This window comes from Mustelus asterias, chromosome 21, assembly GCF_964213995.1.
Source record: "Mustelus asterias chromosome 21, sMusAst1.hap1.1, whole genome shotgun sequence".
In the NCBI taxonomy this organism is placed as follows: Eukaryota; Metazoa; Chordata; class Chondrichthyes; order Carcharhiniformes; family Triakidae; genus Mustelus; species Mustelus asterias.
In genome coordinates this window covers 5557174-5628940 of record NC_135821.1, presented here as the reverse complement: position 1 = coordinate 5628940, position 71767 = coordinate 5557174, and the positions used below count along the sequence as shown (strand labels likewise).

General features: G+C 47.7%; 2 protein-coding genes and 1 non-coding gene across 3 annotated transcripts in view; 1 reads left to right on the top strand and 2 right to left on the bottom strand.

The window, feature by feature from the left end:
* The window catches only part of fuz (fuzzy planar cell polarity protein), a 20994-nt gene extending 16123 nt beyond the window's left edge, over nt 1-4871 (bottom strand). The window contains exon 1 of the mRNA XM_078237283.1: nt 4744-4871. Within this exon, the coding sequence (XP_078093409.1) occupies nt 4744-4827 (84 nt within the window). The 5' untranslated portion in view covers nt 4828-4871. The remainder of the gene's footprint in view (nt 1-4743) is intronic.
* A 20477-nt stretch (nt 4872-25348) lies between these two features.
* Nucleotides 25349-57118, top strand: LOC144509060 (cathepsin D-like). Its single transcript, XM_078237370.1, has 9 exons — nt 25349-25502; nt 37327-37486; nt 38520-38643; nt 39351-39469; nt 43800-43999; nt 45808-45930; nt 48476-48620; nt 51453-51551; nt 52301-57118. The coding sequence occupies exons 1-9, from the start codon at nt 25441-25443 to the stop codon at nt 52460-52462; spliced, it is 1194 nt and encodes a 397-aa protein (XP_078093496.1). The 5' UTR covers nt 25349-25440; the 3' UTR covers nt 52463-57118.
* trnaf-gaa (transfer RNA phenylalanine (anticodon GAA)) lies at nt 44741-44813 on the bottom strand. The gene has a single exon. It is a non-coding gene; the product is annotated as a tRNA-Phe (tRNA).
* Nucleotides 57119-71767: the final 14649 nt, after the last annotated feature.

Genomic DNA, 71767 nt, shown 5'->3' with positions numbered 1-71767 from the left:
GACTCCATACAGTGACCCAAACCAGGAATTGAACCCGGTCCCTGGCGCTGTGAAGCAGCAGTGCTAACCCACTGTGCCACACTGAAGGAATTGATGGGGTTAGTAGAGGGACAAACAATCCCCCTCTTGTGGGAACGTCCAGAACCAGAAGGAAACACCCTTAAAATTAGAAATTCGCATTTTAGTGGCAGCATGAGGAATGACTACTGCATAGAATCATAGAATCCCTCCAGTGTAGAAGGAGGCCATTTGGCCCATCAAGTCTGCACTGATCACAATCCCAACAGGCCCTATCCACGTAATCCCACGTATTCACCCTGCTAATCCCCCTGATTTAGGGGCAATTGATCAAGGCCAATCAATAGTCATGGCCGCATATCTTTGGAGCGTGGGAGGAAACCGGAGCACCCGGAGGAAACCCACGCAGACATGGGGAGAATGTGCAACTCCACACAGTAGAAAGGGTCGAGAGCGTCAAGCTTTTGTGTGTCCAGATCATCAACAACCTGTCCTGATCCCCCCATGCCGACACTATAGTTAAGAAAGCCCACCAACGCCTCTACTTTCTCAGAAAACTAAGGAAATTTGGCACGTCAGCTACGATTCTCACCAACTTTTACAGAGAAAGCATTCTTTCTGGTTGTGTCACAGCTTGGTCTGGCTCCTGCTCTGACCAAGACCGCAAGAAACTACAAAAGATTGTGAATGTAGCCCAATCCATCACGCAAACCAGCCTCCCATCCATTGACTCTGTCTACACTTCCCGCTGCCTCAGAAAAACAGCCAGCATAATCATGGACCCCACGCACCCCGGACATTCTCTCTTCCACCTTCTTCCGTCGGGAAAAAGATACAAAAGTCTGAGGTCACGTACCAACCGACTCAAGAACAGATTCTTCCCTGCTGCTATCAGACTTTTGAATGGACCTACCTTGCATTAAGTTGATCTTTCTCTACACCCTAGCTATGACTGTAACACTACATTTTGCACTCTCTCATTTCCTTCTCTATGAACAGTATGCTTTGTCTGTATAGCGCGCAAGAAACAATACTTTGCACTGTATACTAATACACGTGACAATAATAAATCAAATCAAATCAAATGGCAGTGATCCAAGGCTGAAATTGAACCCGGGCTCCTGGGGCTGTGAGGCAGCAGTGCTAATCACTGTGCCACCATGCCGTCCCCCTTCACACAAGAGCAAGTCAGAGGCTGACTATTCTGTGGCGAGTAACTCAGCTCCTGACTCCCCAAAGCGTGTCCACATCTACAAGGCATAAGTCAGGAATGTGATGGAATACCCCACTTGCCTGGATGAGCGCAACTCCAACAACACTCAAGGACCTGGACACCATCCAGGACAAGCAGCCTGCTTGATCAGCACTGCACCAATCACCTTAAACATTCAATCCCCCTGCTACTGATGCAATATGTACCATCTACAAAATGCACTGCAGCAACTCACCAAGGCTCCTTCGACAGCATCTTCCAAACCCACAATCTCTACTACCTAGAAGGACAAGGGCAGCAGATAAATGGGAACACCCCCTTCAAGTTCCCCTCCAAGCCACACATCATCCTGACGTGGAACTATATCACCGTTCCTTCACTGTTGCAGGGTAAAAATCCCTAACAGCTCTGTGGGTGTATCTACACCATATGGATGGCAGCGGTTCAAGAAGGCAGCTCACGTGCCCCTTCTCAAGGACATTTAGAGATGGGCAATGAAAGCTGATCTACCTAGCGACACTCACACCATGAAAATAAATTGTATAATAATTGCAAAGGCAAGTTACTATAGATGCTGGAATCTGAAACAAATCTCAGCAGATCTGACAGCATCTGTGGAGAGAGAAGAGCTAACATTTCAAATCTGGATAACTCTTCATCAGAACTTAATTCATTCGGGGGCATGGCTGGCCAACATTTGTTGCTCACTCTTAGTTGCCCGAAGACTGTTTTGAGTCAACCACATTGCTGTGGCTCTGGAGTTAACATATAATCCAAACCAGGAGAGCTTCAAGTTTTGGGTGTCCAGATCACTAACAACCTGTCATGGTACCCCCCCATGCCGACACTATAGTTAAGAAAGCCCACCAACACCTCTACTTTCTCTGAAGAATAAGGAAATTTGGCATGTCAGCTGCGACTCTCTCCAACTTATACAGATGCACCATAGAAAGCATCCTTTCCGGATGTATCACAGCTTGGTATGGCTTCTGCTCTGCCCAAAGACCGCAAGAAACTACAAAAGGTCGTGAATGTAGCGCAATCCATCACGCAAACCAGCCTCCCATCCATTGACACTGTCTACACTTCCCGCTGCCTTGGAAAAGTAGCCAGCATAATTAAGGACGCCACGCACCCCGGATATTTTCTCTTCCACCTTCTTCCGTTGGGAAAAAGATACAAAAGTCTGAGGTCACGCACCAACTGAATCAAGAACAGATTCTTCCCTGCAGCCATCAGACATTTGAATGGACCTACCTAGCATTAAGGTGATCTTTCTCTACATCCTAGCTATGACTGTAACACTGCATTCTGCACTCTCTCATTTTCCTTCTCTGTGAACGGTATGCTTTGTCTGTATAGCACACAAGAAACAATACTTTTCATTGTATCCCAATACATGTGACAATAATAAATCAAATCAGATTTCCTTCCCAAAAGGACATTAGTGAACCAGATGGGTTTTTCTGACAATCTACAGTGGTTTCATGGTCATCAGTAGATTCTTAATTCCAGATTTTTATTGAGTTCAAATTCCACCATTTGCCATGGCAGGATTCGAACCCAGGTCTCCAGAACATTAGCTGAGTTTTTGGATTAATACCCCAGCAATAATACCACTCGGCCATCACCCCCTCCCCTCAGAGCTGAAGAGAACTGGAAATAGGATAAGATTTATACTGTTGTTGGGGGCTGTGGAGCAGTAGGGGCTGGATAGAGGGGCCAGAGATAAGTGAAGGCTGGGGAAGAGATTAACAATTACTGCTCCACACATAAACCTCATCCTCTTTCGAGTTCTCAATGAAGAGTCACCCAGACTTGAAATGTTAGCTCTGTTCTCTCTCCCCAGATGCTGTCAGACCTGCTGAGATTTTCCAGCATGTTCTGAAAAGAAAAGGAAATGGAAATCTCCCAAAAAAATGCTATTGAGAGGGTTCAATTGAAAACTTCAAAACTGAGATTGTTAATGATTTTTGTTTGGCAAATGTACTCAGGGTCTGAAACCAAGGCAGATGGATGGAATTAAGATGCAAATCAGCTGCGATTCAATTGAATGGTCTTCTGTTTCTACCTTATGTTATATTCTGGAGTAGCATTGAGTAGTGCTTCACCTGCAATCCAACCTCCTTAAACATTCACTCACTCCACCCCTGGTGCAGCATGGTTGAGGAGTCTGCCATCTGCAAAAGACACTACAGCAACTCACAAAGGTGCCTTCAACAACACGTTACAAACCTGCGACCTCTAAAAGCCAGAGGTGCAGCAGGTGTATGGGAATGCCACCACGCGCAATCCCTCACTATTCCGGCTAGGAATTATAATTCACCGTTCCTTCATCGTGGCTGGGTCAAAATGCTGGCAGCTCCCTCACTAACTGCCCTGTGGGCCTCAACAGTTCAAGATGGCAGCTCACCGCCACCTTCTCAAGGATGGCAGCAAAAAAATGCCATGCCTTGCTATCTGTAAGGGCGTCACGGTGGCACAGTGATTAGCACTACTAGGGACCCGGGTTCGAATCCAGCCTCGGGCAACTGTCTGTGTGGAGTTTGTATGTTCTCCCCGTGTCTGCGTGGGTTTCCTCCCACACGCCAAAGGGTTAGGTGGATTGGCCACGGTAAATTGCCCTTTAGTGTCCCAAGATGTGTAGGTCAGGTGGATTGGCCATGGTAAATTGTCCCTTAGTGTCCAAAGACACGGAGACTAGGTGGATTGGCCATGGTAAGTGTTTGGGGTAATGGGGATAGAGCGGAGAAGAAGGCTTGGGTAAGATGCTCTGCTGCAGAGTCGTGCAGACTCATTGGGCTGAATGGCCTCCTTCTGCACTGTAGGAATTCTACAATGGCCCACATCTTGAGAATGAAAAAAACAATAGGCTTTTGCTTTTTAGCGCATTTTAATCATTAAAATGACCACCAATACCAGATGGGCAGTCAGGTTTGGCAGAAAGTGGCATATGCAGAGGCACAAGAGGACACCACCTTACTGGCTGTTGTACTCCATGTGTCTAATTATAAAAGATCAGAGAATCCTCACAGTGCAGAAGGAAGCCATTCAGCCCATCCAGTCTGTACCGACTCTCCAACAGAGCATCTTACCCAGGCCCCCCATAAGCCCACATATTTCCCATGGCCAACGCATCTAACCAGCACATCTTTCGGAGTGTGGGAGGAAACCAGAGCACCTGGAGGAAACCCACGCAGACACGGGGGAGGACGTGCAAACTCCACACAGTCAGTCACCCGAGATCGGAATTGAACCCGGGTCCCTGGCGCTGTGAGGGTGCAGTGATAACCACTGTGCCACCATGAGAAATGTCTTGCCGCACCTCCATCATCCTTCATGGCAGTAACCTCTGCACAGCTGAAGAAACTGCGCTGGTTCTTAATTTTCCTGAATGCAAAAAACACAATATTTCATGATTTTATTCAAATTGCAAACAAAAGAGATTTTCTTTTTTATTAAACAAAAGAGAAGACAATGCATTATAAAGATTGAAGCCTGAGTGAGGTTACCTGCCTGCTTTCCCCCTTGCTTCTGCAGTACAGAGGGACCCCACTGCTGGTTGCTAAGCAGAGTAGCTGCACACTGGCCGCCATCTTCTTCAGCCAATGTTTCCCCCTTCCGCCACCCTTCTCTTTCCCGAGGCACGCCGGGATGCCACGGCGTCGCCTAGCAACCGCGCCCCTAACAACCGCCCGCGCATGCGTGTCCGCAACACAACAACCGCCTGCGCATGCGTTAGCGCGCCCCGACGGCCAATCTGAGCATGCGGTCACCGCGCCCTAACGACCAACCCGCACATACGTCACCGCAGCCTAACAACCAGCCCACGCATGCGCCGCCGCTCCACAACACCTAACCCGCGCGTGCGCAGTTCTGCGAATGTTGCTACATTCTCCTCCTGCCATCCCAATGGGGGATTCCCCATCAGTCCAGCATCAAATGAATGGAAAGGCACCCACATTGATCAAAGTGCAGCAATAAACTTCAAATCACAGATAAAACAAAATAAATCTTGATTAAATCACAGCTTAATGTTCCTGAGAGTTCTGATGTTAAAGGTTTATCCTAAATTAGCTAAATTTGATGGGTGGCACAGTGGGTTAGCACTGCTGCCTCATCTGACGAAGGAGCAGCGCTCCGAAAGCTAATGGTATTTGCTACCAAATAAACCTGTTGGACTTTAACCTGGTGTTATTAAAATTCTTACTGGCCTCACAAACGCCAGGGGACCCGGGTTCGATTCCCGGCTTGGGTCACTGTCCGTGTGGAGCCTGCACCTTCTCCCCGTGTCTGCGTGGGGGTCCTCCGGTTTCCTCCCACAGTCCGAAAGATATGCTGGTTAGGCGAATTGGCCATGGTAAATTCTCCCTCAGTGTACACAGAGTGTGATGACTCAGGGATTTTCACAGTAACTCATTGCATCCCAGTACATGTGTTCAAAATAAATCAAAACAGCTCGAAACAGGAATATTGGGATCAATGTTTGTTCAGTGCTTTGCAATTGATTAAAATAACCTACTGATATTTAAATCAATAAAGCCACTTACATCTAATTGATCCGTAATAATATGTTAAAATATTATCTCTGTATGGAATTCCTGTTCATTTTTATGTGACACACTTTTTATGATCTTTATGATTTTAACAAAATAAAAGATGCCATTTGTTGTGGGAAAAATGCCACTTGTGAGTCAGGCTTGAAGGTTTCAACAATACAGTTTTATTTAACGAAGCTTCGTGGAGATAAGGCACTAACAAGCAGCAAAACCTTCTCTCAATGAGACAATAGGAGCGGTCCATCTTTATACCCTTTACACAATAGATGGACCGGACATCTAGCCATTATCACATCATTGTAATCAAGTAGATGATTGATCGTTAAACACATCGTTGTAATCAAGTAGGTGATCGATCGTTAAACACATCGTTATAGACAAATACAGACAGATACAGACATAAGCATGTTAACATCGCATTGTTCTATGAATGGATACATTTCCTACGTCAGTGACTATCAACGACTTTAGTTTCGGTCTATTCATACAGTAGTTTACAGTAATTGGTTTTCCTGCAGTTATGTATTCCCGATCCCACCTGTAGTTAATCTCATTATCTATCCCTATTATCCTTATCTTTAAGCCCTGGCTGGCTTCCTGTAAGATTTGATTCCTGCATGTTTAACTTTGGATAGCTGTCTGTCCTTTATGTTTTAATCTCAGGTGGCTGTTTGTACTGAAAGTCAGTGTCTGTTTAATGTCTCTTTCCCAGGTGACTGTTTGTGTGCCAGGCCACCATCTTATGTGTACCCATCTGTATATGTTTCCTCCTTCAGTCCCCGCTTTTGGTCGGATTATGAGTTTCACTAATCCTTAGACCAACAGTACAATTTTTATATGTATAATTCTTTGTTCTTCTTCTTTCCTTCTTCGTTTCTTCAGATGTCTTCGGGGATCTTCATCGGGGTTTCTTCTTTGATGTTCACACTGGCTCCTGGCACAATTCCTGTCACCATCACCTTGCAACAGACTTTTAGGCATCCAACAATGAGACAACAGACAATTACAATTGAAATGAGTATGACCAATCCATGTAGTAAGTAAGATTCCCAGGACCCCCCCACTAGCCATTCCAGCCAGTTGCTTCCTTTCTTGGGTCCCTGTCTGAAGCTATCAAGTTGTTCTCTGATGTTATTGATGACCTGTGTAATGTTATAGGACTCGTCTGTGACATGGGTTATGCATTTATTGCCTATAATTGTACACACTCCCCCTTGTTGTGCTAACTGATAGTCCACTGCGTATCGTGTCTGTTGTGTATATAATCTCAGTTCAGCCATTTCTTGGTTAACAGCCTCCAGTGCTTTTGAAGTGCTGTTTCCCGGGACTGTTAGTCCACAAACAATATGATTCCTATTCTTTGCACTAATCACTCCTGCTGTCCCCCCCCCCCCCCCGCCCCCCAACCCCCCAGAGATAAGGCTCCAAGGAACCCATATCCCAGTGAGGATCCCATTGTGCCCGGGGCTTCCCAGTCAGCGCAGAATTCTTTGCTGATAGCCCGAGTTACTATTCTCCTCCGAATATGCCCCTTCTGAGGGCATGGAACAGTCAGTGGTCCAATTGTTCCTACTGCAAAACGGTTTGGGAGGTTTGGTGTTTCTGTCATGTAAGTACCATTGAAGAGGAACACATATCCCTTCTTAGCCCGGTAACATTTAGTGTCTTGATTATGAGTTTGTTCATATTGCCAATTGTTCGGTTTCCTTGACTCCCCGTTTGATCCCACCACCTAGTAAGTATCAAATGGGTTTGTCCATTTGGCTGAGCTTACGTGAGTTCCATTGCATTGTCCACAAATGAGCTGTCTTCCCACGGTTATGTTCAGACATTTCTGTTCATCACAAGTGCAAGTAAACTGTCCCTTATTAACCCGACAATGTTGACGGACGCACTGCATCTGTACGCAGGAATCATTCCTAGGGACCAAGGCATAGGCACATCCCCATCCCTGCCCCGTAAAACAAAGCGGATAGCTTGCAGTATCTGAACAAGCTTTTCCTCCCCCCCTGTTGGAACCCCCTGCAAACAGGATCTGTGGGGTTTACAAGTCCCACACATCTCCCCTGTATACCTCTTTTATATTTGCCAATTTGTCCCTTACAGGGTGTATCTGATGTATCTACAGTATATAAGTCATGAGGGGTCCACCCAGGGGTGGCTACAAATAGGGCTTCAATCGATTGTGTTAACGGGTAACATACAGTTCGATTCCCGTGTAAATGTATGTGAGCTTTGTAAAACAAGTTATCCTCCAATCCAGTTAAATTTACAGTCGCGACAACGCAAAGTAGTACAGTTACATACGTGATTACATACATATTCGCAACGATCAAATATCAAACCTAACACTATAATTCATATAATCTTTACAAGTTATATTATCTATTCAACCAGCGTGCGCCAGTCGTTCTTGCTTGCAGTCTTTGCCTGAGTTGAGGAAAGCATTTTCGTTAGTTCATCAATTTAATTACTTATTTGTCCCCTTGTGTAGTTTTAGCTGTGTCCAATGCTTCCAGACCCCTTTCCCTCTTATGTCTATACAGGCACAGGTGTCTCCACTAATTATAACTTCATATGGCCCATTCCACTTTGGTGCAAACCCTGGTTTGTCAGGTAGTGTTTTCACTAGGACGCGACTTCCCGCTGTTGGGATGTTAGGGAGCATTTCAAGCTCTCCCTCTGCGTCTTTTATTTCCTGATTGTCTTTTACCAATTTGCGCATCCCTTTTAGTTGGGTGCTCAGTTCCAAAACATACCTCCTGACTTTATCTTTTAGTGGACCTACATCGGTCCCACCAGTTATGATGCTTTCGGGTAATTGCATCGCCCGTCCTGTCATTAGCTCATAAGGGGTTAATCCGGTTGTCCGGTTTGTGGTAGCCCTTAATCTCATTAATATAGTGAGCAATACCTCTGTCCACATTTTCCCCGATGTTTGTATGGCTTTAGCTAGTGCATTTTTTAATGTTCTATTCATACGTTCCACCATTCCAGAACTCTGTGGGTGGTAAGGAATGTGAAATTTTTGTTTAATCCCCATTAATTGGCAGACTGTTTTTACCACCTTTCCGGTGAAGTGCGTCCCTTGGTCCGAATCGATTTGTAGGGGTACACCCCATCTAGGGATTACCTCTTCTGCCAATATCCTAGCCACCGTGGTAGCAGTACAATTTGTAGTAGGGAACGCTTCTACCCACCTGGTGAACTGGTCTATAATAACCAGACAATAGATTTTGCCATGGGATTGTGGTACTGGCCCTGTGAAATCTATTTGCAGATGTTCCCAGGGTCCCTTTGGTCTCGGCTGGTGTCCCATTTTAATTTTTATGGGTCCACCAGGGTTGTGTTGCGCACACACCATGCATCGGTGACAGTGTCGGGCTATATCTCTTCCCATTCCTTTCCACCACCATTCCTTTTCTATACCAGTTATCATGGCCTCTCTACCCACATGTTAGGGGCCATGGTGTAGTTCCAGTAGGGTGTTTTGTGTGCACTCTTCCCATCTTCCCATCTCCAAATGTTATCAGTCCCTTTGGCTGCTCCCTGTGCTTTCCATTTCTCCTTTTCCCTTGGGGTATCCTCATGTAAGTCCCGAATATCTATTTCGTCTCCTATCCGTTCTGTTGCTGCTATTGGCAGCTCGCCAATTGTCTCCTGTCCTAAGGCTAACTGTGCCGCCCTGTCTGCGGCTTGGTTCCCTTTGAAATTTAACCAGTCCGGGTTATCTCTTCCTGGCTCTTTCTGGTGCGCTTTAATTTTGATTATTACGGTTTCTCTAGGTTTCTCGCTAGCTCTCAATAATGCCTCAATTCTTTGCTGGTGCTTAATCGGGGTCCCTCCTGTGGTTATGAACCCTCTCCTTCCCCATGCTGACATGTAGTCATGTATGATTCCGAATGCATAGCGACTGTCTGTATAGATGTTCACCGTTTTACCTTCAGATAACTCTAGTGCCTGTGTGAGTGCCACTAGTTCTGCCACTTGCGCGGATAGACCTCCGTCAATCCTTCCTGACCTTACTGTCTCTAATTTGTCATTCACGACTGCCCACCCTGTTCGGGGTGATCCTTCCACATATTTGCGTGACCCATCCACAAAAGGGTCTCCTCAGCTGTTATTAAGGGTATATCCTTTATCTTACCCTCTTCCTCATCCCTATCTACATCTTCACAATTGTGTGGCTCTCCTTCGTCTAAAATCCCTTCTGCTGGATTATTCCCTGTATCCCTTATTATTATCACGGACTTGCTTGGAGGTAGGAGGACAGCTTCCCACTTAGCCCTTCTCATGTTTGAGACGGACCTTAGTTTTCCCGTGTTCAACATTTCCACCAAGGTGTGTTTGGTGTGAAGGGTTATATTCCCTGCCATGATTACTGGCTCGCTAACCTTTACAGCCCAGGCGGCACAATCCAAGGTGGCTATGCACCTTGGCAGTCCAGTGACTACCGGCCCTTCTGCAGTGGAATAATATCCTATGGGTCTCTTTCTGTCGCCATGGTCTTGTGTTACCACGGCGGAATACAACCCTCCCTCCGTACTACAATGGATATGGAAGTCCTTATTAGAATCGGGTAATCCTAGTCCAGGGGCTGATATCAGTTCTGTTTTTAGTTTAGTGTAAGCCTCTTCCTGCTCGGGTCCCCATTCTATGGGATCTAAAGCTGGTTTTCCCCCTTTGACTAGTCTTTGTATGGGTTCTGCTAATTTTGCGAACCCTGGGATGAAACTCCGGCTATAGTTGGATAGTCCTAGCACCTTTCTGACCCCTCTTACCGTGACGGGTCGCGGCTTTTGTTGTACCGCCTTCTTTCGGTCCATTGACATTTATTTAAGTCCTTGGGATATAAGGTGTCCTCGGTATAGGACCTGTGTTTTCCCGATTTGTGCCTTTTTGGGGCTCACCTTTAACCCTGCGGCTTTTAATTCATTCAGTACTAAATATAAAGCTTCTTGATGTCCTGACTTGGACTCTGAAGCTATCAGGATATCGTCTACATATTGTAGGACCGTACTACCCTCTGGCAGTTCTACTCTGATGTGGAGATGCCGGCCTTGGACTGGGGTAAACACAGTAAGAAGTTTAACAACACCAGGTTAAAGTCCAACAGGTTTATTTGGTAGCAAAAGCCACACAAGCTTTCGGAGCTCCAAGCCCCTTCTTCAGGTGAGTGGGAATTCTGTTCACAAACAGGGCATATAAAGACTCAGACCTACGTAGTTCTACTCTGTTCAGGATGTCACTCATTGCTCGATGGAAGATAGCGGGGCTGTTGTGGAATCCCTGTGGTAAACAAGTCCAAGTGTACTGTCTGTCTCCCACTGTAAAGACGAATTTGTCTTGGGATTTAGGATCCAATGGTAAGGACCAGAATCCGTTGGCTATGTCCAATACTGTGAATATTTTATGCTCCTGTGACAGTCCATTCAGGATTGTCGAAGGGCTTGCTACAATGGGGTGCAATTTGGACGTGACTTTATTGAGTCCGGTGTAATCTATCGTGAGCCTATAGCCTCCGTCAGGTTCGCTCACTGGCCATGTTGGGGAGTTAGTGGTGCTTGTGGTTTCTCTCAGAATCTCCCTTTCCACTAACCCTTTGACTATCTCCACTACAGCTTTTTCTGCCTCTGGTTTGATTGGGTATTGTCGGTGTGGCTTATGCTCCGGTCCTGGTACCTTTATTGGGTCCGTTTTAGTCAAACCGGTATATAGCTTTGTTTTAGCCCATACTCTGGGGACGGAGGCACAGATGGCTCCGAACCCTCCTGTTTCTAATTCCCAATTTCTGGTGATGACTGTGGCCACCCTAATAGTTTCGAGGTGACTTGTAAGTTTCCCTATTCTCGTTTTCCGACCTTCCTGTCTTGGCCAGATTAATTGTCCCTTTCTACAGTCTATCAGAATCTCATATTCTTTCATCAAATCATTTCCCATTATTGTACCCTCGTTATTTTTGCACACATAAAACCTCATTGGTATATACAGATTATTTATCTCTACTAACGTGGTCTCGCTCAGGTAGGCGGGTGTTTTGTTCCCTCCTATCCCGGTCAGGTAAATCATTTTATTTGTAGTGGGTAAGGGAAGGTCGGTGACATATGGATGCTCCTGTGTCCACTAGCATCTCACATTGCCTGCCCCCTACTAGTGCTGACACCTAAATCCTTCCCTCCTTCTTACCCTTGTGGATGGGGGCTGCAGACTGTCAATCTTGCTGACCCCGGAGGTCCTGTGGTTCCTCTGGTTCTGCTGTGGTCATGGATTGAGTCGGGGGTTTCCCATGCTTATTCCAACACACTGCTTCTGTGTGTCCATATTTATTACAGTGGCTGCAATGTTTCTCACTGTTCCCAAATCTGTTCCCTTTCCGTGGAGTCCCGCAATCCCTCGCAAAGTGTCCTTGCCGGCCACAATTGTGGCAAGTCAGTTTAGACTTTGTTCCATTCCCATTACTGTCGGCTGCTACTCTTTCTAGCCTTGTTCTTGCCTGGGATTTCTCTTCTCCCGGTACTCTGCTAGCCCACTCTACCAATTCATCGTAATCTTGGGACATAATCACTCCCATTTTTAGGATGACCTGGTGAGTGCTGGAGAGTCCATCCTTAAAAGCCTGGATGAACGCTCGATCCCCTCGACCTGGGTTCCCTTGTCCTGAGCACTCTTGACATACCTGGAACAACTATTCCCCGTATTCAGAAGCTCCTTCTCCTTTTAACTGTTCTGTTGTGGTAATTCTGCTCCAGTTAGTGGGAGCATTCCCTAATACACTCTGAATCTCTGCTTTAAACTGGGTGAAGGGTGCCTGTTGGGCATCTATCTCCGATGTTAGGGCGACTGCATGTGTCCACCGTCCCCCACTATAATCCTGTGCTGGAGGAGCGGCGGGTCCACCTGCTACCTGCCTCCACTTATCCGCTGGACAGGCTGCCCTGACCAGCTGGTGTACGTCTCTCAGGTGTAATTGGTGTCCTACCCAGATTGTGTCTAATTCTTCCCAGAATTTAGTGTTTGCGCTTCTAGGTTGTAATTTACCCAGGGAAGCCATTATCTGTTGTCTCTCACCTGGGGTGAAGGGTTGATAAGTTGCCTTTGGTCGCGCATTTGTTCCCCCTCGGGTTACTGGTGCTAAGTTGTGTTCTAGCGCTTCCCACTCCTCTGGGGGAGCGGTTGGTTCCTGCTGTGTGGCCTCGTAAGGTGTTGGAGGAACAGTTTCCCCTCTCCATTGCTTTCCTTCTAAAACCTGGTTTTGCTTTTCCAGTTCCCTCACTCGGGATTCTAATTCTCTAATCCTTTCTTTATCTTCTCTCCACTTTTTAGTAGAGGCGACTACTTGCTCAATTAGACCAGCTAACTGATGTATTAACATTACTCCTATCTTCTTTGTCTTGTTTCTCTTTTCTTTATCTATCCACTCTCTCTGCTGCTCTAAGGTGTGAGAAGTATTCCAGCCATCCTTTTGCATTCTCTTTATTAACTCTTCCCTGTCTGTCATGTAAACTTCAATGAGGGATCCTGCAGGTCCCCTTTTAACTTCATTATCTGCCATTTCGCAGACTTCACGAACCCCGGCCACGATTACTCCCCAGCAAAGTGTGCTCTCTACCGTAGGGACTTCACTACCCCCGGCCACGATTACTCCCCAGCAAAGTGTGCTCTCTACCGTAGGGACTTCACTAACCCCGGCCACGATTACTCCCCAGTAAAGTGTGCTCTCTACCGTAGGGATTTCACTACCCCCGGCCACTATTACTACTCTAGCACCGTGTTTCACTACCGTCTCAGGGTTTCAAGTTATACTCACGGCTTCCACTATTACCACCTCGGCAATGTGCTTCTCCACCGGAGTCCGGTTTAGGTCAGAGTTGATCAAGCTCCTTTTCCGCCCCGCTTTTCACAACATTGACAGTACAGTTCCCAACTTTTCAAACTTTCATGCAATCAGATAGCAACTCTGCGTTTGTTCGCCACTGCAGAGTTTGATGTTAACCGACCTCTGCCACTTGTCCTTCACAATCCTAAGTGCCCTTGGTGTCTCGTGCCACACTTCAATCTCCTGACCTTCGCGTGGGAGATTCCTCCTCTTAACAACCGGTCTAAGGCAGGGTTTTGAGACAGGCACTGCCTTGTCCTCTTTGTCGGTCAACAGTTACTTATCACTATCAGCAGTTAGTACTTATCACTATATCATTTACAACAATACTTATTACTACAAACACCCCTTAAGTTTAACCCCTTGCAAATTATATTCTTGACCTTGTCTGACTCTCACAGATTCAGTGATCTCTACCCCGGCTCCGATCGTGGCCAATCGATCTCACCAGTAATAGGATTCTAGCCGACTACGCCAATTGTTGTGGGAAAAATGCCACTTGTGAGTCAGGCTTGAAGGTTTCAACAATACAGTTTTTTTTAACGAAGCTTCGTGGAGAAAAGGCACTAACAAGCAGCAAAACCTTCTCTCAATGAGACAATAGGAGCGGTCCATCTTTATACCCTTTACACAATAGATGGACCGGACATCTAGTCATTATCACATCGTTGTAATCAAGTAGGTGATCGATCATTAGACACATCGTTATAGACAAATACAGACAGATACAGACATAAGCATGTTAACATCGCATTGTTCTGTGAATGGATACATTTCCCACGTCAGTGACTATCAACGACTTTAGTTTCGGTCTATTCATACAGTAGTTTACAGTAATTGGTTTTCCTGCAGTTATGTATTCCCGATCCCACCTGTAGTTAATCTCATTATCTATCCCTATTGTCCTTATCTTTAAGCCCTGGCTGGCTTCCTGTAAGATTTGATTCCTGCATGTTTAACTTTGGATAGCTGTCTGTCCTTTATGTTTTAATCTCAGGTGGCTGTTTGTACTGAAAGTCAGTGTCTGTTTAATGTCTCTTTCCCAGGTGACTGTTTGTGTGCCAGGCCACCATCTTATGTGTACCCATCTGTATATTTTTCCTCCTTCACCATTTAAATACCAGCTATTAATCTGGCACAGGACTCGAACACACATCTTTCAGATTGAAGTATCAGAGTTTCACAACGTGAGCAAGGCTGACACGGGAGAAATCAAGACATGAAGAACAGCCACCTACAGGAGGTACCCGGGGCCGACAGGACCACAAGAATGGTGGTTCATTGGAGTCTGCTCCAGTCATTGGAGCAAAGTATTGGCTAAAAGAGAAAATCTGTGCCACTATGTACCATCTTTCTCATTATCACAACTGGCTTTCATAGAATCATCGAATCCTACAGTGCAGAAGGAGGCCATTCAGCCCATCGAGTCTGCACCGACCACAATCCCACCCAGGCCCTATCACATAACCCCATGCATTTACCGTAGCTAGTCCCCCTGACACTAAGGGGCAATTTACCATGGCCAATCCACCTAACCCGCACATCTTTGGACTGTGGGAGGAAACCGGAGCACCCGGAGGAAACCCACGCAAACACGGGGAGAACGTGCAAACTCCACACAGACAGTGACCCAAGCCGGGAATCGAACCCAGGTCCCTGGCGCTGTGAGGCAGCAGTGCTAACCACTGTGCTACCGTGCCACCCACTTTATGGGAGTTGGGTGAAGTTCACAGTGCAGTTCTAAGGGTGGAAAGTGGTAGAATATGAGATGTTTTCAAAAATGTATTTTAAGCTCCTTTGGTACTCTGCCTAAAGCGCTGTGACATCCACCGAGAGAAGGGCAAGGAGGCAGATCCCAAATCCACCCTCCCTCCCTCCCTGACACTTTGGCACCAACCAGATCCAGACTGCCAGTTGCTCCAAGGAATCCAAGTTGTTGTGGCAACATACTCTTTTGTAATCATGTTGCAGATGGAGCTATGGGTAGTGATGGTCAAATTTCCAACATTCTTTCCATTACATGGCTGACTAGGAGTCTCTCCCACTTTTCCCGCCAGCCATTGGCGTGTTTGGAAGGATTTACAAGTTGATATCCACCTGTTTGGCAGTGTTATGAACGCACCTTCCTCGGACATCAAGTCCTGGAGTGGGACTTGAACCCGGAGCTTCTGGCTCAGAGGCAGGGACGCTAACCCCACTGCACAAGTGGGAATCACAGAATCCTACAGTGCAGAAGGAGGCTATTTGGCCCATTGAGTCTGCACCGACCACAATCCCACCCAGGCCTTATTCCCATAACCCCATGCATTTACCCTGCTAATCCCACTGACATTAAGAGACAATTTAGCATGTCTAATCCACCTGATCTGCACATCTTTGGACTGTGGGAGGAAACCGGAGCACCCGGAGGAAACCCACGTAGACACGGGGAGAATGTGCAGACTCCGCACAGACAATGACCCAAGACGGGAATCGAACCCAGGTTTCTGGCACAGTGGGGCAGCAGTGCTAACCACTGTGCCACCGTGCCGCCCTTGTATTTAATTGGCTACGTCTAATACAAATATATAATTCCCCGCCCCCGACTGAAAAATCTCCAAGAGATTTTTCACCTTCTCCCTAAGTCATGATATTATCATGAGAGAAATCCCAGTGATGAAATTGTTCGGTTCAGCTTTGCTTGTTGAATCTTATCGTGAGTTTGGAATTTAGCCTTTTTTGCTGACGATTCTGCCCGGTTTCAGCATGTTTGGCACAGGGGATGGCCACTGGACCACAGCAACACTCTGCTTGTGTCCAAGGTGGGTGCCAGTTTTAGAACCGTCAGTGAATAATATTGTGAGAAGTGATGATTTCTCAAATTACAATAAAACGTTGCGTGAAAAAACAAGTCCTTTTCTAAGAACGTGCTAGAAAATAAAGGAACTAAGTTTGCATTTACATCATCAGGTCTTCCCAGAGAGTTTCCAAGTCAGTTAAGTAGTTTTTGAAGAGTAATCACTGCTGTAATGTTTGGAATGTGGCAATTAGAATCATATAATCATGGAATCACACAGCGCAAAAGAGGCCCTTTGGCCCATCGAGTCTGCACTGACACATTAGAAACACCTGACCTCCCACCTAATCCCACTTGCCAGCACTTGGCCCATAGCCCTGAATGTTACGATGCGATTTGACTTTGATTTGATTTGATTTATTATTGTCACATGTATTAACATACAGTGAAAAGTATTGTTTCTCGCGCGCTATACAGACAAAGCATACCGTTCATAGAGAAGGAAACGAAAGAGTGCAGAATGTAGTGTTACAGTCATAGCTAGGGTGTAGAGAAAGATCAACTTAATGCGAGGTAGGTCCATTCAAAAGTCTGACAGCAGCAGGGAAGAAGTTGTTCTTGAGTCGTGACCTCAGACTTTTGTATCTTTTTCCCGAAGGAAGAAGGTGGAAGAGGGAATGTCCGGGGTGCGTGGGGTCCTTAATTATGCCGGCTGCTTTGCCGAGGCAGCGGGAAGTGTCGACGGAGCCAATGGATGGGAGGCTGGTTTGCGTGATGGATTCCAAGTGCTCATCCAGATACTTCTTCTTAGAATCTTAGAAATCTTAGAAACCCTACAGCACAGAAAGAGGCCATTCGGCCCATCGAGTCTGCACCGACCACAATCCCACCCAGGCCCTATCCCCATATCCCTACATATTTACCCACTAATCCCTCTAACCTACGCATCCCAGGACACTAAGGGCAATTTTAGCATGGCCAATCAACCTAACCCGCACATCTTTGGAACAAAGAACAAAGAACAATACAGCCCAGGAACAGGCCCTTCGGCCCTCCAAGCCCGTGCCGCTCCTTGGTCCAAACTAGACCATTCTTTTATATCCCTCCATTCCCACTCCGTTCATATGGCTATCTAGATAAGTCTTAAACGTTCCCAGTGTGTCCGCCTCCACCACCTTGCCTAGCAGCGCATTCCAGGCCCCCACCACCCTCTGTGTAAAATATGTCCTTCTGATATCCGTGTTAAACCTCCCCCCCTTCACCTTGAACCTATGACCCCTCGTGAACGTCACCACCGACCTGGGGAAAAGCTTCCCACCGTTCACCCTATCTATGCCTTTCATAATTTTATACACCTCTATTAAGTCTCCCCTCACCCTCCGTCTTTCCAGGGAGAACAACCCCAGTTTACCCAATCTCTCCTCATAACTAAGCCCCTCCATACCAGGCAACATCCTGGTAAACCTCCTCTGTACTCTCTCCAAAGCCTCCACGTCCTTCTGGTAGTGTGGCGACCAGAACTGGATGCAGTATTCCAAATGCGGCCGAACCAACGTTCTATACATCTGCAACATCAGACCCCAACTTTTATACTCTATGCCCCATCCTATAAAGGCAAGCATGCCATATGCCTTCTTCACCACCTTCTCCACCTGTGACGTCACCTTCAAGGATCTGTGGACTTGCATACCCAGGTCCCTCTGCGTATCTACACCCTTTATGGTTCTGCCATTTATCGTATAGCTCCTCCCTACATTATTTCTACCAAAATGCATCACTTCACATTTATCAGGATTGAACTCCATCTGCCATTTCTTTGCCCACATTTCCAGCCTATCTATATCCTTCTGTAGCTTCTGACAATGCTCCTCACTATCTGCAAGTCCTGCCAATTTTGTGTCGTCCGCAAACTTACTGATCACCCCAGTTACACCTTCTTCCAGATCGTTTATATAAATCACAAACAGACTGTGGGAGGAAACCGGAGCACCCGGAGGAAACCCACGCAGACACGAGGAGAATGTGCAAATTCCACACAGACAGTGACCCGAGGCTGGGAGTCGAACCCAGGTCCCTGGAGCTGTGAAGCAGCAGTGCTAACCACTGTGCTACCGTGCTGCCCTCAAGGATAAAGTAAAGTTAAAGTTTATTTATTTGTCACAAGTAAGGCTTACATTAATGCTGCAATGAAGTTACTGTGAAATTCCCCTAGTCGCCACACTCCGGCACCTGTTCAGGTCAATGCACCCTAATCAGCACATCTTTCAGACTGTGGGAGGAAACCGGAGCACCCGGAGGAAACCCACGCAGACGCGGGGAGAACGTGCAAACTCCACACAGACAGTGACCCAAGACCGGTATCGAACCCGGGTCCCTGGCGCTGTGAGGCAACAGTGCTAACCACTGTGCCGCCGTGTCGCCCTTATGATAAAACTACTACTGGTCTCAGTCTCTGGATTGGGGTTTGCACTGTTGAATTTGTAGCAGAGAGGGACAATTAGGGAACTCACTGAGTCACCACTGCAACTCAGATGATCTGTTGTCCAGTACACAGGCTGAACTGAGACAAGTTTTCCGCTATCTATTTTGAGACCTTCCCTCTTTTTGTTGGTTTTGAGGAGAAAGTGCTACAGCTAAGACTTCCGTTCCAAATACTTCCTTTTTTACTGTGGTAACTGAATAAATAATAAAATTGTGACACAGGTCAACTGTGGCCATGTGGGCAGTAACCACTCATACCGCCAATACTGGAAGCTCAGAGGCTTAAGAATGAGATCCAGGCTGACAACGCAGTACCGGGGAAGAGCTACACTGTCAACGATGCCATTGGTTGCATGAGACATGAAGCCAAAGCCTGGTCTTCCTTTTCAAATGGATCCCCAGGTCAGCTAATGTTCTGGGGACCCGGGTTCGAATCCCACCACAGCAGATGGTGAAATTTGTATTCAATAAAAAATATCTGGAATAAAGAATCTACTGATGAGTTTGAATCCATTGGTTTTTTAAAGTTTATTTATTAGTGTCACCAGTAGGCTTACATTAACACTGCAATGAAGTTAGTGTGAAAATCCCCTAGTCACTATCTACTGTTTGGGTACACTGAGGGAGAATTTAGCGTGGTCAGTGCATCTAACCAGCTCGTCTTTTGGACTGTGAGAGGAAACCAGAGCACCCAGAGGACATGGGGAGGACATGCAAACTCTGCTCAAACAGTGAACCAAGCTGGGAATCGAACCCAGGTCCCGAGCGCTGTGAGGCAGCAGTGCTAACCACTGTGCCACCGTGTTGATTGTTGGAAAAGCCCATCTAGTTCACTAATGTTCTTTAGGGAAGGAAATCTGCCGTCCTTACCCGGTCTGGCCTACATGTGACTCCAGAGCCACAGCAATGTGGTTAACTCTCAACTGCCCTCTGAACAAGGGCAACTAGGAATCATAGAATCCCTACAGTACAGAAGGAGGCCATTCGGCCCTTCAGGTCTGCACCGACTACAATCTCACCCAGGCCCTATCCCCCGTAACCCCATGTGTTTAACCTCCTAAGCCCCCTGACCCTAAGGGGCAATTGAGCATGGCCATTGCACGAAACTGGATCACCCAGAGGAAACCCATGTAAACATTGGGAGAACATGCAGACTCCGCACAGACAGTGACCCAAGCCGGGAATCGAACCCGGATCCGTGACACTGTGAGGCAGCAGTGCTAACCACTGTGCCACCATGCAGCCCCAAGGGTTGGGCAATAAATGCTATAAGGATTGGACTTTAACCTGGTGTTGTTAGACTCCTTACTGTGTTTACCCCAGTCCAACGCCGGCATCTCCACATCAATAAATGCCAGCCAGCCAGCGATGCCCATGTCCCACGAATGTATAAAAACAATATTTGGAAAGAGTTGGTATTTCTCCCCGCTTACCTGAGCTAATCCCTCAAAATAGACGGCTTAATTGGTCAATATCTCGTAGCTGTTTGTGTGATCTTCCTGTGTGTGCGAATGAGCATTTTCCTAAGTGACAGTGGGACCTACACTTAGAGAATCATTGAATGGTTACCGCATGGAAGGAGGCCATTCAGCCCATTGTATCTGTGCTGGCTCTCCGCAAGAGCATCTCACCGAGTTCCACCACCCCATTTTCCTCCCCAAAGCTTCACTCTTCAGATAGTGATCCAATTTCCTTTCGGAAACCTAGTGACTGAATCTGCTAAGGCCACACTCGCAGGTGGCCAGTGCTTTCCAGATGTTGATCACTCGCTGCATTGAACTGTTGCCTCTTTTGCCAGTCACTTCATTGCTTTGGGTCATCCAGGGGTTGATGAACTGTGTCACATGAATGCCATCTCATTTCCTTTGCTGTACTTGTCTCAAACAGAAGATAAAATATTGCGGACAAATCCTTATCTAAGGAAAGATATACGGGCATTGGAGGCACTCTACTGTAGGGCTTCTATGATTCCTAATTGACCTTGTTCAGAGGTTCACTAGGTTGATCATGGAATCATACAGTCCAGAAGGAGGCCATTGGGCCCATCAAGCCTGCACTGACCACAATCCCAACCAGGCCCTATGAAATAACCCCATGCATTTACCCTCGCTAGTCCTCCTGACACCAAGGGACAATTTAGCATGGTCAATCCACCTAACCCGCACACCTTTGGACTGTGGGAGGAAACCGGAACATCCGGAGGAAACCCACACCAACACGGGGAGAATGTGCAAACTGCACATAGACAGTGACCCAATCCGGGAATTGAACCTGGGTCCCTGGCGCTGTGAGGCAGAGTGCTAACCATTGTGCCACCGTGTTGATTGTTGAAAAAACCCATCTGGTTCACTATAGTCCTTTAGGGAAGGAAATCTGCCATCCGTACCCGGTCTGGCCCACATGTGACTCCAGAGCCACAGCAATGTGGTTGACTCTCAACTGACCTCTGAACAAGGTCAATTAGGAATCATAGAAGCCCTACAGTACAGGAGGAGGCCATTCAGCCCTTCGGGTCTGCATCGACAACAATCCCACCCAGGCCCTAGCCCCTGTAACTCCATGCATTTAACCTCCTAATCCCCCGGAGCCTAAGGGGCAATTAAGCATGGGCAATGCATGAAACTGGGGCACCCAGAGGAAACCCATGCAGACATGGGGAGAATGTGCAGGTTCTGCAGAGACAGTGACCCAAGCTGGGGATTTGAACCCGGGACTCTGGTACTGTGAGGCAGCAGTGCTAACCACTGTGCCACCCTGCCACCCCAAGGGTTGGGCAATAAATGCTGGCCAGCCAACGATGCCCATGTCCCACAAATGAATTTTTAAAAAATAGTTTGGAAAGAGTTGGTAGGTTCTCCCTGCTAACCTGAGCTAATCCCTCAAAATAGACAGCTTAATTGGTCAATATCTCGTAGTTTTTTGTGTGATCTTCCTGTGTGTGCGAATTAGCATTTTCCTTAGTGACAGTGGGACCTACACTTAGAGAATCATCGAATGGTTACAGCACGGAAGGAGGCCACTCAGCCCATTGCATCTGTGCTGGCTCTCTGCAAGAGCATCTCACCTAGTTCCACCACCCCACTTTCCCCTCCAAACCTTCCCTCTTCAGGTAGAGATCCAATTTCCTTTTGGAAACTGTGACTGTATCTGCTAGGGCCACACTCGCAGGCGGCCAGTGCTTTCCAGATCTTGATCACTCGCTGCTTTGAACTAAAAGGTTTTCCTCAAGGTTGCCTCTTTTGCCAGTCACTTCATTGCTTTGGGTTATCTAGGGGTTGCTGAGCAGAATCACATGAATGCTATTTCACTCCTTTGCTGTACGTGTCTCAAACAGAAGATAAAATACTGTCAACAGATCCTTATCTAAGGAAAGATAAAGTGGCTTTGGAGGCAGTCCAGAGAAGGTAGGTGGCACGGTGGCACAGTGGTTAGCACTACTGCTTTACAGCGCCAGGGACCCGGGTTCAATTCCTGGCTTGGGTCACTGTCTGTGCGGAGTCTGCACATTCTCCCCATGCCTGCGTGGGTTTCCTCTGGGTGCTCCGGTTTCCTCCCACATTCTGAAAGATGTGCTGGTTAGGGTGCATTGACCCAAACAGGCGCTGGACTGTGCCGATTAGGGGAATTTCACAGTAACTTCATTGCAGTGTTAATGTAAGCCTTACTTATGTCTAATAAATAAACTTTAAGGTTCACTCGGTTGATCATAGAATCAGGATCATACAGTGCAGAAGGAGGCCCATCGAGCCTGCACTAACCACAATCCCACCCAGGCCCTACCCCCATAACCCCATGCATTTACCCTAGCTAGTCCCCCTCACACTAAGGGACAATTTAGCACGGCCAATCCAGCTAACCCGCACATCTTTGGACTGTGGGAGGAGACTGGAGGAAACCCGCGCAGATACGGGGAGAACGTGCAAACTCCACACAGGCAGTGACCCAAGGCCGGGAATTGAACCCAGATCCCTGGAGCTGTGAGGCAGCAGTGCTAACCACTGTGCCGCTGTGATCCTGCTAACTGTACAAGTAAAAGTAAAGTAAAGTTTGTTTATTAGTCACAAGTAAGGCTTACATTAACACTGCAATGAAGTTACTGTGAAATTCTCCTAGTCGCCACACTCTGGCGCCTGTTCGGGTCAATCCCGCTAACCAGCACCTCTTTCCTCCCTGTGGGAGGAAACCGGAGCACCCAGAGGAATCCCACACAGACATGGGGAGAATGTGCAAACTCCGCACAGACAGTGATCCAAGCCGGGAATCGAACCCGGGTCCCTGGCGCTGTGAGGCAGCAGTGCTAACCACTGTGCCACCGGAACTGCCAGGGTGCCAGTTGGCATTGCCAGGATGGCAGTGTCAGATGAACACCACCCAGACATGTCCCCCATCACCCAAAGGCTTCAATGGCCTCCGGGCCCCTTGGCCTGGCCATCAGGCCTGGTCTCCATTTGTGGAGATCATAGCGATACAGACGGAGTTCCCAAGGGTCGGAGGATCCCGGGAGCTGGGAGAACCTGGCTTCAAACAGACTGAGCAGATTTAAATGCTAATTTAAAATGTGCCAATCTTGTTCCCAACTTCATTGGCTGGGAACCAGACAACGACTGGAATTTTACCACCCGATCCTCCCCGATTCGCAGAACAACATTCTCCGTTGGCCTCGGGCGGGATCTTACGAGACTCGGGTGAGGCGGTAGAATTCCGCCATATGTCTGGGAGCGGGGGCAAGGAGAATCCCAAAGGGAGTTCTCGCTGGCGCTAAACATGCGAGAACCCTCCCCACGATTCTCCGAACCTGTGCGATCCCAACGCGATCTGTGCTGGATGCAACACAGCTGAAAAACCGCCCCATGGAATCCTCAGGGAGTTTCACAGGGTCGATGCTGAGAGGCTGTTTCCCCTTTTGGGAGAGTCTAGGAGCAGAGGGCAGAATCTCGGAGTGAGGGGGTCACCCATTGAAGACAGAAATGCGGAGGAATTTCTTCTCTCAGAGGGGGGTGAATCTGTGGAATTCTCTCCCGCAGAGGGCTGTCGAGGTTGCGTCGTTAAGTATGTTCAAGGCTGAGACAGACAAGTTTTTAGGCAGTAAGGGAATCAAGAGTGATGGGGATAAGGCTTGGTGGTGCGGTGGCACAGTGGTTAGCACTGCTGCCTCACAGCGCCAGGGACCTGGGTTCGATTCCCGGCTTGGGTCACTGTCTGTGTGGAGTTTGCATGTTCTCCCCGTGTCTGCGTGGGTTTCCTCCGGGTGCTCCGGTTTACTCCCGCAGTCCAAAGAAGTGTGGGTTAGTGGATTAGCCGTGGTAAATGTGTGGGTTTACAGGGATAGGGTGGGGAGAGAACCTGGGCAAGATACTCTGTCGTAGAATCAGTGCAGAACCAATGGGCTGAATGGCCTCTTATGCACTGAAGGGATTCTACGGATTCTATGAAAGTGGAGTTGAGGCTTATAGTATTTAGATCAACCATAATTTCATTGAATGGCAGAGCAGGCTCGATGGGCTGAATGGCCTCATTGTCCTCCTCCGTCTTTTGAGATTGCAATAAAATTTTACATTACGGAAATAAATGGAAGCAGACTCCCTATTATTACAGCAACGCTCTAATCCTGATATGTTGCACAGTATTCAGCACTGCTGCCTCACAGTGTCAGGGACCCGCCTTCGATTCCGGCCTCGGGTCGCTGTCTGGGTGCGGAGTTTGCACATTCTCCCCGTGTCTGCGTGGGTTTCCTCCGGGTGCTCCTCCCACAAGATGTGCAGGTTAGGTGGATTGGCTGTGCTAAATTGCCCCTTAGTGTTGGGGGGGTGGGGCGGGGGGCGGTGGGGGTGATAACTCAGGTAAATATATGGGGTGACGGGGATAGGATGGGATTGTTGTCGAAGCAGGCTCGATGGGCTGAGTGGCCTCCTTGCTACCTCGGTGTTACCCGAACAGGTGCCAGAGTGTGTGGCGACTAGGGGATTTTCACAGTAACTTCATTGCAGTGTTAATGTCAGCCGCCTTGTGACACCGATAAATAAACTTTAACTTTTCCTGCAGTGTAGGGGAATCTATGATCGCAGTGTTAATGTAAGCCTACTTGCGACACTGATAAATACAAAAATGATTTGCTTTATTCCTAAAGCTTGGAAAAGCAGAATGCAAAACAGTTCAAATTCAATGTTGCATGAAGCAAAATGTTTGCCAGTGCAGTACGAGGTGGCTTGCTACACTTAATGGGACACAGATTGAGAATGTACATTTACATTTCATATCGAACAACAGAGCGGTAACCCTCTGACCCATTTAAACAGCTTCCAGTCTCCTGATTAGTCATATGATTCTCTAAGTCAGCTGATCTCGTACAGTGGGTCCTTGTGTGTGGTTAGCTCAGTTGATTGACACCAGCCACCGACCAATCGTCGTTCTAGCATTGAATCGAGAAGCTTCCCTTTCGTCTGCCCCAGCGACATTTATACAGCAGGAGCAAAGTGGCTGTTTCGCGTTCCTTGGGGTGGATTGAAGAGCATCTGTCATGGAGTGGGCACCTGTGCTTTTGTTCTGCACCTTGTTGGTAGCTTCAGACGCCTTAATCAGGTGAGCATGCAGGGAGAGAGGGAGGTCATTCTAGTGTCTGCACAAGAGTTTGTTTCAGAATTAACCTGCAGGGAAACCATGCTCAGTCGGAAGTGGCAACCCTCTGCTGTTTTGATGCTGCGACGGTCAGGCTTCAGAGGGGTGGGATCGCAGCGCCAGGGACCCGGGTTCGATTCGGGTCACTGTCTGTGTGGGAGTTTGCCTGGGTTTGCTCCGGTTCCCTCCCACACACCAAAGATGTGCGGGTTAGTGGATTAGCCGTGGTAAATGTATGGGGTTACGAGGGATAGGGCGGGGAGAGAACCTGGGCAAGATACTCTGTCGTAGAATTGGTGCAGATCCAATGCGCCTCTTATGCACTGTAGGGATTCTATGAAAGTAGGGTTGAGGCTTATCGTATTTAGATCATGTGGACCAGGGTGGTGGCACAGTGGTTAGCACTGCTGCCTCTCCTGCCTTGGGTATGTGTGGAGTCTGCACGTTCTCCCCGTGTCTGTGTGGGTTTCCTCCGGGTTCTCCGGCTTCCTCCCACAGCCCAAAAGACTTGCTGTTTAGGGTGCATTGGCCATGCTGAATTCTCCCTCACTGCCCCCGAACAGGCACTGGAGTGTGGCGACTAGGGGATTCTTGCAGTAACTTCATTGCAGTGTTGATGTAAGCCTACTTGTGACAGCAATAGATAAACTTTAGTCGCCAGTTGGACAGTCACACTCTCTCGGGCCAAGAAAACAGCTTCCTCGCTGGGCTTTAAGTGTGCCTTGTGGCGAAATCAGATAAGGCTGGCCCACAAGAGACCGACCGTTCACACTTGAGGCAACGGCAGCTAGCTGAGGGGTGAAGGTCGGTCTGGCGGACACTCCTGTAATAACGGTTGTAAAGTTGCCAATGGCAATCGACAAACCCCGGCACCTGGTGTGCGTTTAAATCCCTGCAACAAACGGGCTGGATATTGTTTCACTGACTGCCCATTGGCTAGCTGTGTTATTGTAAGCTGTAGTTCTCAACTTGAATGACAAACTATTAATTCCTTGGTCTGGGGATAAAATTGTGGTTAATGTGTAACTGGGAGTGAGTTACAGACTGGAATCTAATTGAGGGGTTCGTGGTGGTTTACATATAGAACAACAGATACCCGGGAGTGAGTTACAGACTGGAATCTAATCGAGGGGTTCAGGGTGGTTTACATATAGAATAACAGATAGCCAGGAGTGAGTTACAGACTGGAATCTAATCGAGGGGTTTGGGGTGGTTTAGTTATAGAATAACAGATACCTGGGAATGAGTTACAGACTGGAATCTAATCAAGGGGTTCGGGATGGTTTATATCTAGAATAACAGATACCCAGGGGGTGAATTATAGACTGGAATTTAATCGAGGGGTTCAGGGGGTTTATATATCGAATAACAGATACCTGGGAGTGAGTTACAGACTGGAATCTATTCGAGAAGTTCGGGGTGGTTTATATATAGAATAACAGATACCCGGGAATGAGTTACAGACTGGAATCTAATCGAGGGGTTCAGTGTGGTTTATATATAGAATAACAGATACCCGGGAATGAGTTACAGACTGGAATCTAATTGAGGGGTTCGGGGTGATTTATATATCGAATAACAGATACCTGGGAGTGAGTTACAGACTGGAATCTAATCGAGGGGTTTGGGGTGGTTTATTTATAGAATAACAGATACCTGGGAATGAGTTACAGACTGGAATCTAATCAAGGGGTTCGGGATGGTTTATATCTAGAATAACAGATACCCAGGGGGTGAATTATAGACTGGAATTTAATCGAGGGGTTCAGGGGGTTTATATATAGAATAACAGATACCCGGGAGTGAGTTACAGACTGGAATCTATTCGAGAAGTTCGGGGTGGTTTATATATAGAATAACAGATACCCGGGAATGAGTTACAGACTGGAATCTAATTGAGGGGTTCGGGGTGATTTATATATCGAATAACAGATACCTGGGAGTGAGTTACAGACTGGAATCTAATCGAGGGGTTTGGGGTGGTTTATTTATAGAATAACAGATACCTGGGAATGAGTTACAGACTGGAATCTAATCAAGGGGTTCGGGATGGTTTATATCTAGAATAACAGATACCCAGGGGGTGAATTATAGACTGGAATTTAATCGAGGGGTTCAGGGGGTTTATATATAGAATAACAGATACCCGGGAGTGAGTTACAGACTGGAATCTATTCGAGAAGTTCGGGGTGGTTTATATATAGAATAACAGATACCTGGGAATGAGTTACAGACTGGAATCTAATCGAGGGGTTCAGTGTGGTTTATATATAGAATAACAGATACCCGGGAATGAGTTACAGACTGGAATCTATTCAAGGATTTCAGGGTGGTTTATATATAGAATAACAGATACCTGGGAGTGAGTTACAGATTGGAATTTAATTGGGACTGAGTTGCATGCTGTAATGGAATATTTAAGTTCACAACTGTTTTACAAGAGAGTGGTCAATTAAAATAATAGTGTGTAAACCTTGATGAGGCTTGTATTGCAAAGACGGGGGAGCATGAGGAAATTGGTAGGATATTATCTTTAACAAACATTGTTCTGGTTCTAACTGTTCCATTAACCAGACCTACCCAAAGTCATTGAAAGATTGAGCCTGTCCTTGACGGCTCCGTATGACCTTCCTCCATATTCAATGTGTTTATTGGATTCTGAATGCTCTGTACCAATGACAGCACTGTTCTACTTTGAGTAGTTCACCATTTACATAAAGTCCTCCTCCTGACGTTCAAATTCCTCCCCATCTCTTGTCACCTTCCAGGACAGACCATCCTCCTCAACCTTCCAGGACCTGTCCCTCTGACCCAGTCTCAGTCCCCACTAGTCAAAGAGAAAAAGGAAGCATTTGTCAAAGCTAGGAGGCTGGGAACCCACGAAGCAAGTGTGGAATACAAGGAAAGTAGAAAGAAACTTAAGCAAGGAGTAAGAAGGGCTAAAAGGGGTCACGAAAAAGCATTGGCCAGCAGGATTAAGGAAAATCCCAAGGCTTTTTATACATATATAAAGAGCAAGAGGGTAGCCAGGGAGAGGGTTGGCCCACTCAAGGACAAGGGAGGGAATCTATGCGTGGAGCCAGAGGAAATGAGCGAGGTATTAAATGAGTACTTTGCATCAGTATTCACCAAAGAGAAGGACTTGGTGGATGATGAGTCTGGGAAAGGGTGTGTAGATAGCTTGAGTCATGTTGAGATCAAAAAGGAGGAGGTATTGGTGTTCTTGAGAAACATTAAGGTAGACAAGTCCCCAGGGCTTGATGGGATATACCCCAGAATACTGAGAGAGGCAAGGGAGGAAATTGCTGGTGCCTTGAGAGAAATCTTTGTATCCTCACTGGCTACAGGGGAGATCCTAGAGGATTGGAGAATAGCTAATGTTGTTCCTTTGTTTAAGAAGGATAGCAAGAATAATCCAGGTAATTACAGGCCGGTGAGCCTTACATCAGTGGTAGGGAAATTATTGGAGAGGATTCTTCGAGACAGGATTTATTCCCACTTGGAAATAAGTGGACGTATTAGTGAGAGGCAACATGGTTTCGTGAAGGGGAGGTCGTGTCTCACGAACTTGATCGAGTTTTTCGAGGAAGTGATGAAGATGATTGAGGGTAGGGCAGTAGATGTTGTGTACATGGACTTCAGTAAGGCCTTTGACAAGGTCCCTCATGGCAGACTGGTACAGAAGGTAAAGTCGCATGGGATCAGAGGTGAGCTGGCAAGGTGGATACAAAACTGGCTCCGTCAAAGAAGACAGAGGGTAGCAGTGGAAGGGTGTGTTTCTGAATGGAGGGCTGTGACAAGTGGTGTTCCTCAGGGATCAGTACTGGGACCTTTGCTGTTTGTAATATATATAAATGATTTGGAGGAAAATGTAACTGGATTGATTAGTAAGTTTGCAGACAACACAAAGGTTGGTGGATTTGCGAATAGCGATGAGGACCATCAGAGGATACAGCAGGATATAGATCAGTTGGAGACTTGGGTGGAGAGATGGCAGATGGAGTTTAATCCGGACAAATGTGAGGTAATGCATTTTGGAAGGTCTAATACAGATAGGAAATATACAGTAAATGGCAGAACCCTAAAGAGTATTGATAGGCAAAGGGATCTGGGAGTACAGATGCACAAGTCACTGAAAGTGGCAATGCAGGTGGAGAAGGTAGTCAAGTAGGCATGTGGCATGCTTGCCTTCATCGGCCGGGGTATTGAGTTTAAAAATTGGCAAGTCATGTTGCAGCTTTATCGAACCTTAGTTAGGCCGCACTTGGAATATAGTGTTCAATTCTGGTCGCCACACTACTAGAAGGATGAGGAGGCCTTGGAGAGGGTACAGAAAAGATTTACCAGGATGTTGCCTGGTATGGAGGGCATTAGCTATGAGGAGAGGTTGGAGAAACTTGGTTTGCTCTCACTGGAGCGACGGAGATTGAGGGGAGACCTGATAGAAGTCTACAAGATTGAGAGGCATAGACAGAGTGGATAGTCGGAAGGCTTTTCCCAGGGTGGAAGAGTCAATTATTAGGGGGCATAGGTTTAAGGTGCGAGGGGCAAGATTTAAAGGAGATGTACGAGGCAGATTTTTTACAGAGTAGTGAGTGCCTGGAACTTGTTGCCGGGGGAGGTAGTGGAAGCGGATACGGTAGTGACTTTTAAGGGGTGTCTTGACAAGTACATGAATAGGATGGGAATAGAGGGATATGGTCCCCGGAAGGGTAGGGGGTTTTAGTTAAGTTGGGCAGCATGGTCGGTGCAGGCTTGGAGGGCCGAAGGGCCTGTTCCTGTGCTGTAATTTTCTTTGTTCTTTGTTCTTTGTGCATTGTTGGTTGTGCCTTCAGCTGTCAAGGGTCTAAGCTCTGGCGTTCATTGTTGTCTGATTCCACACCTTTTGTGTTGAAATAAGTTGAGGGATTTTGATAACGTGCATGAAGAGATGCCACAAAGAGGGGGGAGGTGATGACCTAGTGGTATCTAGACTATAAATCCAAATGTTCTGGGGACCCGGGTTCGAATCCCGCCACATCAGATGGTAAAATACTCTGTCGGAATTAAGAATCTACTGATGACCATGAAACCCGATTGTCGGAAAAACCCATGTGGTTCACTAATGTCCTTGAGGGAAGGAAATCCGCTGTCCTTACCTGGTCTGGCCTACATGTGACTCCAGAGCCACAGTGAAGTAGTTGACTCTCAACTGTCCTCGGGCAACTAGGGATGGGCAATAAATGCTGTGATGTGGAGATGCTGGCATTGGACTGGGGTAAACACAGTAAGAAGTCTCACAACACCAGGTTAAAGTCCAACAGGTTTATTTGGTAGCACAAGCCACTAGCTTTCGGAGTGCTGCTCCTTCATAAATGCTGGCCAGCCAGCGATGCCCATATCCCACAAATGAATAAAAAAAAGATACAACTCGCACTGGCCGGTCTGTCAGAAACCAGAGGGGACACATTTAAGATCATTGGCACAGAAGCCATGGAGGGGAGGGGTGGAGGGGCGATTGATGAGAAATATTATTCGACGCAAGTTGTTGTGATCCGGCACGGTGGTGAGCACCTGCTGCCTCATAGCACCAGGGACTTGGGTTGGCTTCCGGTCTTGGGTCGCTGTGTGGAGTTTGCACGTTCACCCCGTCCTGAGTGGGTTTCCTCCCACAGTCCAAAGATGTGCAGGTTAGGTGGATTGGCCATGCTAAATTGCCCCTTAGTATCCAAAGATGTGCAGGTTAGGTGGATTGGCCATGCTAAATTGCCCCTTAGTATCCAAAGATGTGCAGGTTAGGTGGATTGGCCATGCTAAATTACCCCTTAGTATCCAAAGATGTGTAGGTTAGGTGGATTGGCCATGCTAAATTGCCCCTTAGTATCCAAAGATGTGTAGGTTAGGTGGATTGGCCATGCTAAATTGCCCCTTAGTATCCAAAGATGTGCAGGTTAGGTGGATTGACCATGTTAAATTGCCCCTTAGTGTCAGGAGGACTTGCAGGGTTAATACTTGGGTTACGGGGATAGAGCTTGGGCAGGATTGTTGTCGTTGCAGACTCGATGGGCCAAATGGCCTCCTTCTGCACTGTAGAGATTCAATGATTCTATGAAGTGTTGGATGGATATACAAGTTGACACTCAAGCCTGTTTGACTGCATTATGAATGCATCTTACCATGAAACCTTGGGGCGGAACTAAACTCAGAGTTCAGAGGAAGAGACGCTACCCACTTCACCGCAAAACCTTGCCTCGCCTTGGCTAAGGAGATCAAAACTACACACAATACTCCAGATGCTAAATTGCCCCTTAGTGTCTGAACGGGTGCAGGATTAGCAGGGAAGTACGTGCGGTTACGGGGGTAGGGCTTGGGTAAGATACTCTGTCGGAGTGTCAGTGCAGACTTGATGGGCCAAATGGCCTCCTTATGCACTGTAGGGATTCTATGGATTCCCCTTGAAAAGGTGCTGGAGATAAGACGCATTAGTAGCTTTCAAAGGGGGATTGGAAAGGATTGGTTTGCCACGCTACAGGGAAAGAGGTGGGTGGGAGAATAGTTTGGTAAAAGAATCGGTACAGGCACAATGAGCTGAATGGCCTCCTTTGGTGCGGTATCAGATGATGAGAGATGGGGAATGATTGATTTGATTTATTAGTGGTCACATGTATTAGCATACAGTGAAAAGTATTGTTTCTTACGCGCCATACAGGCAAAGCATACCGTTCATAGAGAAGGAAAGGAGAGGGTGCAGAATGTAGTGTTACAGTTATAGCTAGGGTGTAGAGAAAGATCAACTTAATGCGAGGTAGGTCCATTCAAAAGTCTGACGGCAGCGGGGAAGAAGCTGGTCTTGAGTTGGTTGGTGTGTGACCTCAGACGTTTGTATCTTTTCCTGACGGAAGAAGGTGAATCCTCTGGCTGTTCACGCCGGCGGGCTTCTCCGGATCTGCTGGAAGCGCACCCCCCCCCCCCCCCCGGCCGGCATGGGGTGTCATCGATGGGAATTTCCATCTACAGCAGCGGGACCGGAGAATCCCGCCGTGAGCAAACAACACACCGCCTCCCACTGACGGGGAATCGCGCCCGTCACCTCTCCAGATCGGAAGGGAATGTTCGAATTTCCAGTGAAATCCCTGGGGAGGTCAGCGTCCATTGGAGACCCCGGACTCATGACCTTTTTAGATTTTAATGGGGCATGGGGAAGAAAGCCGGGAATATGGCATCGAGGTAGAGGATCAGCCATGATCGCATGGAAGGGCGGAACAGGCTCAATGGGCCGAATGGCCTGCACCTGCTTCCAGTTTCCAGGCTTCACACCTTGTAAAGTTGTGACCTCCGTGTGATGGGGCCTTCTGGAGTCTGAGGCAAACCAGTTCTTAATTTCTGCTGAAACTTGGTGGTTCTGTCGACAGGAAGCGATAATTTGCAGCGAGTAATTCTGCAGTTTAACAGCCACAAACCATTGAGTATATTGCACAGAGCGGATCCTCGTCTTTGAGCGAGGAGGATTGTGAGATGTGTGACGGATGTGACACAATAGGGTTCGCAGAGAGTGAGGGATGGTCTGGTAATGTCACAGGATTCGTAATGCAGAGACCCCAGCTCACCCACTGTTGGGCGTGGGTTCAAAACCCACCCCGGTAGGATTTAAAATCCATTAATAAGTCCGGAATATAGAGCTATTTTTTTTGTAATGGGTGGCTACCACCGATTGTGGTTTAAGCAAAGAAACACCATCCGGTTCACCGATGTGAACTTTGAGGTGGAGATGCCGGTGTTGGACTGGGGTGGTCACAGTAAGAAGTCTCTCAACGCCAGGTTAAAGGCAAAGAGAAAGAACAAAGAAAATTACAGCACAGGAACAGGCCCTTTGGCCCTCCAAGCCTGCACCGACCATGCTGCCCGACTGAACTAAAACCTCCCTACCCTCCCAGAGACCATATCCCTCTATTCCCATCCTATTCATGTATTTGTCAAGACGCCCCTTAAAAGTCACTGTCGTATCCGCTTCCACTACCTCCCCCGACAGTGAATTCCAGGCACCCACCACCCTCTGTGTAAAAACCTTGCCTCGTACATCTCCTTTAAACCTTGCCCCTCGCACCTTAAACCTATGCCCCCGAGTAATTGACATTCCACCCTGGGGAAAAAGCTTCTGACTATCCACTCTGTCCGTGCCCCTCATAACCTTGTAGACTTCTATCAGGTCGCCCCCTCAACCCCCGTCACTCCAGTGAGAACAAACCAAGTTTCTCCAACCTCTCCTCATAGCTAATGCCCTCCATGCCAGGCAACATCCTGGTAAATCTTTTCTGTATCCTCTCCAAAGCCTCTACATCCTTCTGGTAGAACAGCAGATTTATTTGGTATCAAAAGCTTTCGGAGTGCTGTTCCTTCATCAGGTGAATAGAAAGGTAGGTTTCACAAACACGGCATATATAGACAAAGACACAATTGCAAGATAATGGATGGAATGCGAGTCTTTACAGGTAATCAAGTCTTTACAGGTGCAGACAGTGCGACTGGAGAGAGATAATCACAGGTTAAAGAGGTGTGAATTATCTCAAGCCAGGACAGTTAGTAGGATTTTGCAACCCCAGGCCAAATGGTGGGGATTACACATAGTGTGACATGAACCAAAGATCGCAGTTGAGGGCATCCTCATGCGTGTGGACCTATACCCTATTGCCTGTAGAGACTCTCATTCCAACTGTTATCTTGCAATTGTGTCTTTGTCTATATATGCCGTGTTTGTGAAACCTACCTCTCCACTCACCCGAGGAAGGAGCAGCGCTCCGAAAGCTCGTGATACCAAATAAACCTGTTGGACTTTAACCTGGTGTTGTGAACTATGACACAAAAGAAAAGAAAAGTAAGATTTGGAAATGAAAGGTGCCAGTGAACTGGGCTTGCAAAATAGAACACCAGTATTACTGATTTTTTTTTTTACTGGGGTTTGAAAGATTTGGCAAGTGGTATGTTGGCCTTCATAGCGAGAGGATTTGAGTATAGGGATAGGGATTGTAGTGAACCATCGTTGGTTCACCACTGGGGTTTGTTACCATGTTACTGTTGGGCTAGGGTGTTATTACTGTGGGGGTTGTACTATGTTGTTGGGTTAGGGTGTTTACCTGTTATAAGAGTTATCATGGCACATTCCAGTGGGGTCCCGCCTCCGGTGGCAGGGTATAAGACCCCCTGCTCCGGCAGGACCCCTTCAGTCTGAACTGGTGTATTCGTGTTAGTAGTTCCCTTGTTACTTTATTAAATTGATGCGCGTCAATAAGCACATGGAATCAAGGCTTCGATATTGAAGGCTTTAATAAAGTAACAAGGGAACTACTAACACGAATACACCAGTTCAGACTGAAGGGGTCCTGCTGGAGCAGGGGGTCTTATACCCTGCCACCGGAGGCGGGACCCCACTGGAATGTGCCATGATAACTCTTATAACAGGTAAACACCCTAACCCAACAACATAGTACAACCCCCACAGTAATAACACCCTAGCCCAACAGTAACATGGTAACAAACCCCAGTGGTGAACCAACGATGGTTCACTACAGGGATGTTTTGCTGCAATTGTACAGGGTGTTGGTGAGGCCACACCTGGAGTATTGTGCGCAGTTTTGGTGTCCTTATCTGAGGAAGGATGTCCTTGCTACAGAGGGAACACAGTGAAGGTTTACCAGGATGATTCCTGGGATGGCAGGTCTGTCATATGAGGAGCGACTAAGTCGGTTAGGATTAGTTGGTTAGGATTATATTCATTGGAGTTTAGAAGAGAGAGGGGATCTCATAGAAACTTATAAAATTCTAACAGGGTTAGACAGGGTAGATTCAGAAAGAATGTTCCCGATAGTGGGGGGCGTCCAGAAGTAGGGATCAAAGTTTGAGGATTGGGGGTAAACCTTTTAGGACTGAGGTGAGGAGAAATTTCTTCACCCAGAGGGTGGTGAATGTGTGGAATTCACTACCACAGAAAGTAGTTGAGGCCAAAACGGTGTCTGATTTCAAGAAGAAATTAGATATAGCTCTTGGGGCTAAAGGAATCAAGGGATATGGGGGGAAGGGGGGGATCAGGATGTTGAATTTGATCAGCCATGATCAAAATGAATGGCGGAGCAGGCTGGAAGGGCTGAATGGCCTCCTCCTGCAAATGCCCCATTACTCAATGTTTCTATGCTTGAACTGGTATCTCCTTTTAAACTAAATAGTGGGGGTGAGGAAGCATGTTCAGGAAGATGTGGTGAATTGAGGAAAGGAGCGAGACAAGATGGGCTGGCATGGAGGCACAGTGGTTAGCACTGCTGCCTCACAGCACCAGGGTTCAATTCTGGCCTTGGGTGTCTGTGAGGAGTCTGCACATTCTCCTCATGTCTGCATGGGTTTCCTCCGGGTGCTCCGGTTTCCTCCTACAGTCCAGGAAGACGTGCTGGTTAGGGTACATCAGCCGTGCTAAATTCTCCCTCAGTGTTACCCGAGCAGGAGTGTGACGACTAGGGGATTTTCACAGTAACTTCATTGCGGTGTTAATGTAAGCCTACTTGTGACACTAATAAATAAACTTAAAACTTCAGATGCAGCATAACATGGGTAAACGTGAAGTTATCCACTTTTGAGGGAGAAATAGAATGGCGGAGTATTATTGAAATGGTGATAGATTGGTAAATATTGACGTACAAAATGTGTCCTAGTGAAAGCAAGCTTGAAGGTACAGCAAGCAGTTAGAAAGGCAAATGATATACTGGCCTTCATTGCAAGAGGACTTGAGTACAGGAGCAAGGATGTCTTAACTGCAGCTATACAGGGCTTGATGAGACCACACATGGAGTATCGTGTGTAGTTTTGGTCTTGGTCTTCTGATAGAAAGTATATACTTGCCACAGAGTGCAGCGAAGGCTCAGCAGACCGATTCCCGGGATGGCAGGATAGCTGCATGTTCGGAAAACACAGGTAGTTTTAAGGGATTTATACTCATTTTGGTAAACATTAGAAAAAAATAAGGTAGGGTTAAAGTTTATTTATTAGTGTCACAAGTGGGCTTACATTAACACTGCAGTGAAGTTACTGTGAAATTCCCCTAGTTGCCACACTCCGGCACCTGCTCAGTTCAATGCACCCTAACCAGCACGTCTTTCAGACTGTGGGAGGAAACCGGACAAAACCCAGGCAGACACGGGGAGAACGTGCAAATTCCACACAGACAGTGACCCAAGCCGGGAATTGAATGTGTCCCTGGTGCTGTGAGGCAGCAGCACTAACCACTGTGCCCGCCCAAGGGTTTTAAATGTGATTAATGTTTCTGTGCCTGGAAGGGTTAGATTCATGTTGGACAAAGGTGTTTGTATGTGTGGGGGTTGGTTTCAATTCCAACTGTGATTCCATTGTGCTGAGGGGGTTACGGCATGAGGAATAAATAGTAGTAGCAGTGGTCGCTTAGCAGCAGGAGGCTCTTGTAAGGTAGGAAAGCTTTCAAGCTTTAGGTAGAGACAGGCACACTGGTGAGTAAACATCTCTCAACTCTTCCAGAAGAACGACAGGACAGGAAAACCCCAGGGGAAGGACATGCCTTCCATGGCTGACTAAGGGAGGTAAACATAATATGAAATTGAAAGAAAAGGTGTACGATCCTGCGAAGATTGGCACATCAGAAGATTGGACGGGATTTAAAAACCAGCAAAGGATGACCATAAAATATAACGAGGGAGAAATTGGAGTATGAGAGAGATAGCTAAAGTCAGTGTCGATGTGGGGAAGTTATTATGTGAAAGAAAATTGACTATTTCTTTGATTCAATGTTCAACAGAATTCCGCTAACGAAGTTCCGTTCCATCCGGAGGACTTTGGCTGAATCTGCAGGTTCCTTCGAGGAGCTCATCGCTACGGGCCAACGCAGAACTGACAAGTACACGGGGTGGGCGGCAAGTGGAGCTGAGACCCCCGAAATACTCACAAACTACTTGGACGTGAGTACGATTGACAGCCAAATGCTGGCGTGCAGACTCTACGCTCGCTATCTCTCCTCTTCGCTGGTGCTCTCCCTCGCTTGCGCACGCTCTGCTTTTGTTCCTCTGTTGTCCCGGTTTTGCGAAGGGCGGATTGGCAAAGTTGCAACTTTAAATGGGCTGCCGAGGCGAGGATGGACGTGGTGGGGTCCCAGTCGAATGGCTCCCGTCTGAGACATTGCCGCTTGACAATGCTGCGCTCCTGCCCGCACTGCGCCGAAGCACTGGCCTGCCCGATGCGCCTGGAAACAGGGGTTCCTAATTGCTGCCGATCATTGCTGGTGGCACGGTGGTTAGCACTGCTGCCGCACAGCGCCTGTAAGCCGGGTTCAATTCTGGCCTCACATGACTGTGTGTGGAGTTTGCACGTTCTCCCCATGTCTGTGTGGGTTTCCTCCAGGTGCTCCGGTTTCCTCCCACAGTCCAATGATGTGCAGGTTAGCTGGATTGGCCATGCTAAATTGCCCCTTCGTGTTCAAAGATGTGCGGGTCAGGGTGATTGGCCATGCTAAATTGCCCCCTCGTGTCCAAAGATGTATAGGTTAGGTGGATTGGCCATGCTAAATTGCCCCTTAGTGTCCAAAGATGCATAGGTTAGGGGGTTTAGTGCGTAACTATGTGGGGTTATGGGGATAGGGTAAGATTCTCTGTCAGAGTTGGTGCAGACTCGAAGGCCGAATGGCCTCCTTCTGTACTGTAGGGATTTGATTTGATGATTTCTGTGAGGCGGGAGGGGAGGGGGGGTGGGGAGAGGGGAGTGTGCAAGTGCGTGGAAGCTGAATAAAGGGCAGAATGGGTGTTGGTTACGATGCAGCTCTTGGTCGAATAGCTCATGGGGCTGGCGAATGGGGAAGGGGCACTGGTCGGGGAGCTCAAGTGTCTGGAATGTTACACGCTGTGAAGATGAGGCTGAGAAATCTGCTCGGTCTTTCTCGTCAGCTGTCTGCAGCTTGTTTCGTGCAGACTCAGCTCACGGCTGCTTCTGTTTTTTCAGGCCCAGTATTATGGCAAGATTGGCCTTGGCACGCCACCGCAGATGTTCACTGTGGTCTTTGACACTGGATCATCCAACCTCTGGGTGCCATCCTCTCACTGCTCCTTCTTCGACATTGCCTGCTGTGAGTACCAAGCACCCAGAACCAGAAATGTTCAATTCATCTCTTTCATTATTCATTGTTAGGATGTGGACATTGCAGGCCAGGCCCAGTATTCACTGCCCACTCCTCACAGCCCTTGAGATGATGGCGGTGAGCTTCCTTCTTGATCCACTATGTGTACACCCACAGTGCTGCTGGGAATGTGCTGAGAATGTCAGGGACAGTGTAGAGGGAGCTTTACTCTGTATCTAACCCCGTGCTGTCCCTGTCCTGGGAGTGTTTGATGTGGACAGTGCAGAGGGAGCTTTACTCTGTATCTAACCCTGTGCTATACCAGTCCTGGGAGTGTTTGATGGGGGACAGTGTAGAGGGAGCTTTACTCTGTATCTAACCCCGTGCTGTACCTGTCCTGGGAGTGTTTGATGGGGGACAGTGTAGAGGGAGCTTTACTCTGTATCTAACCCCGTGCTGTACCTGTCCTGGGAGTGATTGATGGGGGACAGTGTAGAGGGAGCTTTACTCTGTATCTAACCCCGTGCTGTCCCTGTCCTGGGAGTGTTTGATGTGGGGACAGTGTAGAGGGAGCTTTACTCTGTATCTAACCCCGTGCTGTACCTGTCCTGTGACTCATCTGTATCGTTGTATTCCCTGGGGTTAGGGACACAGTGTGTGGGAAATCTCACGTGTTGAGCTTTGATTATTTGGACCTTCTGTTTCTACCTATTCAGGGCTCCACAACAAGTACAGAGCAGATGATTCAAGCACATATGTAAAAAATGGGACCGCGTTCGCTATTCGCTACGGATCTGGGAGCCTGACGGGATACCTCAGTCAGGATACTTTAACGGTAAGTGAAGGTAACACTACCAAGTAGGAGCATCAATTCCCACCCCACCTGAGGTGACACCACTCTTGTGTACAAGGATCCGCTGTGAAGATGGAGTGATCTAATGGAGGTGTTGAAGGTGATTCAAGCACCTGAAAGGAGGCGATGGCCTAGTGGTATTATCGCCAGACTATTAATCCAGAAACTCAGTTAATGTTCTGGGGACCCGGGTTCGAATCCTGCCACAGCAGATGGTGGAATTTGAATTCAATTAAAAATATCTGGAATTATGAATCTACTGATGATATGAAACCATTTAAGGGCAGCACAGTGGTTAGCACTGCTGCCTCAGTGCCAGGGACCCAGGTTCAATTCCAGCCTTGGGTCACTGTCTGTGTGGAGTTTGCACATTCTCCCCGTGTCTGCGTGGGTTTCCTCTGGGTGCTCTGGTTTCCTTCCACAGTCCAAAAGATTGCGTGGGTTAGTAGATTGGCCATGCTAAATTGCCCCTTAGTGTCAGGGAGATATGTGGGGTTATGGGGACAGGACCTGGGTGGGATTGTTGTCGTTGCAGGCTCAATGGGCCAAATGGCCTCCTTCTGCACTAGGGATTCTATGATTGTTGATTGTTGGAAAACCCCATCTGGTTCACTAATGTCCTTTAGGGAAGGAAATCTGCTGTCCTAACCCGGTCTGGCCTCCATGTGACTCCAGAGCCACAGCCATGTGGTTGACTCTCAACTGCCCTCTGAAATGGCCTAGTAAGTCACTCAGTTGTATCAGCGGTTCAAGAAGGCAGCTCACTGCCACCTTCCCAAGGGTAACTAGGGATGGGCAATAAATGCTGGCCCAGCCAGCGACGCCTATGTCCCACGAATGAAAAAAAAGGTGGGATTCTGCTTGCATTGGACTCATCCCTACAGTGACAGACAAGTCCAGAACCCAACACTGAATTGGGTGTTCAGTGATGTGTAAATGGTTGCATTTTATTGTGACCGTTCCGAGTACGAACTCCCCCATCATCCCATTGCACGTTCCCTCCCTTTTGTGTGAAGAAATCCCTCCTCCATCTGCCCTCAAATCCTCCTTCACATCCCTGAGCCTCAGGCCTTGACAGAGAGAGAATCATAGTGATTGCTCTTGCATGATAAGAACATCAGAACTTGGACCAGGAGTAGGCCATTCAGCCCCTTGAGCCTGCTCCTACATTCAATATGATTATGGCTGACCTCATCTCGGCCTCAACTTCATTAGAAGAGGGGATCTCATAGAAACTTATAAAATTCTAACAGGATTAGACAGGTTGGATTCAGAAAGAATGTTCCCAGTGGTGGGGGAGTCCAGAATTAGGGGTCACAGTTTGAGGATAAGGGGTCAACATTTTACAACTGAGGTGAGGAGAAATTTCTTCACCCAGAGGGTGGTGAATGTGTGGAATTCACTCCCACAGAAAGTAGTTGGGGCCAAAACGTTGTGTGATTTCAAGAAGAAATTAGATATTGCTCTTGGGGCTAAAGGGATCAAAGGATATGGGGGAAGGGGGGAATCAGGATATTGAATTCGATGATCAGCCATGATCAAAATGAATGGCGGAGCAGGCAGGAAGGGCCGAATGGCCTCCTCCTGCTTCTAGTTTCCATGTTTCCCCTTCCTGCCCGCTCCCCATAACCCTTCTTCCCATTACTAATTAAAACCTTTCTGTCCTCTGTACATTTATTTAATGTTCCGGTGTCCACTGCATTCTGGGGTAGAGAATTCCCCAGATTCACCACCCTTTGAGTGAAGTAATTCCTCCTCATCTCTGTTTTAAATCTGCCTGCCGTTAGTCTAAAACTATGGCCTCTCGTTCTAGAATGTCCAACAAGGGGAAACATCCTCTCTACGTCCACCCTGTCAACCCCCCTCTCTCATCTTGTACACCTCAATTAGATCTCCTCATTCTTCTAAACTCCAGCGAGTCTGGGCCCAAACTCCTCAACCTCTCTTCATAAAACAAGTCCGTCATTCCTGGAATCAATCTAGTGAATCGTCTCGAATGCATTTACATCCTTCCTCAGGTAAGGGGACCAAAACTGTGCGCAATACTCCAGATATGGTCTCCCCAGTGCCCGATACAGTTGCAACAACATCTCCCTACTTTTACATTCTACCCCATTAGCAATGAATGCCACAATTCCATTTACCTTCCTTATTATCTGCTGTACCTGATACTAACTTTCTGTGATTCATAGAATCATTACAGGGCAGAAGGAGGCCATTTGGCCCATCGAGTCAGCACAGATCACAATCCCACCCAGGCCCTATCTCCGTAACCCCATTTATTTACCCTGCTAGCCCCCCTGACACGAAGGGACAATTTAGCATGGCCAATCCACCTAACCTGCACATCTTTGGAGATTAAGGGACAATTTAGCATGGCCAATCCACCTAACCTGCACATCTCTTGGTACTGAGGGGTAATTTAGCATGGCCAATCCACCTACCCTGCACATCTTTGGACATTAAGGGACAATTTAGCATGGCCAATCCACCTAACCAACACGTCTTTCAGACTGGGAGGAAACCAGGGCACCCGGAGGAAACCCACGCAGACACGGGGAGAACGTGCAGACTCCACACAGACGGTGAGCCAAGCCGGGAATTGAACTTGGGTCTCTGGTGTTGTGAGGCAGCTGTGCCAACCACTGTGTCACTGTGCCACACAAGGACACCCAGATCCCTCTGCATGAAGCATTTTGAAGTCTCTCTCCATTTTGATAATATGTTGACCTTTTATTCTTCCAACCAAGATGCAAGACCTCGCACTTATCCACGTTAAATTCCATCTGCCAATTTTGGCACACTCTCTACCTATTTATATCCATTTGTCATAGAGTCACAGCGGTTTACAGCATGGAAACAGGCCCTTCGGCCCAACTTGTCCATGCTGCCCTTTTTTTTTTAAAACCCCTAAGCTAGTCTCAATTGCCCATATCCCTCAGTTAGATGGGTACAATCTAAATGCTTTTTAATAGACAAAATTGTAGCTGCCTCTACTACTCCCTCTGGCAGCTTGTTCCAGACACTCACCACCCTCTGTGAAAAGATTGCCCCTCTGGACTCTTTTGTATCTCTCCCCTCTCACCTTAAACCTATGCCCTCTAGTTTTAGACTCCTCTATCTGTGGGAAAAGATATTGACTACCTAACTGATCTGTGCCCCTCATTATTTTATAGACCTCTATAAGATCACCCCTCAGCCTCCTACCCTCCAGAGAAAAAAGTCCCAGTCTATCCAGCCTCCTTATAACTCAAACATTTGTAAATTTCTTATTTCCTCATTGCAACTTGCTTTCCAAAATTTGGCTACAGTACCTTCTGTCCCTGTGTCCAAGTCAATAATATAGGCCGAGATTCTCCCCAAAAAATTCTAAGGCCCCAACATGCGGAAAATGGGAGTAAATCTCGCTGGAATTTCAGTGTGATTTCCAGAATGAATCTCCCACACTCTGTGCCCAAGCGGGATTCACTCTGGAAATCTCTGGGTGGGGCCTATTCCCACTGGAAAGGCCGGCAGCATAGTGCTGAGCGGGCCACTGCGCATGCGCCGATCTGTCAGCGCCGAAATCGGTATGTGCGCAGTAGCCCCGCACTGCCGGCCTTCCGATCACTGGCCAACCCCCAAGCCCTGCATCGCTGGCTTACCAACTCCCCAGCTGCCTGATCGCTGGTCTCCCGGGCCAGCCCTGATGTCATTTCTCCCCCACCCTCACCCGTAGCGGTGGGTGCCATGGTGACACGGTGGTTAGCACTGCTGCCTCACAGCGCCAGGGGCCTGGGTTCGATTCCTGGCTCGGGTCACTGTCTGTGTGGAGTTTGCACATTCTCCCCGTGTCTGCGTGGGTTTCCTCCGAGTGCCCCGGTTTCCTCCCACAGTCCAAAGACGTGCCGGTTAGGGTGCATTGGCCCGAACAGACGCCAGACTGTAGCGACTAGGGAAATTTTCACAGTAACTTCATTGCAGTGTTAATGTAAGCCTTACTTGTGACTAATAAATAAACTTTAACTTTAGCTGGGATCACCCACTCCCACTGCAGTTGAACGGAGATTTGGCTGAGCGCCAAACTCTGTCCTCGCTGGCAGCGGCCGTGGGGCGTGAACGGTCGGAGAATTCCGGCCATGGTGAGTGGAAGAATTCACCCGGGACCCGTGCTCCTGATTGCTATCTAGCACCTCCTGCTGGAGTGTGGGTGAACATCGCCTCTGAGCAGGTCCCAGTCATGGACTGCTTCCCCCTGCAACTTGTTATAATGAGACACTTTGGCCTGTCGGGGGGGCGCTGTAATCAAACTGATCTACTTTTGATTTTCTAGATTGGTGACATGGTAACTCCAAAGCAGGTTTTTGGTGAGGCTGTCCATCAGCCTGGAATTGTCTTCATCGCTGCAAAGTTTGATGGGATCCTTGGCATGGCCTATCCCTCGATCTCAGTTGACGGGGTTTTACCTGTCTTTGATAACATGATGGAACACAAAGAGCTGAAGAAAAGTATCTTCTCCTTCTACCTGAACCGGTAAGCTTTGCGAATCAGTTTAACACAGTCTCCTTGTAACCTGATCTTGACCTGATTTATCATTGTCACATGTATTGGGATACAGTGAAAAGTATTGTTTCTTACGCGCTATACAGACAAAAACATACTGTTCACAGAATCCCTGCAGTGCATAAGGAGCCCATAGAGGGGAGAAGGAAAGGACAGTTTAAGTTTATTTATTAATGTTACAAGTAAGGCTTGCATTAACATTGCAATGAGGTTACTGTGAAAATCCCCCAGTCGCCACACTCCGGTGCCTGTTTGGGTACACTGATTGATAAAGGCCAGCACACCATACGCCTTCTTAACCACCTCCTCCACCTGCGGGGCCGATTTTTAGAGTCCTATGGACCTGGACCCGGACCCCAAGGTCCTTCTGATCCTCTACAGTACTAAGGGTCTTTCCTTTTATATTGTACTCCTTCATCCCATTTGACCTGCCAAAATGGACCATATGGGTTGAAGTCCATCTGCCACTTGGGAGAATTTAGCATGGCCAATGCACCCTAACCAGCACATCTTTGGGACTCTGGGAGGAAACCGGAGCACCCAGAGGAAACCCACGCAGACACAGGGCGAATGTGCAGACTCCCCACACAGTGACCCAAGCCGGGAATCGAACCCAGGTCCCTGGCGCTGTGAAGCAGCAGTGCTAACCACCGTGCTGCCCAAATGCAGTGCCAGTTAGCAGGGAGCCAAGAAAGCCAGCAAGTGGGTTCATGCCGAAAGCCAGGATTGAACCAGGGACCTTTAGATCTTCAGTCTAACACTCTCCCAACTGAGCTATTTTGACTTGCAGAATGTAGTGTTATAGTCATAGCTAGGTTGGAGAGAAAGATCAATTTAATATAAGGTAGGCCCATTCAAATGTCTGATGACAGCAGGGAAGAAGCTGTTCTTGAGTCAGTTGGTACATGATCTCAGACTTTTGTATCTTTTTCCAGATGGAAGAAGGTGGAAGAGAATGTCCGGGGTGCGTGGGGTCCTTAATTATGTGGCTGCTTTTCCGAGGCAGCGGGAAGTGTAGGCAGAGTCAATGGACGGGAGGCTGGTTTGCGTGATGGATTGGGCTACATTCACAACCCTTTGTAGTTTCTTGTGGTCTTGGTCAGAGCAGGAGCCTTTCATCTTTCTTCCTTCTCGTTCCCTCTCCCCATCTCCTTCCTCCCTTCTGGGTGTGAGACGGTGGCACAGTGGTTAGCACTGCAGCCTCACAGCTCCCTGGGACCCGGGTTTGATTCTGACCTCGGGTGACTGTCTGTGCAGAGTTTGCACGTTCTCGCCGTGTCTGCATGGGTTTCCTCCGGGTACTCCGGTTTCCTCCCACAGTGCAAAAATATGCGGGTTAGGTTGATTGGCCATGATAAATTGCCCCTTTGTGTCAGGGGGATTTAGCTTGTGGGGTTACGGGGATAGGGAGATTGTGGTTGGTGCAGACTTGATGGGCCAAATGGCATTCTTCTGCACTGTAGGGGTTCCTCTTTGTCTCCCTCTTTTGCCTTCCACTCTCAATTTTTCTTCTCTCTCTCCTCTTCATTTCTCTCTCCCTCACCTCTTTCTCTCTCCCTCTTTCTTCCCTGTCTTTTTCCAATTCTCCCTCTTTGTTTTGTTCTCTTTTGTCTCTTCCCCCTCTTTCTCTAATCTCTCTCTCTCTCCTTCTTCCTCTCAAGAAATGTCTATGTGTAACCTCTGAGTCCTGTGAGGCCTGAGGTTCTCTATCTGTGTCCTAGTGAAGCGATTGGTGTCTAAAGTGTTTTATTTTGTTCTTTCTATTTATTTTGTTGCAGGAATGTGAGCACTCAGCCTGGGGGAGAGCTGCTGCTGGGAGGGGTCGATCCCAAATATTACACTGGGGACTTCCACTATGTGAATGTCACTCGCCAGGCCTATTGGCAAATCCAGGCTGATGAGTAAGTTCAGGCCACTTTCCTCTCTTCTCTTGCTCGTTTCTTTAGTAAGTAGTTTTTTTCTACCATGCCTCTTCCACAGGTCTTGTCAACACCTTCTGCCGCCCTAATGGACATCCATCCGTGCTGCTTGAGCTCAGTAGTGAAGGCCTGGCTGTTTGACTGTGGAAGCTTCACACTGAACCCAATGTTGATCTCACCTAGAAACATAGAAACTAAAAGCAGGAGGAGGCCATTCGGCCCTTTGAGTCTGCTCCACCATTCATTATGATCATTGCTGATCATCAAATTCAATATCCTGATTTCCCCCCCTCCCCCCATATCCCTTGATCCCTTTAGCCCCAAGAGCGAAATCTAATTTCTTCTTGAAATCACACAACGTTTTGGCCTCGGCTACTTTCTGTGGGAGTGAATTCCACACATTCACCACCCTCTGGGTGAAGATATTTCTCCTCACCTCAGTCCTAAAGGATTTACCCCTTATCCTCAAATTATGACCCCTAGTTCTGGACTCCCCCCCCCCCCCCCCCCCCCCCCCCCACCATCGGGAACATTCTTTCTGAATCTACCCTGTCTAATCCTGCTAGAATTTTATAAGTTTCTCTGAGATCCCCTCTCACTCTTCTAAACCCCGGGGGAAAATATTCCTAACCGACTTAGTCTCTCCTCATATGACAGACCTGCCATCCCAGGAATCAGCCTGGTAAACCTTTGCTGCACTCCCTCTATAGCAAGGACATCCTTCCTCAGATAAGGACACCAAAACTGCGCACAATACTCCAGGTGTGGCCTCACCAACGCCTTGTACAATTGCAGCAAAACATCCCTATCCCTATACTCAAAGGACATACACGTACATGTGGTCTCTCGCTCTACCCAGGACGGGTTCACGGAATACCCACTGGCCCCCTTTCCAATGCCCCAGTCCCTGACGAACAAGGGGATTCTCCCTCCACCTTCTCACCAGAATAAAGACCGACGTTTGGGAATGGGAATCTTACAACCATGGAATGGTAGAACACAGAAGGGGACCATGTAACCTGTTGACCCTGTGCTTACCCCACTTTTGAAAGAGCTTTCCACTTTTCCTTGCCCTGCAGTCACAGAGTCATAGAGTCCCTACAGTACGGAAGAAAGCCATTCGGCCCATCAAGCCTGCACCGACAACAATCCCATCTAGGCCCTATCCCAGTAACCTCATGCATTTACCCTGCTAATCCCCCTGACACTAAGAGGCAATTTAACATGGCCAATCCACCTAACCCACACATCTTGGGTGGCATGGTGGCACAGTGGGTTAGCACTGCTGCCTCACAATGCCAAGAACCCGGGTTCGATTCCTGGCTTGGGTCACTGTCCATGTGGAGTCTGCACGTTCTCCCCGTGTCTGCGTGGGTTTCCTCCAGGTCGTAGGGCCAATATCTTGCGGAACGGGATCACTTTGTACTGAGCTTGCAACCATCCTGAAATGGTGCTTTGTTTTGTTAACCCCCTTTACTCCCCTGTGCTGTCTGCAGGGGCAAAGCAAGGGTGTGAGGGTGGCACAGTTAGACCAGAGGCTGAATCCCTGCCCCAAGCCCAGGGCTGCACAGGAATGTCGTGCCCCCCCCCCAGGTGTCTGTGCTCTCTCCCACAACACTGGCTCTCTGACAGAAGCTCTGGGCCCTGGTGAGAGGCAGGGCTTTCAGGATTGGTGCCAGGAGCTCCCACCGCCGTGAACCCAGGACACTTCTCGGGTTTAAGAATCACAGTTTGGAAACCAATGTTTTACACCAGAGTTTGAGTGATATTGTGAAAGGGTTTGATGTCTCTGACCCTGTTATGTTTCTTTTCCTTTCCCCCTCTTTCTCTATTTTCCTCTTTCTCTTTTTCCATTTCTTTTTCTCACTCTCTTTCTCTGTCTCTTTCTGTCTCTCTTTCTTTCTCTTTCTCTCTCTTTCTTTCTCTCTCTCTCTTTCTGTCTCTTTCTGTCCTTTTCTCTTTTTCTCCCTCTTTCCTTTCCTGCTCACTCTCTTTCTTTCTCTTTCTCTCTCCCTCTCTCTGTATCTTTTTCTCTCTTTTTCTTTTTCTCACTCTCTCTATTTCTCTCTCGCTCTGTCTTTCTCTTTCGCCCTCTTTCTTTCTCTCTCTATCTCTTTCTGTCTTTCCCTCTTTTTTTCTCTTTTTCTCTTTTTCAATTCTCCTTTATTTTTCTCTCTTCCTCTCTCTCTCTCCCTCTCTCTTTCTGCCTTTCTCTTTCTCTCCATCTTTCTCTCTCTTTCTCTCTCTTTCTCTCTCTTTCTCTCTCTTTCTCTCTCTTTCTCTCTCTTCTCTCTCTTTCTCTCTCTTTCTCTCTCTTTCTCTCTCTTTCTCTCTCTTTCTCTCTCTGTCCCTTTCTCTCTCTCTGTCTTTCTCTTTCTCTTGCTTTCTCTTTTTCTTTCTTCCTCTCTCTTTCTCTGTCTCTTTCTCTCTCTCTTACTCTTTTTCTCCTTCTTTCTCTCTCTTTCACTTGCTATTTTTTTCTCTTTCTATCTCTTTCTCTCTCCCTATCTCTCTCTCTCTGCTGTAGGGTCTCTGTAGGAAGTCAGCTGACCCTGTGTAAAGGTGGTTGCCAGGCGATAGTGGACACAGGCACGTCACTGATTGTTGGGCCGGTGGAGGAGATCCGAGCTCTCCAGAAAGCTATTGGAGCGTTGCCCCTCATTCATGGCGAGGTAAGAATGTTTTAAAAATTCTCTCTTTCATGATCATCTGCAATCTGCATTTATATAGCACCTTTAATGAGGTAAAATGTCCCAAGGTGCCTCAGATGTAGAATCTTGCCTTGTTGTGCAGGATAGTGGTGGGGAGAGAGTTTGTGAAGGCTCCCAGTGCTGAATTGCTAAATGATTGGATAAATGCATATACTTAGATGGCACTTTCCAAACCCATGACCACTACCATCTAGAAGGACAAGGGCAGCAGATACATGGGAACACCACCACCTGGAAGTTCCCCTCCAAGTCACTCACCATCCTGACTTGGAAATATATTGGCTGTTCCTTCACAGTCGCTGGGTCAAAATCCTGGAATTCCCTCCCTAACAGCAGAGGGTGTACCTACACCACACAGACTTCAGTGCTTCAAGATCACCTCTCATTCTTCTAAACTCCAATGGGTATATAGGCCCAATCTGTTCAACCATTTTTTTCATAGGATAAGCCCCTTCCTTCATTCATGAAGTCCATTTGAGCTGTATCCAAAACAATTGTATCCTTTTTTTCACATAAGGAGACCAAAACTGTACACTGTACTCCAGAAGTAGAGTAAATCTGCTGTCCACCCCAGGTGTGGACCTGTGTGGCTCCAGTCCCACACTCTTAACTCTCATGGAGTCATGGGTGGGCGATCTTATCAAAAAAATTCTGAAGTGCCGAATGAGCGTGAAAACGGGAGAGTTTCCGACCTGTTTATTCAGTGAGAAAAAAAAATCAAATCTTATGATATTTAGGAAAACAAAATGAGGCAATGTGCAATTCTTGCCAGTAGGGGGAGTGGATGGAGTCTATTCACGCCAGGAAGCCGGCTGCTGACTACTAGAGGGTGCTATTGTGCATGCGCCCTTATCTCCCAGAGCACTATGTCAAGAGTACACAGTGCACTGAGAGATTGTTACACTCTTCCCCTGCCCCCCCCCCCCCCCCCCCCCCCCCCGGGACATCACCCCCACCCACCCCTCCCCAATTACTGCCCTGATCGCAGCACTCTCGATCACGCCCCCCCCTGACGATCACGCGAGCCTGGTTTTTCGCCTCTCCACCGATCTTACTGGCTTGCCACACCGATCGACGGGCGTGACCAGCTGGTAAGATCACCATCCATAGAGTTTTACACAAGGAGGTCCTTTGGCCCATTGTACCTTCTGAGTGAGTCTGGTGAGTCACTTGGTTGTATCAGATCTGTAAGGGAGGGGTGTTAAAGAGGAAGGTTCACCCACCTTCTCTGGGGGTAGGGCGATGGGGGTTGGAAAAAGATGCAATTATTGTCTGCGCTGCCCTTGACATCCACATACCATCAGAAAGAGGAAATATCTCTGGCTATTTGATATATCTCTTGCCTGAGTAATTTCAAGTCCCGCTCCAGCTATCCAAGCACGTAGTCTGGGCTGAAAATCCCAGTGAAGTACTAAGGGAGTGCTGCACTGTTGGGGGTGCAGACTTTTATTTATTTTATTTATTAGTGTCACAAGTAGGCTTACATTAACACTGCAGTGGAGTTACTGTGAAAATCTCCGAGTTGTCACACTCCAGCACCTGTTCGGGTACACTGAGGGAGAATTTAGCATGGCCAATGCACCCTAACCAGCATGTCATTGGGGCTGTGGGAAGAAACTGGAGCACACGATGAAACCCACGCAGACACAGGGAAAACATGCAGACTCCGCACAGATAGTGACCCAAGCCGGGAATCGAACCCAGGTCCCTGACGTTGAGGCAGCAGTGCCAACCACTGTGCCACCCACTGTTCTCCCCCAGTGTCAGGGCCAATATTAATCCCACAGTTAAAACCTAAACACATTATCTGGTCCTTTACCACTGTTGTTTGCTGGGATCTTGCTGTGTACAAATTGGTTGCCAACATTACAACCAGTGACTACACTTCGAAAATATTTAACAAAAGAACAAAGAACCGTACACCACAGGAACAGGCCCTTCGGCCCAAAAAGCCTGTGCCAACACATGACACCTTTCTAAACTAAAGACCCTTTGCCTCTATGCGGTCCGTATCCCTCTATTCGCTGCCAATTCATACATCTGTCAAGATGCCTCTTAAACGTTGCTATTGTATCTGCTTCTACCACCCCCTCTGGCAGCTCATTCCAGGCATTTACTGCCCTCTGTGTAAAAAAACTTGCCTCCCACATCTCCGTTAAACTTTCCCCCTTTTGCTTTAAACACACACCCCTGAGTAATTGATATATTTTTTTTATTCATTCGTGGAACATGGACGTTACCGGTTGGGGAATAGCTGCCCTTGTGTATATTGTGGGGAATAGCTGCCCATTGTGTATATTGTGGGGAATAGCTGCCCCTGTGTATATTGTGGGGAATAGCTGCCCATTGTGTATATTGTGGGGAATAGCTGCCCATTGTGTATATTGTGGGGAATAGCTGCCCATTGTGTATATTGTGGGGAATAGCTGCCCATTGTGTATATTGTGGGGAATAGCTGCCCATTGTGTATATTGTGGGGAATAGCTGCCCATTGTGTATATTGTGGGGAATAGCTGCCCATTGTGTATATTGTGGGGAATAGCTGCCCATTGTGTATATTGTGGGGAATAGCTGCCCCTTGTGTATATTGCGGGGAATAGCTGCCCCTGTGTGTAAAGGTCTCCGATTATACATTCTATCCATGCCTCTTCTAATTTGGTAAAATTCTATCAGGTCACCCCTCATTGGCTTGCGGATCTCTCTCTCTCTTCCAGCTGCTACAGATGTCAGTCTGACAGGTTTGTGTGTTTACTCGGGTTAATCTGACCGCTTTTCGTTCTCCTCTCTCCTCAGTACTGGATCGACTGTAAAAAGATTCCGACACTTCCCGTTATCAGCTTCAAGCTTGGGGGCAAGGAGTTCTCCCTGACAGGGGAGCAGTACGTGATGCAGGTAAAGCGGCCTGGCGATTTGAATATCCGAGGCTTTGCGCTTTGATTTTAGTTCCTTTTTTTGTGAATTATGCTGATTTAAGGCAAGCAGTGATCACTCTGAAAATTGGCAACTGTTCCATTCTTGGCGACAGGCGATCCCAGACCAGTTTATCAAGAAAGAATAACTGTCTAACTAACAAATTCGTTCTTGACGTATGGGCCCACTTGATATGTGGCAGCCATTTTGTTCAAACCTGACCCTACAAGGCAGCAACAGAACGCACAGTTGGTTGGTGGTGGTGTCACAGTTTGAGTGGCACAGTGGTTAGCACTGCTGCCTCACAGCGCCAGGGACCCGGGTTTCGATTCCCCTGGTCGCCACACACTCCGGCGCCTGCTCGGGTACACCGAGGCAGAATTTAGCACGGTCAATCCACCCTACCCAGCACGTCTTTCGGACTGTGGGAGGAAACCGGAGCACCCGGAGGAAACCCACGCAGACACAGGGAGAGGGTGCAGACTCCACACAGGCAGTGACCCAAGGCTGGGAATCGAACCTGGGTCCCTGGCGCTGAGGCAGCAGTGCTAAGCGTTGTGCCGCCATGTTGCCCCAAAGCACGAGATTGGACAATCGCGTCCATAGTTTTGGATTGAAGTGTTTGTCTGTCATTTGTGCACGTGAGGTGGGGTGGATCCGTGGTTATTATTTATTGACCTTAATCTTTTCCCTGCTATTTTTCTTTTCTTCACCCCCTCCCCCTCCTACAGGTCACCTCGTTCGGCAGAACCATGTGCCTCAGTGGCTTCCTGGGCATGGACATCCCTCCACCAGCTGGACCTCTCTGGATTTTGGGCGATGTTTTTATCGGCCCCTATTACACCGTTTTCGACCGTGCCAGCAACCAAGTGGGCTTCGCTAACGCTGTGTAGCGATTTCCCCGGGGAAAAGGAACACCCCCTGCCCTCCCCCCCCCCCCCCCCCCCTGCTGTATCTCACCCTCCAAAGCCTGAAACCATCTCCCTTTCTCACTCTCTTTATTTAAACATGCAGGGGTCTAATTGGGAAAGCTATAGAAGGAAGTGAATGAAGCTCGCTTGTTACTGATCCTAATTATATATCACCCTGCAACACCTTTGACCTTGCCGAAAAAACACCACCTTGGTATGTTTGCGGGGAACCCCCCCCCCTACCCTCCGAGCAAAGCAGGGATCTAGCCCCCTTTGGCCGATTTCCAAGCAGTAGCCTGGGTTTCTGTGCCGAAACCTCTCTGGGGGAAAAACCGGCTATCCCTTGAACCTAATATCCCTTCCTGATCCCCACGCCCTTTATTACGGAAAGGGCAAATGATTCCCTGTAAACTGTAGCTTTATTTTTATAGAATCATAGAACCCTACAGTGCAGGAGGAGGCCATTCGGCCCATTGAGTCTGCACCGACCACAATCCCACCCAGACCCAACTCGCAACCCCATGCATTTACCCTAGCTCGCCCCCCCCTGACACTGAAGGGCAATTTAGCCTGGCCGATCCACCTACCCCACTCATCTTTGCAGTGTGGGAGGAAACTGGAGCACCTGGAGGAAAACCCATGTAGACATGGGGAGAATGTGCAAACTCCACGTAGACAGTGACCCGAGGCCAGGAATCGAACCCGGGTCCCTGGTGCTGTGAGGCAGCAGCCCTAACCACTGTTTATCATGGAGTTCCCTCCCACTCTTTTTCCCCCCCCCCCCATTACCCCACTGCTCCCCAAAGTCTTCCGGGATCCACCCCACCCCCCCCTGTCCTCCCATTCCCCTCCCCAACCCCAGTCCGTTTGGGATAAGAAACCGGGCTCCATTTTGGATCTTTCGACTTGCACTGATGCCACCCAGAGTTGGCCTTTGCCCAGTGAAGTCTGCAGCCCTGGTCACACTACCCCATTTGCCCTTCCCCCTTTCCCACTTGTTCACGGTTGCGGGTTCATCGCCTCTGGCAAGTTGTCGCTGGAAATGTTTTATCGTTGTGGCTACTCTCAACCGTTCCCTTGCTTCTCACTGTACCCCACCCCTCCCCCTAGCTCAGGGAGTGGGGGATGCAGTGGTCATTTTATTCTGACACTATTCTGTTGTCCGGGGCCAGACGGCACTTGCCCTGAGTGCTTGGCCCTGTAGCGTAAAAGGGACACCTTGGAGATCGGGTTCCTGCCAGAGTTTGATAAAGCAAAGGGGTATTGTCCCTTTAATTCCAAGCTGCCGTTTAATGGGTTAAAGTTAAAAGTTCAATGGATTTGAGTTAAATCCTCTCCAGACACTGTCATGTACCCCAATCCACTTGACATGATGGATCCTCTTCTGCTCCATTCAACCCTCTGTCTTCCAAAGCAAGACCTCATCGGATTTAATTCTGAGATTGGTTGCTTGGTTAGACCAGAACTTGGATATTGGGGCAGGGATTTTCTGGTCACACTCACCCAAGGACTGGAAGTTTGCACCCAGGGTCAACAGACCTTTTAATGGTCTGTTAAATTGTCCTTCTCGTCTGCTACGATTCTCAGGATGGACAGAACCAGAGTTTTTGGACCATTATCAGAGAGCCATGTTACCAAAGTTTTCCATCTTACACTCATCAGGACAAACGCAACAATACCAAATTGCAAAAACAACAGTTTATACTACAAGTGAATAGGTTGCTGGTTGGTTGACCATATCGACTTGCCAACCAATCAGAATGACAACCCTTTGTCCTGCAGTATAAATTGTTCTCATCGTTTGAAATTTGGTATTCTTGGGTTTGTCCTGATGAGTGCAAGATGAAAAGCTTCGACAGCGTGGCTCTCTTTCCAGTGATACTCAATTCCTAGTTCCTCCTACAGAGTGGCTCAAATTATGAATACTTGCTCCCCCACCACCTGTTTGTCTTACCCTGCCTTGTCAGTCAGAAGTTCATAGTTCACAATATTAAATAGAAAAACGTGTGGTAATAAACTCACTATGCAAATAAAAATGACCAGGTTTCTCAAGTGAAAGTACTTCACCACAAAGTCCAAGGCAAACAAAGCAGTTCGAACAATGAGACCATCTTCTGTCTCCTAAGCCGTTGGGCTTGTGGGGCCTCCTGGTTGCCCATGCTTCCTTATCCCTTGACAGAAGGTGACGAAGGAAGAGCAGAGATGTCCTCCCCCCCCCCATCCCCAACATGGAGCAACCAAGTACTAGCCGGCAGACTGTGCCTCCCATTGCCTATGTGAGATTGGGGCAACCAAGACTCCCCACATTCAGTGAGATGTATCAGAGAGGCTTATCAAAGAACAAAGAAAATTACAGCACAGGAACAGGCCCTTTGGCCCTCCAAGCCTGCACTGACCATGCTGCCCGACTTAGCTAAAACCCCCTACGCTTCCGGGGACCATATCCCTCTATTCCCATCTCATTCATATACTTGTCAAGACACCCCTAAAAAGTCACTACCGTATCCGCTTCCACTACCTGGCAGCGAGTTCCAGGCACCCACCACCCTCTGTGTAAAATATCTGCCTCGTACATCTCTTTTAAAACTTGCCCCTCGCACCTTAAACCTGTGCCCCCTTAGTAATTGACTCTTCCACCCTGGGGAAAAAGCTAACCCTTCTTATCCTAACCCTTCTTCCCCACCAGCGAGCAGTAGTCCGAGGATGGGAACAGGAGCAATTCTGTCCGACTACATGACGTTCAAAAATTCCGGGATGCCCAGAATTTTATCCATGTTACTTCATGTAACGTCGGGACCCTTCTGCCGAGTTCTCCCTCTGCTTTCGAGCTTTCAGCTTGTCCCTGGGAGACGCAATGTCTAACGGAGCGGCTTCTGGATTGTGGAGTAACAAAGGTGTCTCATGGTGAAAGGTCAGCGGGCAGGAGGCAGAATTAACCTCACGGGTGGGGGGGGGGTCAAACTCAAATGCAGCAATACTCCATCAGTGCCACTAGAGGTCACTTTTACAGCAACTCCACTGAACCTCAGGGCCTGGTTTTAACTCTGTAACTCCCGCCAATTTAAGATGGCTGTCAGCAGTGCACACACTCGGCGCACGCGCAGAGTCCCATCGCATCATTTGCAGGAGAGACAAACCCACCCTCATCAACGGCAGTCTTCAGAACCTTTAATATTGCATCTTATTTCATTACCCATGTAACCGCAAAATTGATTTATTTCGATGTTTCATCTTATAATAAATTTCTGAAAAGACACCAACGTGATATCTCATTTTCAGAGAATTATAGAATCCCTATGGTGCTGAAGAAGGCCATTTGGCCCATCAAGCCTGCACTGACTCACTCTGACAGAGTGTCTTACCCAGGCCCTTTCCCCACCCTAACCCTGTAACCCCACACATTTCCCATGACTAATCCATCTAACCTACACATCCTGGGATGCTAAGGAGTAATTTACCATGGCTAATCCATCTAACCTACGCATCTTGGGGTGCTAAGGGGTAATTTAGCATGGACAATCCATCTAACCTACACATCTAACCTACGCAGTCTAAAGATGTGTGGGTTAGGTGCATTGGCCATGCTAAATTGCCCCTTAGTGTCCCAGGATGTGTAGGTTAGAGGGATTAGCAGGGTAAATATGTGGGGTTATGAGGATAAGGCCTAAGTGGGATTGTTTTCAGTGCAAATCTGATGGGTCGAATGGCCTCCTTCTGCACTGTAGGGATTCTATGGTTTCTGTAGGGATTCTATCTTGGGACACTAAATGGCAATTTAGCATGGCTAAGCTACCTAACCTAAACTTCCTTGGACACTAAGGGGCAATTTAACATGGCCAATCCATCTAATCTACACCTTTGGACTGTGGGAGGAAACCAGAGCTTAATTGGGAGTTGGGGCAAGGATGGGTGGGTAGAGTGGGCCCTGTTTGCCACTAGCCCTTTGCAGCCCTGTCTATGACCTTTCGGGGTGAGCAGTGGGTGGAGGGAATGGTTAACTTGCTGGGTGCCCAGCGCTGAAATATTTTTAATTCCAGGGCCTATCAACGCCCTGCTGCACATTGTCCCCGAGAGTGATGGCGAACTCAGCCTGATTTTAACCCATCGAATACCCACCCAGTCACAGTTAAAATTGGGCCCTAGAATCCAGAGCACTGAAGCGGGCCATTCAGCTCAAGTGGTCCATGATGGCCCTTATGCTCCATGTGAGTCTCCTCCTCCCTCCACAACATCATCCAACCCCATCAGCAGATCCTTCTATTCCTTTATCCCTCATGTAGTTATCTAGTTTTTGCGTAAATGCCTCTAGTCGGTTCACCTCAAATACTCCTTGCGGTAGCGAGATTCAACTTCCGAGTAAAAGCTTTTCCCCTGAGTTCCCCAATGGATCTGTCAACGACTATCTTCTATTTATGGTCCTTAATTTTGCCCTTGACTGCAAGTGGAAACAGGTTTCTCTATGTTAACTCTTATCAAGCCCTTTCATAACTTTGAAGACTTCTATTGGGTCCCTGAATAACATGAAAGTTAAAGAACAAAGAACCTCATGATCACACGGTTCTGACTGAACTAATATTTTTTCTGTTATTGGCTTGTATTTTAATGATTAATAAAATGATTGGTGTTTGGATTGGTGAATCTCTGGAATGTTTGGAGTTTTGTTGCTGAGTGTTGCACGTGGTACACAGGAAGGTATGTGATGGGCAGGTGTTTTAGGCCGGTGTCACTTCCCCAGGACAGAATGAGCCTCTGGAATGTTCCGTGGGATGGCGTGGTGGGTGCCAGCTCTCTTGACTTCCAGAGGGAGCTGGACCAGTTCCTGATTGGGCTAGGGACTGGACCATAGCAGGGCAAACAGAGGGTTCAGAGGTTGGAAACTGTAGCGTAGCAGGAATGTCGTTGGCCTAGGAATCCAGGCTAATGTTCTGGGGACATTGGTTCAAATCCCACCACAGCACTGGTGGAATTTAGATTCAAATAATAAATCTGGGGTGGGGGAATTCTCCCGTCCCGCCTGCTGCGGGAATCGGAGTGGGGGGGACCATGCAAAGGTCCAATGACTTCGGACAGGATTTTCTGATTTTGGGGCGAGCGCCAATGGAAAATCCTGCCCATAGAATATAAATCTGGTGGCACGGTGGCACAGTGGTTAGCACTGCTGCCTCATGCCATCAGGGACCAGAGTTCGATTCCGGCCTCGGGTCACTGTGTGGAGTCTGCACATTCTACCCCCCTGTCTGCGTGGGTTTCCTCCGGGTGCTCCGGTTTCCTCCTACGCTCTAAAGATGTGCAGGCTAGATGGATTGGCCATGCTAAATTGCCCCTTAGTGTCTCACTAGGTTAGTGGGGGGTTAGCGGGTAAATATGTGGGGTTACTGGGACAGGCTTGGGGTGGGCTTGGGTAAGGTGCTCTGTGGGAGAGTCGGTGCAGACTTGATGGGCTGAATGTCCTTCTGCACAGTAGGGGTTCTATGATCAAGCTAGTCTCTATAATGGAAGGAAACCCACGCAGACACGGGGAGAACGTGCAGACTCCACACAGACAGTGATCCGAAGGCGGGAATCGAACCCTGATGCTGTGAGGTTCTCCAGAGGAAACAGTTTCACTGCACTGGCCTTTTCAAATCCTTTAATCACCTCGATTCCATCACCCCCTTCATTTTCTATTCTTGAGTAAATACATGGTTCGCCGACGTGAAGGACCTGTTTGTGTTTAAAGTCCCAAAGCAACGAACCTCCAACAAGCATTGCGTTCCAGCATCCGGATTTGTTGGAAGTTTGGTTAACACTGCAGCTGATCTGGAGAGAGAGAAACTGTTATGAAACGCTGCCAGTTCTGATGAGAAGGAATCGATGCGCCTGTCAACATCAGCAGTCGAGGAGCGTAGGGGACTGGGGTGGGCTGGGAAATCTCCCATCGATGCCAAATCTTGATGCAGAGCTGTCAGTTGTTGACCTGACCTCTTGTTCCGAATGACAGGCTCCCTGTCCTCACTTAGACCATCACCAGCTTTTCCTTCATTGTGTCATAAACGCAAACAAATGTTATTCAGAAGGTTGTGGGTTCCCACTCCCACTCTGGGGATTTGAACACCACTTCTAAGCTGGCACTTACAGCACAGCCCTGAAGGAGTGCTGCAGTGTCAGAGCTGTTGCCTTGTTGATGACACTTCAATCTTCTCACATGGAAGTCAGAATCCCTATAGCTGCTCTTCTGAAGGATGTTAGGGGGACTTCTCCCCAGTACCTGGGCGGGGGGGGGGGGGGAATGGATTTAGGCCTCAAATCATTAAAGAAAATCCACAAGATCTGGTCAGTATGAAATAGTTGTGTCTGGAATCTTGCTGTGCACGAATTAGCTGCCACATTTCATAGAATCATAGGTGCCCTACAGTGCAGAAGGAGGCCATTCAGCCCATCAAGTCTGCACCGATCGCAATCCCACCCAGGCTCTATCCCCATGTATTTACCCAAGCTGGTCCCCCTGACACTAAGGGGCAATTTAGCATAGCCAATGCAACTAACCAGCATATCTTTGGACTGTGGGAGGAAACCGGAGCACCCGGAGGAAACCCACGCAGACAGGGAGAACGTGCAAACTCCACACAGACAGTGACCCGAGGCCGGGAATCGAACCCGGGTCCCTGGCGCTGTGAGGCAGCAGTGCTAGCCACCGTGCCACACCCAACTTTACTGCAGTGACTAAAGTTCAAAGGTATTTGATTGGCTGTACAGTTCTTTGAGATGCCCTGCTATTGTAAGCAGTTGCATACTGGCAATATTCAGATAGACCCAGGACTGCAGACTATCTTTTAAATCTTTCTATCAATTAAGGGGCCGTGCATTCTGCAAATAAATGTTGTCATTATTTGTATGCTGGGATGATTGCAATTCTGCAACTCTTATTATTTTATACTTTTTAAAATTGCTCACAAGTGTCATAAATTCCAATCACTTGTTCCGTCTGAATTGTCAAAACAATTCAACACTTACTCTGTGATAATTTCACAATAATACAATTATCCATCTGTCTGTCTACCTGTCTGTCCGTCCTCCATCTATCTACCTGTCTGTCTGTCTGAGTGTCTGTCTGTCTGTATATCTATCTATCTATCTGTCTGTCTGTCTGTGTCTGTTTATGTATCTATCTATCCGTATGTCTGTGTCTGTTTATGTATCTGTCTATCTATCTTTCTATCTTCCGTCTGTCTGTGTCTGTTTATGTATCTGTCTGTCTGTCTATCTATCTATATCTATCCGTCTGTCTGTGTCTGTTTATCTATCTATCTATCTATCCGTCTGTTTATGTATCTATCTATCTATCCGTATGTCTGTGTCTGTTTATGTATCTGTCTATCTATCTTTCTATCCGTCTGTCTGTGTCTGTTTATGTATCTATCTGTCTGTCTGTCTGTCTGTCTGTCTGTCTGTCTATCTGTCCTTCCATCCTCCATCCATCCATCTATCAGTCTGTCTATCTGTCCTTCCATCCTCCATCCATCCATCTATCAGTCTGTCTATCTGTCCTTCCATCCTCCATCCATCCAGCTATCAGTCTGTCTATCTGTCCTTCCATCCTCCATCCATCCATCTATCAGTCTGTCTATCTGTCCTTCCATCCTCCATCCATCCATCTATCAGTCTGTCTATCTGTCCTTCCATCCTCCATCCATCCATCTATCAATCTGTTTGTGTCCGTCCGTCCGTCCGTCCGTCCGTCCGTCCGTCTGTCTGTCTGTCTGTCTGTCTGTCTGTCTATCTATCCCATTTGGTTCTCTTGCATTCAGTTTGAGCTCTCACTGGTTATGTCCAGTTAGCCATTCCCAGTCTAGTCAGTTATCATTTACTTGTCTTTTATCTGTGATGACAGTTCCTCGGGTTGTGAAATGATGAGTGTTCCTCAGGAGCAGCTGTTCAGTAATCATTGCCTGTTGGGGAGTTGGTCTGGGGGCTTCGTCACTGGGTTGTCTGTGACTCAGTGGGTGGCACTCTCACTTTGGACTTAACTGGTCACGCCCCACTTGAGGGCTTGAGGGGCAAAATCTAAAGTGACTCCCCCAGTCCAGGACTGAGTGGGAAACTGCGCTGCTGGAGGTGTCACATTGGCACTGAGATGTTAAACTGTGGCCCCGTCTGTTCTCCCAGGTGGAATAAAAGATCCTGTGGCCACTATCTAGAAAGAAGAGTAGGGGGGTTAGCACAGTGTCTTGGCCAACACCACTGACCTGGTCTGTGTCACACTGTGGGAGCTTGTTATCTGTGAATTAGGAAGGGGTGGGGGAATTTTGAAACACGGATGAGGATTTGAAAATAGAAGTGTTTCTTAACTGGGCACCAATGTGGGTCAGTAAGCACAGGGTGATGGGTGAATGGGAATTGACACAAGTTAGAAAATGGGCAATAGTTTTTTGGATGGAGCTCAAGTGTACAGGGGATTCCTAAACGCTGACAAACTCACTGGCCCAGATTGGCACCCAATGACTGTATTTTAGAATTCTCACCCTTGTGTTCAAAGCCCCCCCCTCAAGGTTCCACTGCACCCCCTCCCTCCGCACCCTCCCCCACCGCCCCACCACTCCCCACCCCTTCCTATTCACTTAGCCTTGTCCAGCCCTGCAAATCTCCCAGATTCCCTGAGCCCCTTCAATCCTGGCCTCTTGCGGATCACTGATTTTCAAAATAGTACAACGCGGGTTATATTTAGCAGGGATTTCTGGATAGTCAGAGCCTTTTTGCTAAAATATTCCGTCGGGTTTCACAGTTTTAATTTTTTTTCTCAGGAAAACTCGCTGAGTTAATGCAATATTATTGCACTGGGAATTACAACTCTATTATCAAGTCTCTGCTTGAATATCATCACCATGGTCGCAGGGACCCAGGGCAACAGTTGTTGCACATCCTGTGATGAGTGTCCACTGGTGGGCTTCAGGCTGTCCACTTGTTCTGTTGGCGACTCCACCGTACTGTGCCTGCGTCAACAACAACTTGCATTTGCTTCGCTCCGTCAACATAACCCAAAAACACCTCACAGGTGCAAATAGCAAAGAGAATTTGGCACGGAGCCAAATATGGAGATTTTTTAGGACGGTTTGTTCAAAGATGTAGGTATTAAGCAGAGTGTGAAAGAAGGAGAGAGATGTAGAGAGATTTAGGGAGTGAATTCCAGAACTCACTCCCGGGTGCCTGTTATTCTATATATAAACCACCCCAAACCCCTCGATTAGATTCCAGTCTGTAACTCACTCCCGGGTACCTGTTATTCTATATATAAACCACCCCGAACCTCTCGATTAGATTCCAGTCTGTAACTCACTCCCGGGTGCCTGTTATTCTATATATAAACCACCCCGAACCCCTCGATTAGATTCCAGTCTGTAACTCACTCCCGGGTATCTGTTATCTGTATATAAACCACCCCAAACCCCTCGATTAGATTCCAGTCTGTAACTCACTCCCGGGTGCCTGTTATTCTATATATAAACCACCCCGAACCCCTCGATTAGATTCCAGTCTGTAACTCACTCCCGGGTATCTGTTATCTGTATATAAACCACCCCAAACCCCTCGATTAGATTCCAGTCTGTAACTCCCTCCCGGGTATCTGTTATTCTATATATAAACCACCCCAAACCCCTCGATTAGATTCCAGTCTGTAACTCACTCCCAGGTATCTTATATTCTATATATAAATCACCCCGAACCCCTCGATTAGATTCCAGTCTGTAACTCACTCCCGGGTGCCTGTTATTCTATATATAAACCAGCGCGAACCCCTCAATTAGGTTCCAGTCTGTAACTCACTCCCGGGTATCTGTTATTCTGTATATAAACCACCCCGAACCCCTCGATTAGATTCCAGTCTGTAACTCACTCCCGGGTATCTGTTATTCTGTATATAAACCACCCCAAACCCCTCGATTAGATTCCAGTCTGTAACTCACTCCCGGGTGCCTGTTATTCTATATATAAACCACCCCGAACCCCTCGATTAGATTCCAGTCTGTAACTCACTCCCGGGTGCCTGCTATTCTATATATAAACCACCCCGAACCCCTCGATTAGATTCCAGTCTGTAACTCACTCCCGGGTGCCTGTTATTCTATATATAAACCACCCCGAACCCCTCAATTAGATTCCAGTCTGTAACTCACTCCCGGATATCTGTTATTCTATATATAAACCATCCTGAACCCCTCAATTAGATTCCAGTCTGTAACTTACTCCCGCGTATCTGTTATTCTATATATAAACTACCCTGAACCCCTGGATTAGATTCCAGTCTGTAACTCACTCCTGGGTGCCTGTTATTCTATATATAAACCATCCCGTATCCCTCAATTAGATTCCAGTCTGTAACTCACTCCCGGATATCTGTTATTCTATATATAAACTACCCTGAACCCCTGGATTAGATTCCAGTCTGTAACGCACTCCCGGGTATCTGTTATTCTATATATAAATCCCTCTGAATCCCTCGATTAGATTCCAGTCTGTAACACACTCCCGGTTATCTGTTATTCTATATATAAACCACCCCAAACCACTCGATTAGATTCCAGTCTGTAGCTCACTCCCGGGTATTTGTTATTCTATATGTAAACCACCCTGAACCCCTCGATTAGATTCCAGCCTGTAGCTCACTCCCCGGTATCTGATATTCTATATATAAACCACCCTGATCCCCTTGATTAGATTCCAGTCTGTAACTCACTCCTGGGTATTTATTATTCTATGAGGTTGGTCCAATGGCTATTTCAGTCCACCTAATGCTCTGTCAGCTGAGGTAATGCATTTTGGAAGGCCTAATACAGATAGGAAATATACAGTAAATGGCAGAACCCATAAGAGTATTGATAGACAAAGGGATCTGGGTGTACAGGTCACTGAAAGTGGCAATGCAGGTGGAGAAGATAGTCAAGAAGGCATACGGCATGCTTGCCTTCATCGGCCAGGGCATTGAGTTTAAAAATTGGCAAGTCATGTTGCAGCTTTATAGAACCTTAGTTAGGCCGCACTTGGAATATAGTGTTCAATTCTGGTCGCCACACTACCAGAAGGATGTGGAGGATTTGGAGAGGGTACAGAAAAGATTTACCAGGATGTTGCCTGGTATTAGCTGTGAGGAGAGGTTGGAGAAACTTGGTTTGTTCTCACTGGAATGACGGAGGTTGAGGGGCGACCTGATAGAAGTCTACAAGATTATGAGAGGCATGGACAGAGTGGCTAGTCAGAAGCTTTTTCCCAGGGTGGAAGAGTCAATTACTCGGGGACACAGGTTTAAGGTGCGAGGTGCAAGGTTTAAAGGAGATGTACGAGGCAGACTTTTTACACAGAGAGTATTGGGTGCCTGGGACTCGTTGCCGGGGGAGGTAGTGGAAGCTGATACGATAGTGACTTTTAAGGGGCGTCTTGACAAATACATGACTAGGATGGGAATAGAGGGATACGGTCCCCGGTAGGGTAGGGGGTTTTAGTTCAGTCGGGCAGCATGGTCGGTGCAGGCTTGGAGGGCTGAAGGGCCTGTTCCTGTGCTGTAATTTTCTTTGTTCTTTGTTCAGTGTGGATTATATAAATTCAAAAATTTAAAGCTCTCATACAATATCCAACCCTCCCCCACCACTATATTTCGGTGTCCAATAATCCCATTCCAGTCTGTAACTAATTGAAATCAGTCCCATGTCAATTGGTCCCATGGTGAGCTCTGCCTTGTTTCTCTCAATTGTTTTGTTGTTTACACCCGCTGTTACTGTTTGGGTAACACTGGAGTCGGAGATATTTGCTGTTCTGGCCTTTGGGAGTAGAATTGACTTGTGAGAGAAGGAAAATTTCTCTGCCCAAAAAACTGAGATTTCAGGACCAAGTTTGGCTGATTTGTGCTGAGTCAGAATATCGGGATTATGGGATTTTCCCGCCGCGCCCGCGCTGAGACTGGAAAAACCCAACAGATGTCAACGGTCCTTTGTAAGGTCCACTCCCCCAACCCCCGCCCGTTACAATTCCCAAGGCGGGCGGGACCGGAAAATTATGCCAATGTCACAAAGGCAGGCCATTCAGCCCTGCCAATTGTGTTCTGCCATTCAATTAGGCTGTGGAAATTGAACGGCAGAACAGAATTGGAGGGCTGAATGGCCTCCTCCTGCTACTATTTTCCTTCATAAACTCACAGAGACAGGCCATTCGGGTCAACTGGTCTATGCTACGGTGCGTACGATTCATCTGAGCATCATTGACTTTGACTACCTTCCTACCCCTTTGCCAAGCGATCTCTCCACAGAATCCCTCCAGCGCAGAAGGAGGCCATTCGGCCCATTGGAGCCTGCACTGACCACAATCCCATCCAGGCCCTATCCCCATGCATTTACCCCAGCTAGTCCCCCTGACACTAGGGTCAATTTAGCATGGCCAATCCACCTAACCCGCACATCTTTGGAGTGTGGGAGGAAACCGGAGCACCCGGAGGAAACCCATGCAGACACGGGGAGAACGTGCAAACTCCACACAGACAGTGACCCGAGCCGGGAATCGAACTTGGGTCCCTGGCGATGTGAGGCAGCAGTGCTAACCACTGTGCCGCCGTGCCGCCCTGTTCCCTTTCTTATTAAGTCTACACCCAGTTCACTTTTAAATCTGTCAATGTTTCAGTCACTCCAGGCGTTTTAACATGTGCCCAATTGCAGAGCTGCTAGCATAATGGGTTTGTTTTTTTGGATATCTTTGTATTGTTGTTGAAATGTCTCCATCAGATGTTTTTCCTCCCCCGTTTTGGGATTGCAAGATTGTTTTTTTTACCCACTCCTTTTCCCACAGCAGTCTTGGCGTGACAGCTGCTTGCAGGAGGCAAATTCCTCAATGTGGGAATGTCTCTGGGAAATCCGAGAGATAAAGACAGGGTGGACTTGAGTTTCCGAAGCACCTGGGGGGAGATGATGGCCTGGTGGTATTATCGCTAGACTATTAATCCAGACACTCAGCTAATGTTCTGGGGGACCTGGGTTCGAATCCTGCCACGGCAGATGGTGGAATTTGAATTTAATAAAAAATATCTGGAATTAAGAATCTACTGATGACCATGAAACTATTGTTGGAAAAACCCATCTGGTTCACTAATGTCCCTTTAGGGAAGGAAATCTGTCGTCCTTACCTGGTCTGGCCTACATGTGGCTCCAGAGTCACGACAATGTGGTTGACTCTCAACTGCCCCCTGAAATGGCCTGGCAAGCCACTCAGTTGGCAGCTCACTACCACCTTCTCAAGGGCAACTAGGGATGGGCAATAAATGCTGGCCAGCCAGTGACGCCCATGTCCCCAAATGAATTTAAAAAAAAACCTTTTCAGACCTGAAAATGATTGACGGCCACTGAAGTGCCTTTGGAAGTGCATTTGAGGAAATGCAGCAGCCAATTTGTGCACAGGAAGATCCCACAAACAGCAATGATGAGATCATCTTTTTGGATAGCAGTGGCGGCCGAGGGAGGAATGTTGGCCCAGGACACCGGGGGGACCTGTTCTCCCTCAACCTTCACATATGGCTGTCAAAATGACAAGAGCATTAAACTTCTACCGTGCCCACCTCTGAAACTACTGCAGTGACATAGTGGCATTGTCATTGGGCCAGTAAATCAGATCCCCAGGGTAATGCCCCTGGGAGCCGGGTTCGAATCCCACCACGGCAGATGGTGAAATGTGAATTTAATTTAAAAATCTGGACTTAAAGTCTAGATTCCCACCACCCTCTGGGTGAAAAAGCTTTTTTTCTCAAACCCCCTCTAGATCTCCTGCCCCTTACCTCAAATCTGTGCCCCCTGGTTATTGACCCTTCTACTAACGGGGAAAAGTTTCTTCCTATCTACCCTATCCATGTCCCTCTTCATTTTGTACACCTCAGTCAGGTCCCCTCAGCTCCAAGGAGAACAACGCCAGCCTAACCAGCCTCTCTTCATAGCTGAAACGCTCCAGCCCAGGCAGCATCCTGGTGAATCTCCTCTGCACCATCTCTCTTTTAGTGCGATCACATCCTCCCTATAGGGCGGCACGGTGGCACAGTGGTTAGCACTGCTGCCTCACAGCGCCAGGGACCCGGGTTCGATTCCTGGCTTGGGTCACTGTCTGTGTGAGTTTCCTCCGGTTTCCATGCACAGACCAAAGATGTGCGGGTTAGGTGGATTGGCCATGCTAAATTGTCCCTTAGTGTCCAAAGATGTGCGGGTTAGGTGGATTGGCCATGCTAAATTGCTCCTTAGTGTCCACAGATGTGTTGGTTAGGTGGATTGGCCATTCTACATTGCCCCTGAGTGTCCAAAGATGTGCAGCCATGCTAAATTGCCCCTTAGTGTCCAACAATATGCAGGTTAGGTGGATTGGCCATGCTAAATTTTCCTTGGTGTTAAGGAGATTAGCAGGGTAAATATGTGGAGTTACAGGGGATAGGGCCTGGGTGGGATTGTTGTTGGTGCAGGCCCGATGGGCCAAATGGCCCCCTTCTGCACTATAGGGATTCTATGATTATGAAGCCTCGGAGTATATTCACCCTGGATGCTGTGATTCACTTTGTGGGTTGCGGTGGCCCTTTAAGTGGGAGCTGGAGGCACTTAAAGGGCCCCTTGCCAATCCAGTGCGGCAGCCCCTCTACATAATGGTGCTTCCCGTGCAAGCGCTAATCAGTAAGCAAACCTGCATAAAATCTATAAACCAGGTCAATTTACTCAATTGGAAAATTAAGCTGTTCTCCATCAGCTCCCTGAGATTCCAGTGACAATGCGCTGAGGCAGCTGGATGGGCCCTTACTCATCTTAAATCTTTAATACAATTCCCACCTCAAACTCATGCCCAGATATCCATCATTCTATTTTTAAACCACACCAAGCCCCCAATTAGATTCTCACCTACAACTCTCCTCCAGATAACCATTATGTTCTGTAATATATAAATACCCACAGGGGTCCCAGTCCAGTAAGATTCAGCCTGAAAACAGAGGCCAGATATCCATTATTTTCCAAATATGTCGTCAGTAACTCAGGGGATAACACTCTCACCTCTGGAGTCAGAAGGTCATGGCTTCAGGTCCCTCTCCAGGGGGACTTGGACTCATAATTTAACCTGCGACCCCTGAAGGCAAAGTTCCGCGGGTGCTGGAATCTGAACACAAAACAGAAAATGCTTGGAAAATCTCAGCTGGGTCTGACAGCAACTGTGGAGAGAGAATTGAGCCAACGTTTCGAGTCTGGGTGACCTTTCGTTGGAGCCCTGACGAAGCGTCATCCAGACTCGAAACGTTGGCTCTATTCTCTCTGCGTAGATGCTGTCAGACCCGCTGAGGTTTTCCAGCATTTCGAGTCTGGATCACCCTTCGTCAGAGCTCCGACGTAGGGTCTTCCAGGCTCTGACGAAGGCTCATCCAGACTCGAATCTTTGGCTCAATTCTCTCTCCGCAGATGCTGTCAGACTTGCTGAGGTTTTCCAGCATTTCGAGATTGGTGTGGTTTAAAAATAGAATGATGGATATCTGGGCATGAGTTTGAGGTGGGAATTGTATTAAAGATTTAAGATGAGTAAGGGCCCATCCAGCTGCCTCAGCGCATTGTCACTGACTCCAGAGGTGAGAGTGTTATCCCCTGTGTTACTGACGACATATTTGGAAAATAATGGATATCCCCCTCTCCCCACCCCCCGATGTCCAGGCCAATATTTATCCCCCAGCCCATGGCTGGATGAGTTGCTCAATGTCACTTTGCTGTCTGTGGGAGCTTGCTGTGCACAAATTGTTTCCTACGAGTGAACACGCTTCAGGAGTACTTTGGGGGTCTCAAGGTCGAGAAGGGCAGCAAATAAATGCGAGTCTTTTCTGTTTTCCAAAACACCAAACCGCCCCTGGATTAGATTCCAAACTCCGACTTGTTTTGAGTGCAGAGTCTTTGATACTTGCAATTAACTCGAGCATAAATCAAACTTGTTCGGACTGATGTTGAACAGGGAGGATACTTTCTCCTCGAGGCCCCATGGATTTAGCCTCGGGCTTGTTGGCATCTGCTGCTCAGGCCTAGCTCAGGCTTGTTCCCTCTTCAGGCTCCTGGGCCCATTCCTGCTCTGCAGAAGGGGGAGAACAGTGAGTGACGGCAGCAACATTCACATAAACTCTCGCTCTGTGGGTGGGGCGGGGCTCAGGGATTGAAACTGCCCCTCAGTGCCTCGGAACAGAGAAGGCGGAAAAGTAGCCCCAATCAATATTATTTTGCAATGATAACTGAGAAATCAGCCAGAGCTCTTGCCCCGATCCAGCTGGTGACACCTGTTAGAAAGTGACTCCAAAGCCACGGCAATGTGGTTGACTCTCAACTGCCCTCCAAGGGCAACTAGGGATGGGCAATAATAGCTGGCCAGCCAGCGATGCCCATGTCCCCCGAATAAATAAATACATTTTTTATTTGATTTGATTTGATTTATTACTGTCATATCTATTGATATACAGTGAAAAGTATTGTTTCTTGCACGCTATACAGACAAAGCATACTGTTCATTGAGTATTGAATTGATTTGATTTGATTTATTATTGTCGCATGTATTAACATACAGTGCAAAGTATTGTTTCTTGTGCGCTATACAGACAAAGCATACCATTCATCGAGAAGGAAATGAGAGTGCAGAATGTAGCGTTACAGTCATAGTTAGGGTGTAGAGGAAGATCAACTTAATGCAAGGTAGGTCCATTCAAAAGTCTGACAGCAGCAGGGAAGAAGCTGTTCTTGAGTCGGTTGGTACGTGACCTCAGACTTTTGTATTTTTTCCCGACGGAAGAAGGTGGAAGAGAGAATATCTGGGGTGCGTGGGGTCCTTAATTATGCTGGCTGCTTTGCCGAGGCAGCGGGAAGTGTAGACAGAGTCAATGGTTGGGAGGCTGGTATTATTGTCAGATGTATTGGTATACAGTGAAAAGTATTGTTTCTTGCGTGCTATACAGACAAAGCATACCATTCATAGAGAAGGAAAGGAGAGAGTGCAGATAAAAATGTGAAACGGAAGATGTTGGCCAAGGATGGGTGAGATTGGATAGCGACGTTCCCCAAATCCCAACGTTCTTCAGGGGCAAGGACTGGACCCACTCGAACCAAACTTGACACACTCCACATCAGAAAGAGGAGAAGTCCTCTTATCAATTTCCCCGGGGAACACTGCTCCGTCAGAGAGACAGGAAATTGATCCCAGCTAGTCAACACGTCAGCAGGAGGGATTGGTGGTGCAGTGGTATTTTCACTGGACTAGTAATCCAGAGAGCCAGGCTAATGCTCTGGGGGCATGAGTTCAAATCCCGCCATGGCAATCAAATCCAACTGATAAATCTTGATATGAAAGCTAGTCTCCGTTATAGTGACCATAAAAATATCAGTGTTTGTTGTAAAAACCCATCTGGTTCACTGATGCCCCCTTGAGGGAAGGAAATCTGCTGCAGTTACCCAGTCTGGCCTATATGTGACTCCAGACTCGCAGCAATGTGGTTGACTCTTAACTGCCCCTCTGCAAAGCAGATTCAAAATGCGTCCAGGCAGAGGGATCTGGGTGTCTTTGTTCATGAACCACAGAAAGTCGGTATGCAGGTGCAGCCTGTAATAAAAAAGGCAAATGAGATGTTGGTATTTATCGCAAAGGGACTGGAGTATAAAAGTAGAGAAGTGTTGTTGCAATTGTATAGGGTGTTGGTGAGACCACATCTGGAGTATTGTGTCCAGTTTTGGTCTCCTTATTTGAGGAAGGATGCGGTGGCATTGGAGGCAGTTCAGAGGAGGTTCATCAGATTGATTCCGGGAATGAAAGGGTTGAGGAGAGATTAATCAGTTTGGGTTTGTACTCGCTGGAGTTTAGAAGGACGAGAGGGGATCTGATCGAGGGATATAAAATACTAAAAGGGATTGATAAAGTAAATGTCGACCAAATGTTTCCCCTTGTGGGGCAATCTGGAACAAGAGGCCACAGGTATAGGTTGAGAGGCGGTAGATTTGAAACTGAGATGAGGAGGAACTACTTCTCGCAGAGGGTGGTGAATTTGTGGAACTCGCTGCCCCAAAGCGCGGTGGAGGCTGAATCATTGAATGGTTTCAAGAAGGAGATAGATATATTTCTAATTAAAAAAAGGGATAAGGGGAACAGGTGGGGAGGTGGATTTGAGACCAGGGAGAGATCAGCCATGATCTGATTGAATGGCGGAGCAGGCTCGAAGGACTGAATTTGCCGACTTCTGCTCCCAATTCCTCTGTTAGAATCCATAGAATCCCTGCAGTGCAGAAGGAGGCCATTTGGCCAATCGAGTCTGCACCAACGACAATTCCACCCAAGCCCTACCTCTATAATCTCACGTATTTACCCTGCGAATCCCTCTGATACTAAGGGGCAATTTAGCATGGTCAATCCACCTAACCCGCACATCTTTGGACTGTGGGAGGAAACCGGAGCACCCAGGGGAAACCCACGCAGACACGGGGAGAACGTGTAAACTCCACATAGACAGTGACCCGAGGCTGGAATTGAACCCGGGTCCCTGGTGCTGTGAGGCAGCAGCGCTAACCACTGTGCCACGTGCACAGTGTTCCTAAGTGGCCAAGCAAGGCACTCAGTTCAAGGGACAATTAGGGATGGGCAACAAATGTTGGCCCAGCCAGTGACGTCCCCATGAAAGAATAAATAGTCTGGCTGAATGGGCTCGAGAGGGGGGCCTACTCCTGTCTGCAGGCCACTTTTGGCTTCTCCCACATTCTTCGGATGGGCTTCTCATCTCTGTTCCATCACTCCCCCCACTCCTTCTTCTCCTGAACTTGACCTGGGATGTGGAGTTGGCATCATAATTCCTCGCCCTGTTCCATGCCTTCAGGAAGGGATTGGGTTCTCCCTCTGCGGTGGTTATTGCTATGTATCAATCAGAGGCTGGACAGAGGCACTCACTGCTGCGTTCCTCCATGTGTTGGAAATATTATGTAAGACAGAAAAAGGTTATGTATCATCCAGGTCAGTTAAATTATACTCACAATTTAATTTCCCTTTTCCCCTTCATCTTCATCAGGGCAGGGGTGAAATCTCATTGACAACCACTTCCATTGGACAACATGCCATAGGATTGCAAAACCCTACAGTGCAGAAGGAAGCCATTCGGCCCATCAAGTCTGCACTGACTCTCAGACAGAGCATCCTATCCAGGCCCAAACCCCGCCCCATTCTCTTAACCCCACACATTTATCCCGCTAATTCCTCTACCTATACATCTTTGGACACTAAAGGGCAATTTAGCATGGCCAATCCACCTAA

What these genes read in the sequence shown, in the direction of transcription:
- LOC144509060 (XM_078237370.1), top strand. Translation starts at nt 25,441, where the DNA reads ATGGAGTGGGCACCTGTGCTTTTGTTCTGCACCTTGTTGGTAGCTTCA. An exon ending in GCTTCAGACGCCTTAATCAG is followed by an intron (nt 25,503 to 37,326) that starts GTGAGCATGCAG and finishes AATGTTCAACAG; the next exon opens with AATTCCGCTAACGAAGTTCC. An exon ending in TTCTCCTTCTACCTGAACCG is followed by an intron (nt 44,000 to 45,807) that starts GTAAGCTTTGCG and finishes ATTTTGTTGCAG; the next exon opens with GAATGTGAGCACTCAGCCTG.